The sequence below is a fragment of the Muscardinus avellanarius genome (assembly GCF_963383645.1).
Source record: "Muscardinus avellanarius genome assembly, chromosome: 20".
Lineage (NCBI taxonomy): Eukaryota > Metazoa > Chordata > Mammalia > Rodentia > Gliridae > Muscardinus > Muscardinus avellanarius.
This window is the reverse complement of record NC_137806.1, coordinates 27,629,279-27,701,367: the sequence shown is the minus strand read 5'-3', so window position 1 is coordinate 27,701,367 and position 72,089 is coordinate 27,629,279.

The window sequence follows — 72,089 nt, the reverse complement described above, 5'->3', positions numbered from 1 at the left end:
CCCATATAAGCAAAAGTGGTATGATGGCAACTGTAAATCCAAATAGAAATGCATCTTACCAGCAGCAAGGAAGGGAAGAAAGGGAAGGAAAATGCGGGGAGCTAGCTCTGGAAGCAGAGGCTCTCCATACTGCATCCTGGATCTTCATAAGGACCAGAAAGTTCACAGGCCACAAGCTTCACACCTGCCCTGTCCAGGTGCCCTGGGAGGAGACGAAGCTAGGCTTGTTATGACTAGTCTCTGCTCTGCTGTGGTCTGGCAGCGCCTAAGGGACTGACTTCTAACTTTGAGCCTGATTCTGTCCTTTTGGATAGAGAGAATGGGATGTGATGGGTGCTTTGCAAAGAATGGCATTTCACAGTGTCAGGATTTCTAGGAGGTGTCTGCATAGAGTGTAGGGTATTGAGAGGCTGAGGGAAGATATTGTTTCCGTAAGCCCCAGTCATAGTCATAGCCAGCTTGGGTTGCTATAAGAAAATATCGTAGACCTGTGGCTTAAACAACAGAAACTCACCATCTCACAGACTGAAGATGGGAAGAAAAAATTAAGGTGTAAGCAAGCTGAGTTCCTTCTTGGGTCTTGTCTCTCTCTTCGGCTTAGAGATGGCCTTTATCCTCACGTGATGTTTTCTGTGCCTGTGTTCTAGTCTTTCCTTCTTATGAGGACATCAGTCCTACTGGATGAGAGCTGTCCTAATGGCTTTCTTTAACTTAATAATCTATTTACATACAGTTACACCTTGAGGTTAGGGCTTCAAGTTTAAGTTTGAGGAAACATGTCTCAGTTCAGAACAGCCATTCTGCTGCTGCTGCTGCTGGTGTGTGTGTGTGTGTTTGTGTGTGTGTGTGTGTGTGTGTGCGCTGGGTATTGAATCCAGGGGCATTCTACCTCTGAGTGACATCCCCAGCCCTTTTTGTTTTTTTGAAATAGTGTCTCACTAGGTGGCTGAGAGCCTCCCTAAGTTTCTGAGGCTGGTTTTAAATCTGTAACCCCTTTTGTCTCCTAAGTCCTGGGATCCCAGGTGTGCTCCCCCGTGCCTGGCTTGCCCTTCACTTTAAAAAGCACTTTTCTAGCCAGGCTTGGTAGAGCATGCCTGTAATCCCAGTACTTGGGAAGCTCAGACAGGAAAAGCAGTTGTAGGTTTTGAAGCCAGCCTCAGCAATTTAGCAGCTTAGCAAGGCTCTCACAAACTTAGTAAGATCCTCTTTCCAAATAAAAAACAAAATCGGTCTGGGCATGTAGCTCAGAGGTAGAATGCCCCTAAGTTTAGTCCTCAGCACCACACACACACGTATGCACACACACACACACACACACACACACACACACACACACACAAATACAAAATAAATAAGAATCACCTTTATATCCTTATCTGGATTTATACATTGAGTCTGGGGCTTGAAATAATGTTAAGAAGGGGAAAAGGGTTGGTTGATCACAAATGTTAGAAAACTGCTGAGATAAATTGAACACTTTATTTCTGCCTCAGTTCTTGGGGCTGGAGAGTGAGCCCTACCAGATACCAGCCTCAGGCAGGACTCAGGAATAGAGTCTGGGGCTGAGGTTTCTTCCACAGAAGCTTGCTTCATAATGGGGCATGAGGTCCTACTGGGTCATATTGCTTAGTGAGGCTGAGCGTATCTGTCAGGGTGACCCCTTCCTGGTACCACCTTTCAGCTTCAGGGGAAGAAAAGCTAATTCAACATTTTCCTGTTGAGTAAGAGAAGAAAAGCTATCTCTACTTGATGTAGCATGTTGGCTCTTTGAACCCATTACAAAATAATTTCCCACATTTTGAAGGATAATTAAATAAAAGCAGAGATTTAAGGAGAACTGACCAAGAGCCCAGTTGTCCCTCCAATTATTTGAGTGGTCAGAGTGCATGTGGGTGATGTTTTTGGATGGTCTCCTGAGCCATAGTTGGAACACAACCTAGTAGTGAGGATCTGAAGGGGGTGTTACAAGCAGGAGCTACAGAGGATGCAGGTTGCCGCCTCGCTAAAAGCTGAATCTCTTGCTGTGACTTTCCACTTGAACCCCAATAAAATGAGTTAGACGTCATCAATGACACTGAATGATCTCCCCAAACTTCTCACTTCAGTAATTCGAGTTGATCTGGTGGGTGTTGAATTGGTCAGTTGTTTATGCAGTGCCCATAACAGACCTTTCAAAATGATTCTGATTTTATTGAGTGACCATAAAAGAAGGAGAGATAAAAGGTAAGAATCTCCTGAAAGACCAGGCTGCCTTTCCCAGAAAGATCTAGTTCTTTGGAGCACAGGACATATTCATTTAGAAAAAAAAAAAAAAAAGAAAGAAATGGAATGGCAAGGTATGCCTGAAAGAAACAGGAAAAGAAGTCCCCAAGGTTTAGTCAGTACTGTTTTGGAACTATGACACAATTGAACTGGACATGGCCGCTGGAATCATTGCATGCCCTTTGCCTTGTTCTCTACTATAGCTACCTTCTACATCTGTCTCTCCGTCTATGTCAATTTTCTAGGTGACTCACCTGTGACACTGATAAGATGAAAGAGTAGGAAAACGGTCAGGATGCAAAAGTAGAGGAATTAAGCTTCGTCTTATTAAGAAGCACAGGCAATAACAATTCCATAGGTCCACCAGACAGCCTCTGCGGAAGTATAAAATAGGACAGTTTTCTATCCCAGGGTCTTCTAGCAGGTGGAAGGCTCATTCTTTAGAACATATAATATTCAAAATCACAGACTCAACCTCAGAGGTCAGTCTCCCAGCCTTGCAGAAATAATGTCCTCCTCCTCCTCCTCCTCGTCCTCATCTTCCGCATCCTCATCCTCCTTGTCCTAGTCCTCGTCCTCATCTTCCTCTTCTTTATTTCTTCTCCTATAGAGGTGGTGCATTCATTCAAGTTTTCTTTCTTTATTTTTTTGATACTGGGAATGAAGTTCAGGGGCATTCTACTTCCGTGCTACACACCCAGCCCTCTATTTTATTCTTTATTTTGAAACAGGGTCTCACTGAGTTGCAGAAGGCCTCACTAAGTAGCTGAGGCTGTCTGAGAACTGCAGTCCTCCTGTTTCAGCCTCCCAAATGCTGGGATTACAAGTGTGCACCACCACCTCCAGCTGTCATTTAAATTTTCTTTTTTTAAAGTAGTGTGTGTGTGTGTGTGTGTGTGTGTGTGTGTGTGCGTGTGTGTGTGTGTACTCCTGAAGATTGAAAACAGGGGTATTTATTGAACCCCGGCCTCAGCCTGATATTCTGTTTGTTTGTTTGTTTGTTTGTTTGTTTGTTTTGAAACAATGCCTCATCAAATTTCTGAGGGCCTCCATAAGTTGATGAAGCTGTTCTTGAACCTGTGATCCTTCTGTCGCTACCTCCCAAGTATTGGGATTACAAGGGTGTGCCACGATGCCCAGCTTTGATATACTTTTAGAGGTGCATTTGAATTATATATCAGAATGAGGTTTAGAGTGATAGAAACATGCATGTACAGGGCACATGGTGCATTTTCCTGCAGATCCTGCCCCTCTTCCTCCACCTCCCCACACATTTTATTGAGATTGTTTTTGACAACTCTGTTTATGTGCATGGCATTCCTTAAACAGTTTCTTGTTCAAGTAATGAACAGGAAATTATTCATCAGACTTGATAAGTCTCCCTTTCCCTTCTCCAACTCCCTTCCCTGAACTCCTTCCCCTATTCTTCTGGTAGATATCCTCTTTTATCTGAAGTCTCTCTTGCGTCTCAACTTCTCCCAAGTTTCCACATATGAGAAAAAACATATAATCCTTCACTTTCTGAGACTGGATAATATCACTTAGCATGTTATTCTCTGATTCTATCCATTTGTACTGAAAATAATATAATTTTGTTCTTTATGGCTGAATAAGATTCCACCATGTATTGTGTGTGTGTGTGTGTGTGTGTGTGTGTGTGTGTGTGTGGTGTGTGTTTAACAGCTTTAACAGTCCATTCATCTGTCTGTTGATGGACACCTAGATTGATTCCATGATTAAGTTATTCAATAAGAATATCCTTTTTTTTTTTTTTTGCAGTCCTAGGGATTGAACTCAGGGCCTCATGCATGCCAGACAAGCACTCTACCAAGGAGCCACCTCCTCAGTCACATGTTCACTCTTCTTGTTAAAGCATATTCCTCAAATCATGAGCAGATATAAAAATCACCTTCTTACCCAATTTCTTTATCATCATGTGAAACTCTTACAGTCCTATTGAATGATTTTTTTTTCTAATAACCTGTGAACCGAACCATGACACTCATTTTTGAGTATATTATATTAGAATCCATTTTGATTGAATCAGAATTCTTTATTTCCCCAATAATATAATTATAGACTCCTTAACAGGACAGACATATTTCATGTAGGAAACATTGTGGTCCATCACTCATATTTCTTGGAAATATTTTATTTTCTAGATTGAATATCTCATATTTTCCTCATTATACTTTGTGCAGGAGTGACTAAGCATATTTTGCTCATAAACTTTAAAACACAGCTGTAGGAAAAGTAACTTTAGGAGACAACAGTGAATGCAAGATCGTGAAACAGTTCCCTGCTAATCTTGAACACTAAATATGGTAGTCTAGGTAGATAGCAGTATTCATGCATCAGGAGAGAAACAGGTGGATTGCAGAAAGATATTGGAGGTAGAGAAAAATGATTTTCAGTATAGAGGGATACACAAGCACACACACACACACACACACACACACACACACACACGAATTAAGAATGATTTCTGTACTTATAGTTTTAGCTGTGGGGTAAAAAAGTATATATTTTATCAAGATAAGATAAATTTTTCCAAGGACATTATTCAGTTAGGTTTCTTTCATCTACTGTAAAAAATATTTATTAGTTTAGAAAGAAAGAAGTGGCAACATCAAAATAAAATGTAAATTGCAATCTAATTGTTCTCCTCTTCCCCTCCCATGTAAATATTTGTTTTAGATACAATAGGTTATTTGCTTGTTTGTGATGTGGAACTGGGGACTGAAATCAGAGACATTCTACTACTGAGTTACACCCCCACCCCTATTTATTTTCTATCTGGAAGCAATGTCTTGCTTGCTTCAGTATGTTGCTGATAGCCTTGTTAAGTTGCTGAGGCTGGCTTTGAACCTGCAATCCTCCCATCTCAGCCTCCCAAATACTGGGATTACAGACATGCACCACCCTTCCAGGCTACAATAAACCTTTAAAAAATAATTTATAGATAGAGATTCTGTATAGCTACATGAAGACATTCATTGCTTTCAAAGGAATCTTTTTTGAAGTCTTGGTTGTTCTGAGAGCCATATGTTAAAATCAAGTCTACAGAACATTAGTCTATAAAGCAGTTAAATATACCAGTTGAGTCCAGTGTACAAATCCCAAGCAAGATTAGACTTGACAGATAATTTGGAAATGATGGCAACAGGTATTCATTATATTTAAGCTTTTTCCTCTCGCTCTGGAGAACTTAGAAAGCTAATAATTTACTGCAACCATTTTTTCCCTACTTCAAGACATCATATCAGCCAAGAAAAAATTATGGTAGGTCAGAGTCACTAGCAAATAAATAAGTTGAATTGTGTCTTTGTTTAACTTCAGCAAACACTTTGCAATTTTCTTTTTTCTGTCATACTTTAATATTTTTTGCAATCAAGTGTCCTTCAAAATGATGTCAAGTTAAAAAAAAACTATTATTAGCATTATTATACTGCGTTTGGTCTACATTTTGAGATTTTTAAAAGACTGTAACTAAATAATTACTATTTCTTTTATTTATTTATTTATTTATTTATTTATTTATTTATTTTTGCGGGTCTGGAGATGGAACCCAGGGGCATTCAACCTCCAAGCTACAACCCCTGCCCTATTTTTTATTCTTTATTTTGAAACTGGGTCGGGTCTCACTGAGTTGCAGAGGACCTTACTAAGTAGCTGAGGCTGTCTGCGAACCGCGGTCCTCCGGTCTCAGCCTCCCGTATGCTGGGATTACTAGTGTGCGCCACCATGCCCGGCTCTAAATAATTACTATTTCTGAGTCACATGTTGGTAGAAGGCAGATCTTGCTCCAAGGGTTTAGAGGAGGGCCTGTGATTTGCATTTTTAACAGACTCCTAGGCTAATCCATACTGCTAGGTCATTGGCAGTACCAAGTCCCCGGGAGCTTGCTAGCTGGGATGCCCTTCAGAGCTACCCTATGAAAAACAAGTGTCTAGCCTTGTACAATGTTCCACTCTCATATTCTCTACATTATCCAAGTCAAGCAATCTCTGCTAATCAAATTTGAATGAGTAGAGGGTGTAGAGTTGAGAAGGAGGTATCCTACAGTAGGGAGAAAATAGTATGTATAGACAGGAGGCCAGCATTTGAGTCCTCTTTCTGTAACACAGAGGGAGCAGTACAGTGGACTTGACCCTATATTTCTTATCTTAAAAACCATAGTGTATATCACTTCAATCACACAGGTCTCACAAACATCAAGAGGAATATTATCTTTGTGTAGATTCTGCCACAAAGTTTCAATTGATTCTCATGATCTTCAGTTGTGATCAAATCCATAGCCCACAGTATATTTTTATGCAGTTCTACTTTTAATGAATAAAGCTAGCAAACACACCCACAAGTGCTGTATATACTTATGTGTATAAATAGATAAATGATAGGTGATAGATAGATAATGATAGATATAGATAATATCTAGCTATGTAGATAAATAAATAATATATGGATTTTATTAAATTAATTTGCTTATTCTGTTATTCATTCATGTATATCCATCTGGGTCTTTGGTATAGACTAAAGTCATGAGAATATACCGAGCAGGTGTTTTTTCTTGTCTAATGTTTACTGTCCCACTGAGGTGAGATATCCTGGACTTCCCATACAGCTACCCCTCTGAGTTTTTTGACCACCTTCTCCTTTCTTCAGCTCTGGTCAGCCTGGCTATGGGAAACGAGAAGGAATGAGAGGTTAACTACAAGAGTTAGATTGGATGGCAATCTAACTCTTTTTAGAGTTTTTTGTTTTTGTTTTTTCAGGTCAGGTTTTTCTGGAAAGAGACTCTGAAGCCGAGGTTGCAGGGCTAAGAGGAAGAAGGGGAAAGGGAGGAAGGCATTGCTGGTGATGTTATTTAAAAGGTTGCCATGGGAGCTCAGAAATGGGAAGGCCAGCAGATTGCCCCTGACTGAAGCTGGGGGCCGTTCATGCTCTCTAAATGCAAATACAGTTAAGTAGAACCTCTCCACAAGGCAGACCCCTGAACGGAGGCTTTGCACGGCCCCTACCTTGGGGCCTCAGTGGCCAACTCCCTGTTGCTTCAGAACAAGTGAAGGCTTTGGTCTTCAGAGGTGCCACGTTGCATGATGCAGGGGTGGGGTAAGGTCTGGATGCATGGAAGGGTAGTATGTCCATGCTGCTGTAGAAGATGTAGCTTCATGAACGTCATCCAGAGGGAAAGGCAACACAGCCTCCCGGGACCACCTTGTAGGGCATTGATTCCATGTGTCCAACTGCGCATGAGCTGACACTTGTGCAGACTCTGCCAGTCTCTAGGTGCTGTCTTGGTCTTGTCCTTGATTTAATGCATAAGAGCAGTGAGCTAAGAAGAGGTGATCGTATGAGAGTTGATGTGGTTGGCAATCCTCTTAAGGGAGAAGCCTGGGGCAGCATTCCCTGTTTTCTACCCAGAGCCATATGCTGTTGTACAAGTCCAGTACCCTTGGGTCCAGCTCAGAGCTTACAGTAAGAGTGTGTGCAATATGTATGCCCAACATCTGTTCATATCCAACCCTGGGTCTTACCTCTGCACCTGTCAGTGCCAGAATGTGACAGGCCCCCAGAGGAAGAGGAGGGCCATTCAGATAAAGACAGTTTGTGTGTTCACATGTATATAGTGTCTGGCTATGGCCTCAGAAAAGGCAGAAGCTTCCTCGTGGATAATGTACTAGAATCCTCTACCAGCTGACCCTCGAATGTGTGAGACTGAGCCCAGCAGAGCTCACCCTCCGGGACAGACATATTGGTGAATGAGTTAGTGTGGATGCTGGAGTTATTGAGCTCTGATCCAAGACTGTAGCACTTTCCACATAACATTTCTGCAGCTTTGTACACATTCCTTAATCTCTTAACTCTCTCATTGTGAGCAAGACATCAGTATAATAATAATTTCTGCTTCATTGATCATGGGAAGATTGGAACAAAATTGAATTCCTAAAGTCCCCAGAGGAGATGATTTTCTCTTTTTCCCTTTCTAACCTCAGGGAGCAAGGGATCATAAGAGCTAGAGAGAAATTTTCTCCTAACTGGGAAATGTTGACAAAGCTAGCAGAGGTGTGTCCTGCCATGTCAGGGCCCAGAAGAGAAGCCTGACCTGAGGCTAGGACCCTTATTTCCCACAATTAGGGGAGTGCCTATGCTCCCTGTTATGGAGTGTGGCATAAATTCTTTGTTTTCCGTCTGTCTTCCAGCCCAGCAGAATTCCAGGGACGGGCCCAATTTTGCCATTAAAAGTTGGGAATCCAAAGCAAAGGAGGTCAAAAACCTCTCCCCGGGCCTGATGTCAGTGGGTGAGTTTCTTTGGTCCAGGCCAGAGCTGACTAGTCACTGCAAGGACTTGACCATGGCTGGTACTATGGTGCTTGCAGAAGGCAGATATTCTTCTATGGTGCACAGATTGGGCCAGTTTCAAGCAAGTCAGCTTTTCTCATTCATTCTTGCTTAACTTCCTGCCCGGAAGCTTGTTGGGCAGTCATTAATTATAATTAAAAGAGACAAGAAGGGAATGACTTCGTTCTTCATCCCAGACCAATGAGTCATGATTTTTCCCTCCTTTACAAGTGGATGGAAGTGCATGGTGTTTGTGCTGTAAGGGCTATTCTTATCTGAATGGCCTGCATGGACTTCATCCTTGAAAACCCCCTGGAGGGTGCTTAGGATAAACGTTCTGTACTAAAAAGGTACTCATTTTAGTTGAGGTATAGTATTTTAAGTTTTAGAGATTAGGGAAGAATACTAAAATGTCAGGGTAAATAGTGCTTTGAATCGCAGGGAGACTGGATAACACTTGCCCTTTAAAAGGATCAACTCCTATGGTGTCCCAGCATAAGGGTTTACACACTTCTCCCAGTCACCTGTTGAGGATGTTACAAGGAGATGCTTCTTTCTGAGAGGGACAGTTGTTCTACAACTGCCTTACTCATGGTTAATGTCTCTGTGTTCCTGAACAAGTAGATTAAATAGTCATCCAATAAGCACACGTGTTAACACTGGTGTTTGAAAGGACAGCCACTGGCTTTCAATTGTGCTCTTTCTACATACCCAAGGTGTTTTTGAATTCCATTTGAATTTTAACTCTTAGGTAATTAGCTTCTGGGGAAAAATATGGATTCCTCTGTTCACTACCAACAGCAAAGTCCTGTTTTTTTGTGTGTTTGTTTTTGGGGGGAATGGAACCGAAGGATATTCCACTTCTGAGCTACACCCCCAGCTTTATTTTATATTATATTTTTTTGAAAGAGGCCCTTGATAAGTTCCTGATGTTGGCCTTAAACCTATGATTCTCCTGTCTTGGCCTCCTAAATACTGAGATTCCAGATAGTTTATTTCCTATTATTATTTGTTTGTTTTGTTTTTATTCCCTATGGCTGCAGTAATATTTTATAATTTACCATATCTGAATATGTTTTTGTTGTGTGGTACTGAGAATTGAACCCAGGGATATTCTACCTCTGAGGTACAACAAGAAGTCTTATTTTATTTTTTATTTGAAAACGGGGTCTCACTAACTTGTGGAGGCCCTAAGTTGCTGAGGCTGGCTGCAAACCTACCATATTTCTGTTTCAGCCTCCTAAGTACAAGTACTGGGATTCTAAGTGTAGACTACTATGCCTGGCCCATATATGAATTATTTAGAGTAGTTATAAACTATTGGTCTCAGGAACAGATGTAGAAATGCATGGGAAAACTAAACAGTAGAATAAATTCAGAATGACGGAGGCAACTCTGAGAGTTAATCAAGTCTTTCACTCCAACTTTGGGCAGGAGAGGGAAAGGAAATAAAGAAAAAACAGGACTGAGCACCTAAAAATATATAAGAGATATGGATTCAACCCCCATCCACTTGTTGAAATAAAGCATGTGTATAGATGCACACGGAGACAGGCTAACGATTCAGTAGAAAAGAAGAACTTTAGGGACGGCAAAGACCTTGCCTTCTGCAGAGGTTCAGAAGGGAGGTGGAACTGAGAGGTTTAGAGGCAAGGTCAGCTTTAGGAGGGAAATGGGAGCCAGTAAGTGTTGGCTCCACCAGGGATTTTAGGTGATGAACAAAGGAAGGAAGAATTCCAGGAGAGGGATGAGGGAGCCCAGACGATGTTGGGAGGTGAGGTGCATATGACTGTTCTGATCAGGCCTGGCCTCCCAGTGTGTCCATCCTTGAGGCTGCACTTTGCCTGGGCAAGAATGGGAAGTGTGCATTTTAGGTTTGGGTAAATGATGAAGGGTACTGACTTTATTGTTGGGGTGTGGAGAGCTATTGCAGGTGTTTGAGCAGGGCTGCAAAGAAGTGATGAACTAAGAGATTAACCTAACAGGTGTGTGCAGGATGGATGGGGATTGGGAAGAGAACATTAGAAATTAGAAATTTAGAGCTTGGTGTGGTGGCACATGGTTGTAACCCCAGCATTTGGAAGGCTGAGAAAGGAAGATCAAGGTTCATGGACAGCCTCAGCTACCTAATGACGCCCTTTGCAACTTAGTGAGACCCTGTTTCAAAATAAAGAATAAAAAGTAAGGTTGGGAGATAGCTTGGAGATAGAATGCCTTGGGGTTCCATCTCAGTACCATAAAATAAAAGAAAATTAAAGAAATTGTTCTCTCAAGTATAAAGAGGTGCAAAGGTATGGTAGTGGGATGAAGTAAATAGGAACACATAAAATTGTTAAAGTCTTTACAATCCTTATAGGTTGTTAGATAAGTCTTTGCTTTTCACAAATGAGAACCCTAAACCGACAGAAAAAGAAGACTCCAAGAATATTCTGGGAGGAGTACAAGCTCAGCTTCGGGTCCTTCTTAAATGTCTCCAAACAAGCAATCTTCTCTGACTTTCAACAAAATACATGAAATTAAAGCGAAAGCAGCAGACTACGAAGTTACCTCCAAAAGTCCCCTTTGATATAACAGTACACAGGTGCTGGTTCTTGGGGCTTCTCTTAAGAGAGAAAGCGCCCCCTTTCAGGAGAAGAGGATCATGGGCATTGTCTGAAGTAAAGGGGCAGCCAGGAGTGGTGGCGCAGGCATGTAATCCCAGCATTTGGGAGGCTGAGACAGGAGAATCACAGTTCATGGACAGCCTCAGCTACTGAGTGAGGTTCTTTGAAACTCTGTGAGACCCTGTTTCCAAATAAAGAATAAAAAATTTAGGGCTAGGGGTATAGCTGGGAGGGAGAATGTCCCTGAGTTCCATCCCTAGTACCACCAAAAAATAAATAAATACAAATATAAAATAGAAGGGGCACCCGTAGGTCATCATTTCTATCCAGCCACCAGTAGTCCTTTTTTGACAATCTTTCCTTCCCACCACACTTCTGTCTCTCAGCTGATATCGACTGACATTTACAGTCCTTTTTTCTTCTGTTAGTGACTGCCACTCTTGAATTTCACTTTGATCATGTTTCCCTGGAGTCTTGACATGAGTCCTGGGAAGCAGGAGCCCTCCACATGTGCACTCTACTTCTCACTTCTGGAAGGGAGACAAGCCTGCATTCAATGTTGCTTCTCACATACGCTCTACATCCCTACTTAGTTTTACGTATAGCCATAATGGAAGAAATAGCTGAAATACTCCCTTCAGTTATTTGAAACTGGCATAGCTGCCTGTTCGCTGACAGAGATGCTACTGGAGGAAGAGAATGGATTGCTGTCAGATTCCAAGCACCTCGTGATGCTCTCCATCCTTTGAGTCACCAGCCCCACTGTCTCCAGGGAGGATGGCCAGCTGTGTTAAAACTCTATCCATCCATTATCATCCATTATCAGATGGAAGCCTTCCAGCCCCCTGGTGAGAAATGGGAGAGTGCTAATGTCCACATGGGTAAAAAATTATTGACCATGAACTGAGGAAATGTTTTTTTTTTTCCTTCTTACCCTCTCCTTCCCTCCTGTGATTGGAATTCCTAATTAGGTCAACACAAAATTAAAAAGATTTGGAGGCTGAAACACTGGGGGGGGGAGTCTCTTGAAGTCCGTTTTTCATCACTGAGCTGAGACTAAATTATACTGTCAAAATGCCATATTATTTCAAATTAGCCAAATTAATTAATCTAACTCACTCCTTGGCTATATTAATCATCTGTTTTAGAATTTTATTAGAGAAAGAACGTGACTTTTTCAGTTTAGTGCACATAGATGAACTTCCCTGGCAGGTGGTTTCTCTTCTGTTCAGAGCTGGTATTTTAAAATCCAGGCAGTAATAGGATTTCCTCAAATGCACTCCCATTAAATTTCACAGTTTCTTATTTTATTTTGTTTGCATTTGAAAATATCTACCTTTCTCCTCTTAAGATTGCAAATAGTAACTGATATATTTTTTCTTGACCACTCAAATGTGTTAAAAAGATTGCTTCATCTACACCCAATTTTTTGGTAATAGTTCTTTATTAAATGCTAGAAATTCAGAAGAGTATGTTTAAGAAGAGATGTCTGTTGAAGTCATTCATGGATCATAATCATTCTAAATCACCCAGCAATTCTCAAAGTAGAGTCATTGGTGAGAAAGGAGTGTGACCTATACCATGGCCACCTACCAACTCCTCCTTCATTGCCTGAAAAGAATCTGAGATAATTGAGTTACTGTACATTTAGTAATTGGACATGTCACATTTATATCTTGATTCATTTCTTATTATTTATCAGAAAATATTATCAGTGGGAAAAATTAATAATGATAGAGATAGCAGACATCATACTAAGGTTGTTCGTCTCTGTGGCATAAATTCTGTTATCATTTTCTTTTAATTTTTCCCAGTTTTGTTTATTTGTTTGAGATGGGGTCTGGCTATACTACCCAAGCTGATGTTGAACTTGTGGGCTCTAGTGCTCTTGCTGAAGACTCCCAAGTAACTGGATTACAGATCTCTACCACTGAGTCTGGTTATTACTGTATTATAGTTTGGAAAATCAAGGGGAATTGGTCAGCTTTGAGCATTATACAAATATCTAAAATAAACAGGCTATAGAAAGAAAGGATTGATCTTGGCTCACAGTTTCAGAGATTCCAGTTCATGGTCTCTTGGTCCAATCAGGGTGTAATAGTACATTAAGTAAGAAGAGGTCTTTTAACCTCAGGGTAATCAAGAGTAAAAGGAGGAAGAGGAAAGGATAAAGAAGTAAGAAGGAGAATAAAGGATATAGAGAGAGGAGAAGGAAGAAGAAGAAAACTAAGAGGAGAAGGAGGAGGAGGAGAGGAAGGAAGGGAGAGAAAGGGTCCAATATCCACTTCAATTGCCCTCCTCCAATTGCCTAACTTCTTTCAGGCCCCACCTTCTTAATGTCTGACCTTCTCCAAACAGTACCATAAACCTACAACACAGGGGCTTTTAGGTTATATTTAAAATAAAAAGCATACCACAAGGCTAGATGTCAAAGTCCATGGAGACTGAACAGTGAAATAGTAGAAAAACAAAGAAGGGCTCAACAACATTGCTCTCCAAAGCACTGAGTTTCTAAATGAACAGATGACATTAGGCCCTCACAGTTGTCACCTTCTTCCACAGGATGTGGAAGCACAGCCCGGACAGCAGGGATCACCTGAGATCTGCAACAGTTTGAACACATCATTCAAAAGTTCATGATATGAAATCTTGATCCTCAAGTTTATATGTTGATGGCATTTGGAGGTATGATCTTTCAGGATTATATCAGATCTCAAGGGCATGAGATTAGTGGTTTTATAAAGAAATAATATGGGCTAGCATTTCCATTTTGCCATTTGATGGTTTCTGCCATGTTATTATGTAGCAGGAAGACTCTTGTAAAAGGCAGTCCCTCTATCTTGAACTTTTCAGCATCCAGACATAGGAGAAATGTTTTTTTCCTTTATAAGATATCCAGTATGTGGTATTCTTTTATAACAGCAGAAAACAGACTAAGACAAGGAAAGCTGAGGGGAAAGACTTTGAGGATGGGGCAGAAGCTGCTTGAGCAGCAGTGGAGTCTGCGCATAGCTTTCCCAGGGCTACTGGCAAGGTTGTGGCTGAGAGCTTAATAGAATAGGCGAAAACAGCCTGGATGTGAGCTAGAAGACAGAACATCTTTCTCTGACCTTTTACCTTAAATAAACTTCTCAGGACCCCGGTTCACTTGGAGTGAGTACTGTAGATACAGCAATTTGCAAAGCCCATGGTTCCAGTTACATGGGTCTGTTGGAGAATGTCGTAAATATAATTTCTATTATCGTTACTGTTAGTGATGCTAGTGAGAATTCAGTTGCTGCTTTCAGTTGACATGCTTCCAGGAAGGGGCCTGGTTTTATTATCATTGCAGATCTTTGCACTGTGAGATCCTAACTGATCCTTGAATTCAGCAAAGAAGTGGAAAAATACCATGAGAAAGGTTGCGCTTGTGGTATTTCTGGCTCGACCGGATACAGGAAGCCCAGTAATCTTAGGGGAAAATAAGTTTACATATTTTGTGGATGTGTATCTATATAACTGTCTTAGAGTTGGGAGGTTAGACATTTGCTGAAAGGTTTGAACCTCAGCTCCCAATGACCGACCCGCATAACATTTTGGAAAACTGATCTGCCTACCACCCAAGCAGTTTTCGTAATATTCCAGGAGCCAAAAAAGGTACCCTGAGCTTTAGACTCCAGAGGCCATAAAAGAAGGCATTTCTGAGAGGCAGTGAGCTAGAACAGGGACTTTGCAAAATCTTGTTGAGAAGCACACTTTGCATTTTTCTCACTGATGGTCAATATTTGTCTAGGCAAAGACTAGATTATGAAATCTGTAAATATTATGAAATATTTGGGGAGTTTTGTTTTGCTTATTTCAGAGAGGGAAGAAGGGGAGAAGGAGGGAGGGAGGGAGAGAGAGAGGGGGAGAGAGAGAGGGGGGAACCGTTTTAGAACTTATTGGCAGATAGAATTTAGAATTGGCACAAATGCAGTTATCCTAACAAAGTGGTGTCTATGTTGACTCTCAATTTTTTTTAAATCAGTGGCTATCTTTTTAATTATATCAAGCTAAAAATCTGGAGTATATGTGATGATTTAAAACAATATATATAGTATACATTATTCATATGATTAAATTCACATTTCCCCAAAGAAGATACATGGATGGTTAGTAAGCACATATAAGAATTTCAACATCATTAATTATTAGGGAAATAAAAATTAACTTTACAGTGAAATACCACACTACATTCTCACAAACTATAACAAATATTGGCAAGTATGCAAAAAATCTTGAAACCTTCATATAGTACTAATGGAAATAGGTTATACTGCTATTTTGAAAAACAATGTATATTGTTTTCCACACATGTTATCTGAGATAGAATTTGAGATAGAAGTCTCATATTCAAAGCCAGCCTCAGAATCTTAGCAAGGCTCTAAGAAACCTAGGAAGACCATTTTTCTAAATAAAAAAATTAAAATTTGTCTGGGGGTGTAGCTCAAAGGAGGAATTCTCCTGGGTTGGTTCAATTCCCAGGCCCAACCACATAAAAAACAAACAAACAAAAACAAACTTACTATTATGACCCAAGAAATCTACCTAAAAGTAATAAAAGGGTGTGTTTACATAAAAACTTACATGCAAATATGCTTAAAAGCTTTCTTCATCATTGCTGAAAAGTAAAAGCAGCCCAAATGTACAATAGCTGATGACTAGACAAAAATATGCTAGATTCATACAGTGAAACATTATTCAGCAATAAAAAATGAACTATTGATATGTTCTACAACATGGATAAATCATGAAATTATTATACTAAGTGAGTGTAGTCAGTAATGAAAGACCACAAAATATATGATTTATTTTAAATGAAAAATCCAAGAAAAGTCATATCGATAAAGACAGAAAATAGATTCATGATTGCATGAGGTTGGCTGTGGGAAGGAGAAATCCCTGCAAATTGTCAATGAGATTTTTTTGTGATTCTAAAACTGGATTGTGGTAATGGTTTCACAACTTTGTAAATTTACTAAAAAAATCATTTAAATGTACAATTAAAATGGCTGAATTTTATGGTATGCAAATTAGATCTCCATATAGCTGTTAAAAAATAATTGGACTTCCAGATTGTAGTGGTTGTATTTATTGTAAGGATAAAATAAAACCAACTTCTTTTAAATAATATTCCAACAGAAACATGCTCAAGTACCATGAAGAGCTAAAATACAGAATCTATCTAGTTCCAACTTCTTTATTATGTTTTCACAGAATAGATGCATGGATGCATGTGCATGTAACGAAATAGATTATCTTCTGTACACAAGCTATTGAGACGAGAATAAATATTTACATAAAAATCAGGTGATTATTCTTTTAAATGACAGTTTTGTAGACATCTGAAATTTCTTAAAATTAGGCTAGAAAGAATTGTTTTCACTAAGACTTTATTAGATCTATTAGTTTGTTCATATAAATTGTCAGTCCTGAACAGTCTTTTACTGATTAATTATTCACCCTACAGTCTATTAGCTAATATTTACCACTTATAGACTAATTAAAATTGAACTCAGTCTACAATTGAATAGAGGTCATTTGAATGTTCTTCTCAAGAGAAATATAGGCTTGGTTACAGGAGAATTGCCAAGAAAGTCCTTCTCAGAGGGTAGTTATTTATAAATCGATAAGAAATTTAGGCAGATGGGTAGCTTTTGATGCTTGGATTTCTGTTGTTGATGATTTAGATTAATCACCAGATTCATTAAAGCTGGATGGTGACATGAATCTGGAAGGAGAAAAATGTGTTGCCTGTCAGTAGTGAGCAAGGCCACACTTCTGTAGTCTAACCACAGCACCACAAATATAAGTGATGCTTTCTGACCTGTGTATGTCTCCCGAAATACAATTGGCCAATGAGAGGTCCTGTTTTCAAGTTTACAATGCAAGGTCTGCCCTTGAAATTTGTGCCGCTGGACTTCTAGAATGAGCTCAGGCTCTCCTCAGAGGACCTCAAAAAAAAGTCCATCCTTCTGTGTTTCAAGGAGTTATGAGAATATTCTGTTGTTGTTGTTGTTTAAACTTAATATTTTCTTTCAAATTGGCACATCATAGTAACTGTGCGTACTCATGGGATGTGGTGTGATAATCCAGTGCAGGGATGCCGAGTGTAAGGACCAAGTCAGGGTGATGGGAATGTCCCTGTTTGAATCATTTGTGTCTGTTTGGAAACCTGTACTTCTTCTCTTCTTGTTAACAACAGTCATTCATCCTACTGTACAGCAGAACACCTGAACTTACCACTTTCATCTGACTGTGTTTTGATATCCATCCTTCCACTTCCCTCCCATCACCTTCTGCCCTTCTACCCTTCTCTCCCCTAGAATTCATGATTACACTCTTCTTTTTGAGATCAACTATTTTAGTTTAATGTTTAAATGAGAACATGGAGTATTTGTCTTACACAAGAAATTTAATTGTTCTTCTGTCTCCTATACTGTTTACATTTGGAGGTGGTTCTGTCTCAACTGCATTGTGATACTTATGCTATCTTACATGTATATAGATTTGATAATAAATTGTCCTATAAGAAATTCTCTTTCTCTTACTTTTATTAAGAAAACATCTTATTTTCCCCCCTCAATACTGAAGATTGAACCCAGGGACATTTTACTTCTAAGCTATATTCCCAGATCTAATATATTTTTATTTTGAAACAAGGTCTCACTAAATTTCTGAGGCTGTCTTTGAACTTGTGATCCTCCTATCTCAGCCTCCAAAGTACTGGAATTATAGGCATGCATCATCATGCCTTGTCCAAGTTTTTTTTTTTTTTATTGACGGGATTGTTTTATTTCTCCAACACTATCTATGAATATTATAGAAATACTATTAAAATTTTAGCAAAAGAGACCCTTAATGTTCTTCTTGTCAGACACTGAGCTTTCTTTTACATGTGTTATCCCTAATGCATTCCTTTTGATGATTACAGATATGATTACCTTTGTTCCTCTGTGGACCATGACTTTTAGTTCCCTGTTTCTCCCCTGCTGACCACAGATTGATCTTGGTGGGGATTATAGGCTGTGCTCATATATAAAACAAAGCTCATCATGGGGATGTGTGAGTAGAGAAATGCAGGGGGTTACAAAGTGGTTGTGTTTTTTTTCCCCACTCTCCTGCAGTCCAGTTTCATAAGAAGCAAAATCTTATTTTAAGTTCTAACTTGTCTTACTGTTCACAACAGCTAGTCACTGGAAAGGAATCCTAGAATTAAAAATAATCCTCAAGAATCAAAACAAGGAAGATTAAAAATGAAGAGGTCCACAGATATATTACTAGAGACATAGCACAAAATCAAGAGAGGACCGTTAGATAAAAGAAAGAAACAGATCTAGAGAACTTGGTGGAAAAGAAGTTTCCCATAACTTAACAAACAAGATCGTTATTAATTATGATATAATAAAGCATCCATCTCCTTTATGTTTATTAAAGTTTAACTTGAAGAACGTTTTAAGATTAGTGAGCAATAATGCTATGCATATATAAAAAATCACCAATTCCATTCTCAAAGACATGTACAAGGGTGAAGGAGCTGAAGGAAAGTGCTTAAAAGTTGTGTGCATGTACCGTTATATCATTCTCATTCTGTTCCTCAATATGATGTATAATTATTTATGATGCACCAAATAATAGTATTAAAACAGATGATAGTGAATATACTAGTTTTCCATGGTTGCTATTATAGATTACCACGAATTTAGTAGTTTAAACCATATGCATCTACTATCTTATAGCAGTGGCGGTCAAAAATATGACACATAGCTGGGCATGGTTGCGCATGCTTATAATCCCAGTGCTTGGGAGGTGGAGACAGAAGGATCTAGCAGGTTCGAAGCCAGCCGCACTGGTTTAAGAGACCCTGTTACCAAATAAAAATATAAAATAGGTCTGGGAGTAAAGCCCGGAAAAAGGTTTTCAGGAACTCCAGTACCACCACACACACACACACACACACACACACAAAAAAAAAAAAAAATCGGACACACATCTCAGTGGGCTAAAATCAAGATGTTTGCAAGACATTATCCCTTCTGGAGACTGTAGGGCATTCCATCTCTTTTGTTTTTCAGAATTTAGATGTGCTTAGATTTCTTGTCTGATGACTGTCTTCCAACTTCAAGACCAGGAACTTCAATGTCAGAGTTCTCATATAGAAGAATTCTTTTTTTTTTTTCTTTTCTTTTTTTTTTTTTTTTTTTTTTGGTACTGGGTGTGGAACCCAGGGGCTTTTATACCTCCAGAATATACTCCCAGACTTAATTTTTATACTTTATTTGGAAACAAGGTCTCACTAAGTTGCTGAGAACCTCACTAAGTAGCTGAGACTGGCTTCGAACCTGTGCAATCTTCCTGTCTCAGCCTCCCAAGCACTGGGATTATAAACGTGCGCCACCATGCCCGGCTATATAGCAGAATTCTGATCTGTCTTTTCCATCCACTTTTAAAGAGCCATGTGATTACATTAGAACCCTCATATAATGAATAATTCAGTGTAATCTCCTACTGTGGTTTTTATCTTGAATGTTTCTCAAAGGCCTATGGATTAGTGCTAAAGTTTTGGTTACCAGTCTATGGCATTCTGTGAAGTGGTAGAGTCTTTAAGAGGTGGTACCTACTGGAAGGAAGTTAGGTCAATAGGGGTGTGTCTTTGAAGGGGATATTGGGCTCTTCCCCTTTTCTGTCTCTTCTTTCACTACCTAGCCACAAAGATAAGTAGCTTTACTTCAGCACATGCTCCTTGCCATGAAGTTATGCCCTGCCACAGGGTCAAAGCAACAAGACCAAGTGACCATGGACTTAAACTTCTGAAACCATAAGCCAAGATAATAAACCTTTACTTTTTTAAGTTGGATACCTCAGGTGTTTTGTCACAGTGATGGAAAACTGATGAACACATTTCTCATCTCAAAATTGTCGGTTTAGTCACATTTGCAATGTCCCTTTCAGTATGTAAGGTAATGTATTCATATATTCTGGGAATTAGGTTCTAGGTATTTTTGAAATGATGTACTCCAAAATATTAGCAATGATTGTTTTTCTTCAAATGTGTATGATTTGTGATGTTCTACTTATTGGGCACTTAGCCAATTTTCTTTCTTTTTCTTTTCTTTTATTTTCTTTCTTTATTTTTTTTTATGTCTAAGGGTGGAACCCAGGGGCATTTGACCTCTGAGCTGCCTTATTTTTTACTCTTTATTTTGAAACAGGGTCTCATTAAGTTGCAGAGGGCCTCACTAAGTGGCTAAGGCTGCTAAGAACTGTGATCCTCCAGTCTCACCCTCCCAAATGCTGGAATTACAAGTGTGTGCCACCATGCCCAGCTTGTTTTCCAACTTTCTGATTAATTTGTATGAGGCAGAGTGTGATAGTGATTAAAGAGTTCAGGGTTTGGAGTCAGACATTTTATATTTGAAGTCCAGTTATGCTTTCTTGCTGTGTGGCCTTGTGCCCCAGTGACCTCATCTGTAAAATGAAGGTGATTATGGTATAATATTTAAGAACCTCTAAAGCCTGATTCCCACCTCAACACATTTAGATGTGTTTGCATTAGTCTGAAAGCTGGGCATTTAGAAGCTCCTAGGAAATTCTGATCCTTGAGTTTGGAAACTATGGAGGTAGAAGCTTTATTTCCCAGCTCCAATTTCTAGATTTCTGTAAGTAGATCATATATTCTCAGTGTGATACACACTAAATATAAATTGGGTGATTGTGGGTGGTTCCCTCTTGCTAGAAAAAGAAAAATGTTGAAGACACAAGTTAAATATTAATATGACATTATAAACATGTAATCACTTACCTCTAATGCTATTCATTGGTCTAATAAGACTTTACTTTTTAGAAAATAGCTCAACAAGTAAAAATTGGGTCTCATTTGACTATCTCCTTAGAGTAAATAAACACAATGTCTTGTAAACCAATGTACTATATGCCAAATCTCATAAATAAATAAATTTTTATTTTAATTAATTTATTTTGTGGTACTGAGGATTGAACCCAAAGGCATTCTGTCTCTGGTTATGTACTCCCAGACCTATTTTTCATTTTTATTTTAAAACATGATCTCAGTCGGGCATGGTGGCAGAAACTTGTAATCCAGTACTTGGGAGGCTGAAAAAGAGGATCGCAAAGGTTCGAAGCCAGCCTCAGCTACGTAGTAACTTAGTGAGACCCTGTTTCCAAATAAAATATAAAAATAGGTCTGGAAGTATAGCCCGGAGGTAGAAAGCCTCCGGGATCCACCCCCACTACCACCAAACACACATACACACACACACACACACACACACACACACACACACACAGTCTCACTAGGTTGATGAAAGTCTCAATACTTGCTACTTCTGTCCTTGAACCTGTGATCTTCCTGTCTCAGGCTCCCAAGTACTGGTATTATAGGCATGTACCACCATGCTCAGCTAATAAGTAAATTTTTAAAATTGTATTGTTGCTCCTGTCTTACCATTTAAATAATTTCCAAATGAGGAATGATTTAAGTTTTTTTTTTTTTCAATTAAATGAAGACTCCAGCACTGAGAATGACTTGGTTTCTTCCTTATTATTACTGAGCTATATTTCCCTTACCTTAGGATTTGCAGAAAATCTTTACAATTCAAGAAATATTTGGTAAATTGGCCATAGAGTCAATAAACCTGTATGCTGATCATTGCTCGAATACTGAGGAATGTCCCTTTCTTGTGACAAGTCATAGTGATGCTGGATAATCCGTATTGAGCAAAATGTAATTGAAAAACTCAGAGGCACATCATAAAATGATGGAATCATACCACTTTCAAGCTGGAAAATCCCTGAGAGATGATCTAGTCTAACCACCTAATTTTATGGATGAAGAATCCAGTAAAATACAGTTCTAGTTGTCAGAAAATACATTCAACTGAGCAGAGTTGCAGGAAATCTCCCAACTCAGCCCATGAGGGGGAGATAGAAAACACGCAGATTCTCCTTTGTAAGGCTGGTGTGCTGGGAACAGAATAGTGTCTAGACATCTTTTCTAGTAAGTTGTCTTCTGGGCAAATAAACCTAGGCTTACCAGGAGATGCTGCAGAGGCATGGCAGAAGACTTGGGAACAGGAAGGGTTAAAAGAGGCCATCTGTATCACCTTATGTGGGCTATATTCTGAGGACAAGTTGTGTAAATGAGAATGGGAGAGGTAAGCATCAAATAGCCCTAGGGAATTAGAGCTCTCCAGCCTAGGAAATAGTGATTCACATTAAGGATTGAAATTGGTCAAAAGACATTGGTTCCCCAAGACCCAACTCTGAATAATCACAAGAGAGCAGATGGGGAGTCTACAAGAAAACATAAAACTTACCTCCCAGGAACTTTCAGTTACTCTCTTTCGGAGATCTCTCTCCTCTGTATGTTTGAGGAAAGTGTTTTTGTCTTCTAGCTATCCTTGATTTAAAATAATGAACATTTATATTTCTATACCCTTCATTAGTCCTTGGATTCGTTTGTCAAAATCCACTGAGCATTAATCCAATAAGAAGAGATAACTCGTATCATTTTCGGCACCCCAGATGGAACAATGAGGAAAAGAAAACAGTGAAGGAAGAATTTAGTTACTCTGGTTGAGGAGCAGAAGGTCTGGGTTGCAGCGGCCTGAGCAGAATATGTCCTCCTTAAATGACAACCTTATGATCTCATTGAGATATGAGAAAAAAAAATAAATAAAAAGAAGACATCTGACATAATAAACATGCAGTCAGAATTTTAAGAATCTGTTCTAGTTTCCTTTTTTGTGCTTTTTCAAAAGAGACCTTATATTTTTAGAACAATTTTAGGTTCACAGCAAAATTTAGCAGAAGCTAGGGAGAGCTGTATATATCTCCTCACCCCCCCCCCCCCCGCACACAGTCTCCCACTGTCAGCATTCCACATCGGAGAGCACATTTGCACAATTTGAACCTTCACAGGAGCATTATTATCACCCAATGTTTCCAGTGTACATTTAGGGCCATTCTTGGTGTTGGAAACATTCCGACAGCCATCCCTTCATCCTTGATCTCTAGAAACCATTGATTTGTTTTGTCGTTACCCTCATTTTGCCTGTTCTAGAATGCCGTAAGTTTATAAGAATGGCCAGGAAAATATCACTATTTCCATTCTGTATCTCAGAAAAGTGAGTCTTGCTGAAGTTAAAGGTGGAGCTCCACTCTCAACCCACTCCTAACCCAGCATTCTCCCTTCAAGGAAGACATTTTTCTGATCTTTTGAAATCCAACATAAAATTATGGCTTCAGAGGTGTTTTAGTGACTCATTGAATTGTACTGTGCTCTGAATCGGAAAAATAGATGGGGATAACAGGAATCTTTGATCCGTTGGGACTTTTAGCATGAGATACCTGCCATTGATGTGCTAATACAATACCAGCATGACAGCTTTGCCCATTCCCAGGAGACCTTTGCTAATTCCTGAGGGTAATCTTTTCAGCGGGTGGGTGAGCAAGCCTGAGTGAGCAAACCTCCAGTTTCCATCAGGCCCAAAGGCATGGTGTGGTTTTCAAAGTTCACTCATGACTTAGAGATGACTCTCGCCTCTCTGGAAATCCTGATGCAGCAGAGCTTTCTTTTGGATTTTCTCATCATAAAGTCCTGGGATTTTAAGGAGAGGAAGTGGTGGAAGTGGTGGTAGCCACTTGGCAACAAAAAATACAGAAAGTGATGAGGTAGGGACCGGATCTCCACGGAGTTAACTGAAGGCATTTTGACCTGGGACTTTCTCATCACTGGCTTTACTCTGATAAGTGGAAGTGGTCATTCTTTCTATCAAAATATATCAGGTTGGTTTGTTTTTGTTCCAGCAGTAAAGTAAAGTTTCTCAAAGCTGGGATTTTCAAAAGTATCTTGAAATTCCATCTAATTAAAATAAGAATGGAAATGACCAGGAATACACATAATTATAAATATTGGCAAAAATGTGGGGAAATAAGAACTTTTATTCACTCTTAGGACTGTAGGTTAGTACAACCATTATGGAGTGCTGTATGTAGGTTCCTCAAAAGACTAGGAATGGAACCACCATATGACCCAACCATATCACTCTTTGGTACCTTTCCAAAGGAACTGAAGTTAGAATACTGTAGTGCTACATGCATAGCCATGTTTATTGCAATTCGTACTAGCCAACTTAAGAAACCAACCTAACTATCTCTCAACAGATGAATGTATAATGAAACTGGTATACATACACAATGGAATTTTACTCAGCCATTACGAAAGATGAAATTATATTGCGTGTAGAAGAATGAATGGAACTAGATATTATGCTGAGACCAGCCAGTCTCAGAAAGTCAAGGGTCTTATGTTTTCTCTCTTATATGGAAGCTAGGCCAAAAATAGGAAGAAAAGGGATTTGACTTAAATGAAGAGAGAAAAAAAACAGTACAATAGTGGAAGGGGATTGGGAGAGGGAGGTGTAGAGAGGGAAAAAAAAAGGATGAGGAAGGGAATATTTCAACTATGGTTACATCTATACAAATTTTTACTACCAATCTCACTAACATGGATGAGGAGGGAGGAAGGAAAAAGGAGAGGTAGGTCTGCAGAGGAAAATATATCAAGTGCTTTGTGCATGTATGTGTATATCACTTTGAATCTCAATATTATATACAATTACATTCTGCCAATAAAAGTATTAAGAAAGTATCTAGAATTTTCCTCACTTGTAAAACGCAACACGCCAATTTTTACAATTGTGCTCGCACCATTTTTTGGTGATAATATTTTGGTGAAGATGATAACAGTCATTTCCATACACACATTGAGAAGGAAGATCTGTGGTTTATTAGGAACATTCCCATTAATTGGTGGCTGTCAACAGGACCCCAGCTGGTGAAGAGCTAATGCATTATTAGACCAGGCTTTGAACATTTCATAAACATTGTAAGTAGCCTCCTTCTAACTGATTGTTGATCATAATGGCATTATTAAAATTGAAAAAAAAATCAACTTTAATGAAGAAGGCTAATAGAGTGCATTTGATGAAAAATGTTTACTTGTAGCCTCACATTTTAGACGACATAATTGGCAATTTCAGGCAAGCACTGCGGTGGAACCAGTAATCAGCTTAGCATTCTGTGACTCAAATGTTAACATCTGGATCAAAATATCTTTGGGGCGGACTGCTGAGAAGCTGGGGTCTCAAGGTGAAATGATGCTTCTGTTTAAAGGGAGGGTGATCAAATTTAAAAACCTTTTCTCCAGAAGCAGGAAAAGAGATACCCAAAATTTCATAAAAGGATCATTAATCCATCTTCTTGAAACACTGACTATATTTTTCCTGTGTGTTTGGTAGGGAACATTTTGCCGTGACGCTTAAGCTAAAATGCCAGATGGTCGCAAAGAAGCGGAAGGAGAACCAGTGTAGAATGACCAGTTTCCTATCTACAGAGACCCCTGGCTAATGGAGCTCTGAATATGGGCCGTTTGGGATTCCAGGGGAGAAAACATTTCTTCCCTTCCACTATTCTGAGTTCTGTAGCTGGCCTAAGAATTAAGTAAACACAGAAGGAATTTACAGGAAAAAGCAATTTAATTATGCATGTATACTAGAGAATCCTGCACAAATGTAAGAATCAAAGAGGGAAGCAGATGACTACGATGTAATATATCTCTCCCCTCCAGCTAAAGGAATACCGGTTTAGGGCTTCAGGGCTGGGGCTGGAGGCAAATAATGGGAAGGAGAGAAGTAAATATGTTATAAAGTTTTCTATGCTACATAAATAATAGTCCTCAGGTGATAAAAGTCATCTAGGAGCATATATCTTCCTGGTATGGATACCTTGCTACTAGAATTTCCTTTGTAACTGTTTCCTACCTAGGCTTGGTGGCACATGCCTATAGTCCCAGTACTTGGGAGGCTGAAACAAGAGAATCGTAGGTTCAAGACCAGCCTCAGCAACTTAGTGAGGCCCTCAGCAACCTAGTGAGACCCTGTTTCAAAATAAAAAAAAATAAATAAATAAAATAGGGCTTGGAGTGTAGCTCAGAGGCAAAATGCCCCTGGGTTTAATCACCAGTACCCCTCCACACACACTTATATTTCCTTGGCAAATTTATACTTTCAGATGGTATTTCCTATATGGATCTTAATTTTTCTTTAACACAAAATAATTTATATTCTAAAATGACATATTTTGGGTGCCATGTTCTGTTTTGAACTCCTTCTGGGTACAATAATTTTTCATGGGCAAAGAACTATTTGAGAAATAGACACAGCAAGAATGTCCTGTCATTCGGGGTGTTTAAGGATAATAAAGAAGAAAAATAAAATGAACAAACAAAAAGTGCTGAATCTTTATATTCAAAGAAAGTTTTCTAGTGATAAGATGCTACAATATTTAAAACATTTAAAACTCTAAGGAACTTTTTTTTATCAATTAGTATAAATCAAACACCTACTTAAGCAATGGATTCTGAGACACAGGGAGATAGAGCATTATATAATATAAATGGATAATTTTAGAATCATATTTAATCAGTAATGTAAAATTCCAGCTCACTAAACCTCTGGCGGAAGCTACTCGTACAGCATATATCACTGGTTTAATATTATTTTCCTTTATAAGAATGACCTCACATCCGCTTGGGGTTGAGAGATATTTAAAAAAAAAAAAAATTGCAAGCAAAACCCTTTTCCCATTTTCTTGCCTCTCTTCCTCTGTTAAACATCTACCTTATGATAATTTCATTCTTTTCAATGATTGTAGGAATTTATTATTAAAAATTACTTACCTGAAAAATTTTTATTCTGAGACACTACTAACAATGAGAGTATTCATCAGTCTTGCTGATCTAAAAAAAAAAAAACAGGTCAAAAAGTGTTGTGTACCAATATGTAGGCTAAGGAAAATACATTATTGCCTAAAACTTCAAATCACACTGAAATGAAAATACTTAAATAATTTTCTTTTTGCCAATTGAAAAGCTGAGACAAAGGCTCTATAAGTTGGTTATACTAGAAATGGTAGAGACAAAACATCTAAGCTTCTTTTTTCCCTTTTCCCCCACTTTCCCCGCTTCTCTCTTTACAAAAATTCATTTTAAGTGGCTTCATACACAAGAAGCTGTACATAGTTAACTCATACACTAGATGATCGTGGGGTTTAGTAGATACCCACAAAACCAGTACTACCCCCAAATTTCCTCCGGTCCTTTTATTATTGTTTTGTGCTTGTTTGTTTGGGTTGTTATTGAAAGAACAGTTTATTTAATATCTACACTTATAGAAAATTTGAGTATATTATACAGTACTGTGAGCTGTAGACAGCATCTATTAGCAGGTCTCCAGAATTTATTCACCCTGCATATCTGAAACTTTGTTGCTCTGCTTCAAAGCTCCTGGCAACCACCGTTCTACTCTGCTTCTATGAGTTTCACTATTTTAGATTTCACATCCAAGTGTCATCATGTCCTGCTTACGTTCCTGTGCTTGGCTTATTTCACTTAGCATATCTTTCTTGTTCATACATGTTCCTGAAAAAATAAGGTCTCTTTTTTTTTAAGGAGGAATGATATTTCATTCTCTCTCTGTCTCTCTCTGTCTCTCTGTCTCTCTGTCTGTCTGTCTCTCTCTCTCTCTCTCTAATATATATATATATACACACACCTATATATATATATATATACATACATATATATACAGATATAGATACAGATGTGTGTATATATACAGATATAGATATAGATGTATATATATAGATATATATCACATTTTTATCCATCCTTCTATCCATGGACATCAATAGACATTTTGGTTGTTTCTATGTCATTGCTATACCAAATAATGTTGCAACTAACATGAGAATGCAAATATCTGAGATACTGATTTACTTTTCCTTGGATATATATGTACATATATTATAGATGTACAAATATATATATTTGTGTATGTATATGTATATACGTGTATATGTGAATATATAACGTTCTCCTGCTGTTTTCGATATCTAGAAGCGGGATGACTAGATTTTATATAGTATTATATTTAAGTTTTTGAGAAAACTTCATACTATTTCTCAAAATGGCTATGCCAATTTACATTCTCATTACACGTTCCTTTTTTCCTAATTTTTACAGACATTTATCTTTGTTATTGTTGTTGTTATTGTTAAACAACAACCATCTCAACAGGTGAGAGGTAATATTTCATTGTCATTTTCTTGATATTTTGATGATGAGGGTTGTTGAGTATCTTTATGTAAATCTATTTAATTTGCTTAAATCTATTTGATTTGCTTTTTTTTTTTTTGGTGCTGGAGATTGAAGTCAGGGGCATTCTGAGCTACACTCCTGGCTCTATTTTATTTTTTATTTGAAAAGAGGTTTTCAGTAAGTTGTAGAGGGCCTCACTAAGTGGCTGAGACTGGCCAAAAAACCTGTGATCTTTCTGTCTCAGCTTCCCAAGCACTGGAATTACAGGTGTGCAACACCAAGCCTTGCTTTTTGCCTTTTGTATGTCTTCTTTGGAGCAGTATCTACATTAGGTATGTTTCTTAATTTTTATTTTTTTTCCATTCAGTTGTATTTTGTGTATGAATTCTTTATCATATATATGTTTGCAAATATTCTTTCCCATTCTGTAGGTTGCTTTTCCATTTTGTTGATTATTTCCTTTGCTGTATAGAAGTTTTTAATTCAATATATTTCTGCAGGCATGTCTGGAGTCATAATTCAGAGCTAGGCCTAGAATGAAGGCACTTGTGTATTTATCTGCAGGAATGTAAATGAATTGAGAAATAAAGTATGCAAAACAAATAAGATAACCAAATCTTAAGAAGGGTATGTCCAACTTCTCATTCTTCCTTCTTCTGAGTTATTTTCCCTTGCTTTCCCTTGCTTGTCCACCTATTTCTACATTTAAGATAGATGAAGCTGAGATTGCCGCCATATGCCTGCAATCCCAGTAATTTATTATTATTATTATTATTATTATTATTATTTTTTTTTTTTTTTTTGGTGGTGGTAGTACTGGGGTTCCTGGAAGCCCTTCTACCTCTGGGCTACACTCCCAGACCTATTTTTTTCTCTCTGAAAAAATTTTTTTTTAATTTTTATTTTATTTTATTTTATTTTATTGGTGCACTGTATTCATACATCATAGTGGGATACAACCTTTTGTAGACATACATGCACACATCACCCAGTCAGCCCCCACCTGATCCCCACCCCGTTCTCTCCCCATCCCTCCTTCCCATGCTTGGCTTAGTGGTTGACATCTAGTATTATAGCAATTTATCCAAAATTAAAAATGATAATTTCACATAACAGTTTCATTTGTCTGATACCAAGCTTTTGATGACTTAAAGATAACATTTCAATATTTCTTTTTGCTTTCTTTCTTACCAGAGAATATTTTTTTCTATTTTTTTTAGGTGAAACTAACATATATTTATATATTTATTTTTCAGAAAAAAAATCTATCCTAATATGGAATATGGACTTTAGATACCCAAAATGATCTTGAAAAAGAACAAAGCTAGAAGATATATATTTTCTGATTTCAAACCATATAAAGCTACAATAATTGAAACAGTGTAGTACTGTTCTAAAGGCAGATATATAAACCATTGGAGTTAAATAAAAGCCTAGAGCTAAATTCTTCCCTATATTGTCAAGTTATTCTTGACAAGGTTTCCACAAACATTTGGTGGTGGAAATAATAATCTTTTAACTAAATATTGTTGAAAAATAATACTTACATGGAAAAGAATAAAATTGGACCCTTACCTAATCCCATATACAAATATTAACTCAAAATAGATAAAAGACCTAAATATAAATCTTAAGACTATAAACTTTTGGAAGAAAATCAGAGATTTCTAGAAGATCAAATCAGGAAAATAACTGTAGAAATAATAGAGGTGCTTCGAAAAGAATTCAGAGAGAGCCAAAAAGAGATAAAGGATGCAATTAATGAAGTAAAGGCCTCAATTCAAAGCATGAACAACCGACTAGACCACATGGAGAACAGAATCTTGCTCTTAGAAGATGATCATTCCAAAAATGAACGCATAGTTTCTAATCTAGAAAAAAATATCCAACAGCAGGAATCTGACATTGAAGAAATATGGCCCATTTTAAGAGAGCTAACCTAAGAATAATTAGAATAGAGGAGGGAAAAGAAAGTGAAACCAAAGGGATCAACAATCTCTTCAAGGAAGTAATAGTAGAAAATTTTCCAAACATAGAGCAAGAGGTTGATACACAGGTCCAGGAAACTTATAGAACTCCCTTTAGACAGGATCGGAGAAGAGGTCCCCACGCCACATAATTGTCAAAATGACCAATGTGGAAGCCAAGCGGAGAATATTAAAGGCAACAAAAACAAAGGGCCAAGTGACATTCAGAGGCAAACCAATTAGAATCACTCCAGACTTCCCAAACCAAGTCATGAGAGCCAGAAGGGCTTGGAGTAACATATTCCAAACTCTGAAAGAAAACAACTTCCAGCCAAAAATTTCCTACCCAGCAAAACTTTCTATCAAATTAGATGGGGAAATAAGAAGCTTCCATGACAAACAGAAACTGAAGGAATTTATGTCTTCAAAACCAGCGCTAGAGAAAATACTCAAAGAGATTAACTACAAAGAAGAAATAGGTAACACACACCAGAACCAGAGAAACAAGATTTTCCATCCAACAGACAACTAAGATTGGTTATCTGTGGAGATTCATTATTTATGTTAGTCTTTTACCTATCTCTAAATTGTAATGTTTGCCTTTATTGTTGTTAATTTTTAGGATGTCTAGTTGGAATATTAATATACCTTCAGATATAGCATTTGGAAATATTTTATCCCATTCTATTAGTAACTTTTAACTCTGTTTACATTGTCTTTGGATATACAATATTTTTTTTATTTTTTAGGGAGTTTATATACTTTTCTGTTGCCTGTGCCATTGAAATTATATCCAAGAAATCACTGCCAATTTCAATGTTGTGAGGTTTTATGACCCAGACCTATTTTATATAGTATTTGAAACAGGGTCTCTTAAGCCAGCGCATCTGGCTCTGAACATCCTCCTGTCTCTGCCTCCCAAGCGGGGGATTACAAGTGTGGGCCACCATGTCCGGCCCAGTAATTGAGAGGCTGAGCTGGGAGGGTCATAGGTTCGTGGCTAGCCCTTCCCAACTTAGTGAGACCTTGTTTAAAAATTAAAACATAAATCAAGCTGGTCGTGTAATTCAGAGGTAGAATGCCTCTGTGTTCAATCCCTGTACCCATGTATGTGTGTACATATATATGCATATATAGATATATGAAACTCAATGAATTATAACTATATAAATATATTAGTAGAATATATTTTTAAAAATAGAATTAACATAGGGCTGTTTCTTTAATTTTCTCTTGTCTGTAGGCTGAAATAAGGAACTGTTCATTAATACTTTTATATTCTTGGTTTGGCACTAACCACTAGGCAAAGCTGTGCAAGGCATTAAAATTCAGATAGTTCAAAGTTGATTGTGCCTCATGCATTCAATTGCAAAGGCCACATAGTGGTGTGGCTAATTACAGTTTAGAAGGTGCTTGCTGGTCCTCAGATGAAAGTCAACATAGAGGAGAATGAAGTCATTATAGTCTATCCTGCTGCAAAACAACACTTTTCACCAAGGGTCCCAATCTTATGGATTAAGTCACAGTGTGGAGTGTGGTTCCTTTTTTTCTGTAAGGGTTTACCTTACAGAGCCCAGGTGGAGAGCTGACTTTGCAGTCACATGCAGGGACTACCCATGAGCTGAAGGAAAAAAGAGCCCTGGGTAGGTCTCGGCAGTATCTCAGCATGTTCTTCCTTCCTGTGCCTTCTTGTACTAGGCCTTGAAGAATCTGACCCAAGATGTCCATCAACAGATGAATGGATTACAAAACTATGGGCTATGTACACAACAGAACTTTCCTCAGCCATAAAGAAGAACAAAATTGCGTCATTTACAGGGAAATGGATGGAACCGGAGAACATTATGCTAAGTGAGATTAGTCAGTCATAAAAGTAAGAAATCAAATTCTATTCCTAATATGTGGAAGGTAGGGAGAAAATGAGTCATAGGAGGAACTCTAGACAAAAAAGAGAATCTATACATGAGCAAATAAGGAGACCTAACTGAGGGGCATCAGAGGAGGGAAGAGAGAAATTCCCTAATGTACATGACGTACATTCAAAATGATATCAAAGTCAATCACTAGACAAACACAAGAAGGAGGGGGGAGGGAATGGGGTGGGAATTGGGGAAGGGCTGAGTGATGTGTGCATGTATGCCTCTACCATTTTATATCCTATTAAGATATATGACTACAATGCACTAATAAAATTTTTTAAAAAAGACCCCAGTCATCTCTGTAAAGAGGCTCAGCTTGATGGCAGCTTAGCCCTTCTGCATTTGGAACAAGGGCAGCCCACAGAGACTGCGCGTAGGTGGGCCCTGAGCTGGCTTGTGGTCGATTTTTCTTTTTCCTTTTTGTACTATCTTCTGGTTCACTCCGTTTCCCAGTGGCCATTTCTTTTTCTTTTTTAAGTTTTGTTGATGCACTGTAATTATACTTTGCAGTTAGGTTCGGAGTGACAGGACACGCATGCACACAGCACACAGTTGTGCGTTTCCCTCTGGGTCCCGCCCCGCTTCCTCCCCTCCCCACAGGTAATGTTAGCATTGATATTCATTGGTTCATCGATGAACCAAGGATTATTGGAACTGTTTCTATCAAATCTCTCCTTTCCCCTCCCCATTTCCCTCCCAAAGCCCTTCTCAAGGTCCTACTCGTGTACCCCTCCTTTATCTAACATCCTCGTTGTGCCTCTCTTTCTCTGTAGCTTCCACATATGAGTGAAAACACGACCCTTCACTTTCTGTGACTGGATAATGGTTATAGCAGCACCATTCACAATAGCTGAACTATGGAGCAGTCTAGGTATCTGTCAACAGATGAATGGGTTAGGAAATTATGGTATGTACTCACAATAGAATTTTACTCAGCCATAAAGAAGAATAAAGGCAAGTCATTTCCTAGTGGCTATTTCTAAGTGAGATCAGTCTCAATGCCCCAAGCGAAGGCTGCCTGGGATCTCAGCACAGTGCCACATTTAGCAAGACTTCATTTTGGAAAGCAAAGTAAATGGTTGAGCCTGTATTTGACCTGCAATAGTTGTTTCCCTGCTGTTTTGCAAGGACCTGTAAGAGAGTTCCCATCTGCACAAAAGATCGGCGACTCACTCCCTGGTGAGCAATTCCATTGCACCAGGCACCCACCCGTGCTGGCAGTACCCAGAGAGCTGCAGACCCCACTTCCTACTGGAATGCAAAGCATCTCATAAACTCACACATTCCACCCCATCCTCCCCAGAGCCCGTGTCCTCATATAAATACAGAGTCCTAAGGGAATGAAAAAAAATGTCTTTTTCACTTTATCTGTGAGGATGTTTGACATACTTGACTTAAAAAAATGATGTTGGAAGATGTTGAACCCCAGAATAAGCAGCTTCTGCTTCACAAACAAGCTGCTCTGAGGGGAGATGAAAGGGCTGGAACTTTCCAAATTGCAGTTGAATTGAACATTCCGAGAGTCGGAAGGGAAGATTAAAATAGGACTTGGCTTGCAATAACATTCAGCCTCTGTTCTGCCTTGTTGAGTGCTTGATCTAGCTGGGAAGTCCAGTTTACAGAGAGCTTCTGGGCTGTGGGCTCTCAAATTCAAACCACAGGCAATATGACATTCCTTTTGAAGGAAGGGCCTATCACAGGGATGGCTATTTTCTTCTCATAGGAGATAAAAGTTCTCTTTCTCTCTCTCTCTCTCTCTCTCTCTCTCTCTCTCTCTCTCTCTCTCTCTCTCTCCTCTCTCTCCCTTTATTTTTTCTTTTCTACTGGAAGTTGAACCCAGGGACATTCTACTTCCAAGCTATATCCCCAGCTATATCTATATCTATATTTATATCTATATCTATAGATAGATAGATAGATATAGATATTTAATTTTGAGGCAGTGTCTGGCTAAGTTGCTGAGGCTGGCCTCAAACCTGCAATCTTCCTGTCTCAGCCTCCCAAGTATTAGGATTTCAGGCCTGTTCCACCATGCCCTGCCAATGGTTTCTTTTATACTGCAAAAACTATAGGACAATAAAAGCATCTTGTTTGGGAAAAGAATTTGCAAATAAGTATAACAGGATTCTCTCAAATCTAGAGCAAGATGAATTACTTCTATTTTGTATTTATTTTGGCAATTAAGATATATATATCTCAATGTACATATATATATATATACATGCACACACATATCACACACATATATATGTGTATCTCAGCATATATATGTATATCTCAGCATATATATATATATATATGTGTGTGTATGTGTGTGTGTGTGTGTGTGTGTGTGTGTGTGTAAATATATACTGTTTAAGTTTGCTACTATAGGGCAGGTACTTGGTTTTATTATTATTATTATTATTATCATTATCTTAGCATCATTATTAATATTACTAATTTGCCTCCCAAAAAGAAGTGGCTTCTAGATCTCTGTATCTGATGGCTGCTCTTGATCTAGATGGCTCTCAGGCAGAAGGGCCCAGTGCTACCCCATCCTTACAGCATCATAGAAGTATATTCTTTGTCTTCCTTTCACAGGAACCTATAAATAATTCCAGTCTTTTCATCTCTTAACTGAATTTTCTCCCTTCAATGTAATTCAATTTAATTTAAGAAAATGGTAGTAGATAGGCTAGGCACAAACAAAACAGCATACAAATGCTACTTCAAAGAGCTGCTTCTCTAGGAAGGAGTCTGTGTACACTCCAGTGAGCTACAAAGTTTTTCTCTGATCTTGCTGACCACACAACACCTTTTATTTCTAGCCATAGGTTCAGAAATTTGCTCTTGCAAAAACAACCTTTCTCTTAGCCTTTTCTAGCCCCTACCTGAGAAACCTAAAGAAATAGGCATTATTTTATTTTCTATTTTTTAAATTTAATTTTTGGTACTAGAGATAGAACTCAGGGGCATTTGAACTCTGACCTACAACCCCAGCTTTCTTTTATTTTCTTTTTTAATTTTGAAACAGGGTCTCACTAAGTTGCTGAGGCTGACCTTGTAAGTATGATATTCCTGTTTCAGCCTCCCGAGTACTGGGATTACAGGTGTATACCACCTTGCCCTGCTGAAATGTACACTATCCATAGCTATTTCAATGTGAGCAAGCTGCTTCCATAGTTTCCCCAAGGACACATTTTTAGCCCGGCCGATCAGGATTGAACTCTAGAAACACTTGATTTTTAAAATATAAGATATCAGTTTCTCGTCTGCAAATTCTGAAAAAATATGTCTGAAAAAACACAGTGATATTCACACATTTAGCACCCAAACTAATTTGGCAGCAAAACCACCTCTGAATTTGCATATTACTAATAATCTGTGTGCATTCTTTTATTCTGAATCCGTATACAGTCGGGTATAGAAATATTAATGGATTTGAAACAGATGACTGCTCTACTCCCTGCTGGAGGGTTATCTAAACTATAAAGAATATACCATACAATCTTTTTAAAGTTAGAAAGAAAAAAGAACTCTGCAACACGTATGGACTCGAGGTGCCCGCTTAGTGGACTGTGCATCCATTTTGAAATATCATTTAAGAAGAAGAAACCTGGGCATGCCCATTCCTGGCGTGGATTTTATAAAATATGTGTATCCAAACATTAGAAAACACTTTTAAGTTACTGTAATTTCATCCTCAATGAAAATGCCTCCCTCACTCAGCTGATATTAGCACCTCCATTCCTAGGGGCCAATTTCATTGCCCATCAATTAGGCTTTCTAGAACACTCTTTTTTCCCTTTGACTGAAGATTTCTTCTCATACTCTCACCACTGGCTCCTGTTCTGTCTCATGGCCAAGCCACTTAAGAACCGCAAAGTCTACCCTCCTTCCAAAAATACTGCCATTTAAAGCTGCTGTTCTTCCAGTTGTTGTTATAAATATTAACCACTTATTTAGACATTGGATGGGGACTTGACATCTCTGATTCAACGTTTTAGCCCACATCCATTGGATGGGTGCTTTTAGCTTTTTGTAGCCCCTTAATTTAATACACTGAACTTTTAAAATATTCTACACACTTAAAAGAAAAAGCACAGTAAATATTAAATACATTTAAGTATTTTTCCTCTTTTCTTGCAGGGGGAAATCACAGAATATAGACGCTGTATCTTCTCTAGTAATTGGTTTGAAAACAGAGTTTATGATGCAGGAAACTCAGAGAGGCTGTTCGGGGATGAGCAGGACTCAGCTGCCAGTCTGGAGACATAGGTTTCCCAAATAGCCTTAGAGAGAAATGAGCCATTTGCATTTGCACTTGACTGTTATCTTTTAATTTAAAGAAAGGGAAGATTTAACTGAGAGCACTACATTCACAGAGAGGTTATGCAGCCTGAGGTCATTTCTTGGCAACACTGGATCATCTAAAATGTTTGTGGCTCCTGCTATGGGGGCTTTCTTTCTTTATATCCCATATGGGTCTCCCATCCAAGTGCTAACCAGGTCTGACCCTGCTTAGCTTCCAAGATCAGATTAGATCCTGTACATTCATGATAGACTGTGGTGGGATCTGCCTGGGCCTAGGGAAGTGTAATCCCACCGGACTATAGGCTTTGGGGCCAAGATTCATTTCCAAGATCATGGTTTATTCCGAGATTAGAAAGCGCTGATGGGAAATGAGCCACGCATCCTTGTTCACCTCATCTCTCTGCAGTTATGTACTCGTGCATTTATTTGTTATATTTGACTGATCCTCACCATCAACCTTGACAATCAAATTCAGATTCTAGGTAGGAAGCATGCACTTTCACTTCAGCAAATTTTCCTACCCCAATTAAACTGCCAGGGTTTCCAGAATCCCATCGTACATTTCTATGGTAGAATTTGTTCTTTAGTTTGAACCAGTAGCTTTCTTCCTTAGTATGTTGGCTCTTAAGAACATTGAGCACTTTTACTGAGCACCAAGCTGTTTTATAGTAAAATTTAAAAGCCTTGTAGCACAAAATATTTACTTGGATCTAATTCTCAATTAATTTTTATAAAGTTAAAGATTATGACCTAATTCCACCTGGGTTTAATTTAACAAGACTTTTATGTTTTCCCAATTGTCTTCTTATTTTTGCTTTAGGTGAGAAATATACATTTTAGCTTTGATTAAAATAACTTCCATCCTATCCTGTCACCTTCAAGTAAGGGTTCCACCTTTCAGCACATGAGTCTACAAAGAAGGTGTGAGAACACACATACACACACACACACGTATACACACACACATACACACATACACACACACACACACACACACACACACACACTCCTAAACTCCTTGTTTTAAACTACCTGGCCAGCTGTGCATCTAATCTTTCTCTCTTCATCATTGACCATGCTACATTTACAGTGTTGTATATTATTGGACCATGACCATCTGGTCCTCCATATCCTTGTTAATTCTCTTCCATTATTCCTGAATGCATTTACACATTAAGAATTCATGAGCTATCCTGGATGAATATGACCCCCATCTGGAATATGTCAACTGAGACTACCATAGGATGGCAGTCCTTGTTGATCCTTCCGGACCATTATGAATTCCTGATTTCCTGCTCTGCTGGATGCTGAGAAATGCCTTTACTATCTGCTATGCATTGGATATAGTTTGAATCTATGTCCAAAGGTTCACATGTTAAAATTTAATCACCATTGTAAGGTATTAGGCTTAAAACTTAATTCAAGTATGTTGTTCAAAGGCAGGGTCTTTGAAAGATAATTCAGCTTCAACAGGTTATCAGGTGGAGTCCCCATGACTGAATACTGGTGACTTTATATAAGAAGAGAGAGAGAAACTTGAAATGATACACATGGGTGTTTCTCTGCAACAAGAACATTATCACCAGATAAAGACCCTGAGCTTTGGACCTTTTGGACCTCCAGAACTTCAAGTCAAAATAAACGTCTTCTCTTTAGAGAGTTATAGAGTATTTCAATATAGTACTATAAAACCAACTAGTACACCACCCTGATTTGATTTGGTTCAATACTGCTCTTGATCATGCTATCTGGTCCATGTTACTTCTTTTCTAAAGCCATGCCCCCCAAAATTTCTGGAGTGAGGCTTTCTTGGCAACTGGTAGACCTGAACCATGCGCAAAGGCAGGCTTCCTTGCCTTGGAGGGCCTAACGCCTTCTTCACCTAGCCCTTGTTAATCTTTAATGGACAAACTAGAGAGATTTGTCTGTTCCAGAAAGTCAAACAGTGTCTAAATTCCTGACAGATGGAAGATGGAAAACATTTTCTGATATTCTTGCAATTTCTCCTGCCATCTTGTTAAATACCACATTTCTGTTTATATAGAGCTATATTTTCCTCTGCTACTGCCCTGTGTTTGTTGGGGAGGCAGAGAAACATGGATATGAATCTTGCCTCTGATACTTATTAATTTTTTCTGTCTCAGTCATTGGAGCAATTACAGTACTTATTTCACAGCTCCATTGAGAAATCACTGCTTTATAATGATAGACTAGATGCTCAAATGGAGATATTGCAACAGGTTTAATAAAAAAAAAAAAGGGCAATAGGCTTACAACATCTTCCTTCTAGTTCTGATTTCCTGTACTATTTGACACTGACAGAAATCTATCATGATGAGTACTCATTATTTCTGGAGAATATAAAGGAGTGTATATCAATGGAGAGTTGTATGGTTAAGTCTTGGTTATTTACAGGTAATAGACTCAGATTTACAAGTGTATAGGTCTTGGCTCTGCTTTCTTAGCTGATAATAAGTTCATAGTTGTCTTATCTAGTGAGTACATAAACTGGAAATGGCCATATTATAATCAAATATACCAAGATTCATGAGCTGAATGTGATTTTAATACACTGGCATAATATTATATCGCTGACTTTGAAAAGTACCCCGCATGATTAAACCTCTCCACTTTTACTGAAGGAGGATAATTTGCTTCAGATTAAAGTCAAAACAATGAACTTGCTTATGAAAAAATGACCTTTCTTGTCTTTACACGTATCAAGTAGATTCTCAAGGAAGCAAGCCCAGCAGGGATTCCATTTAACTAACTGACTGAATCCACAAGACATAAAGAAACCATTATTTACTTTTATTACTGTGAGCCAAACTTACTCTCACACTAGGAGCCCAGGAGCTTTGCTGAAGTCACCTTGTTGAGATAACATTTGTCGCGCCCAGCCTAGAGACATTAACATTTTATATTTTTTTCAAACTTAAAGGTTATATTTTCACTTCTAATATTTATAGAAAAAAAGTCTGTCATGATGTAATCTAATCCACATCTACTACAATCAGGATTTGGAATCTGGCTTAAAATCCTGATCTCACCTTCAGATAAGGTTTAACATTTATTTTGTGTAATGATACGTTTTGGTCTGCTGTTTTGTTCTAGAGCAAGTTGCACCCACAGCCATCAGAAGCTTTTGGTAAACACTGTGGATTTTCTATTTTCTCACCTATGTCCATGGTTGAGATGCATCAGAGTTAGTTTCTTTAACTTATAAAGAATAGCTTAAAATAATATGCATAGCTAATATACTCAAAAGTATAATATGGAAGTATAAAGATGAAAATAATAAAATTAGTCTAAATGAATTGTCTCCTACAATTGACTTTGTCCATACTAAGAATATATAGCAAGAAACATAGTTGCTATACTTGGTTCTGTGTTCCTAAGGAGAAGAGGTGGATCTAGGCTGTTTAATAAACGTGGATTGGTATTCTTGGTTGGTACTTTTTAATCTACAAACTCAAACATGGTCAGTCTGTCTCTAAATGAAGATTTACAAACTAGATCTCCTTTGTATCATTGTTTCTTTTTCCTATTTTGTGATAACTTATCCTTATCAAGAGCTATGGAGGATCTGAGATTCTATCAGATATCTAAGGTAAAATATTAGTTTCTCACAGAGGACAAAATTCCTGGGTACAAAAGCAACTTTTACTCACAATAATTATATAGTTGCCTTAACTATCATCATTTTCATGTGCTGCTTTCTTAAAACCCAGTTCCCTTGGAAGAGCACACGGAGGATCAGTTGATACCTACCTCCCAAGAGGTATATTATAAGAATGAAACTCAAATATTAGGAATTCAATGGGCAGTAAAGATGCCTGCTCTTTTCTTCAGAGGGAGATACTATATATCTACCAAGGCTATAGGACATCCTGCCCTTTTATCTGAAGTAGGCATTATTACTATCCTTCAGATCTCTTCACTATTCAAACTTCTTTCAAAATATTGTCCAAAGGGAAAGTAGCCGATACCTTCACTCAAAGAATAAGCAGAAACTCAAAGATCTAAAAAGAGTTGTCACACAATACTTCTTTCTTCCCCTAAAATCCACGGTGCCACATCAAAAATTTGTAGCTAAAATAAATCATTTGCACCATAATAATAAAGGCTTTCCAATTATTCTCTCCCTTCTTCAGGCATACTTGTATTTAAAATTGGCATGGGTAATAATAGAATACAAAAGTTTTGTGTTGCTCTTTAGAGCAAATTTAAGTACATTGGAGAAGTTGGAAATAGATTTGGGAGCCAGAGATTGGCTTTTATTACATTCCCCATTTTCTAACTCATTTGCAGTTGGAGGCAGCCATACAAATGAGTTTTAAGTAACAAATGAAAGCAGAAGAAATGTGAGCCACTTCCAAGCTGGTCCATCAAAATTTTCCATGAGTCACTCTTCCATACTGATTTTGAATGATTTAAGGTGAAGTTGGAAACTAAATGGGGAAGATGACAGGGTTTGTCATTGGTGCTTAAGGGCATTGGGGCTCTGTGACCACAGTGTTGCCTGGGGATAAGCAGAGGTTGGCAAAGGGGCAGGCAGGCAGGGCAGGGTCAGTGTCTGACTCAGCTCTGGGAGAGAGGTGTTGGGTGAGGGATATTACCTAGGTGTTTATTGTCCATTGACTCACTCATTTTTTTAGTCTCATATATTACTATATTATTTATAAACTACTATACTACTATAGCCATTATACATTATTGAGGTCTTGGGAACATCTTTTGTAGTCATTTTAGAGCTAAATGTGGCGTTGCATGCCTGTAATCTCAGTATTAGGGAGGTTGAGACAGGAGGATTACAGGTGCAAATCAGCCTCAGCAATGTAGCAAGACTTTCAGCAATCTGATGACCCTGTTTGAAAAAGCAAACTAAAATTGGGGATGTAGCTCAGATACAGAATGGCCCTGGATTCAATCCCTAGCAATACACACTCAAGAATAAGTCATTTTTTCTATCCTATTGCAGAACATAAAGTTGATTAAAATAAAATAACAGGGTTGCTAAGCTTTCCATACACTTGAGCATGTACAGTTTATACCATCGTACAGTTGATAAATTACCTAAAAATCCCTATCCTTAAAGAAATATTCATTCTGACACTTGTTAAAGATGGTGACAAAAATTTTATTCAAGAAGAAACTGTCAAAATGAGGTTTTTGAAATGGAAGAGATAGATTATTCTTTACTTCAAATACAAAGAAAAATGGAGATGTACAGTCAAGGAGAAGCCAGGGTGCCAGCAAACAGAAAATCATTAAAAAGAAACCTCAATGTAAGGGCAATTCTGACCATAGACTTGACATGAATCCTTCTGAGGGCAGATCTCAGCAATCAGATATTGCCTGGGGAAAGAGGAATGTATCAGATATGGAGGATATTAAGAGTGGGGCACTCTTGCTAAACCAACTGAGCAGGATTCTTGCTCTGGAGGACTGGACCCAACAACAAGACTTAGTTTAATGAAGGCTTAGACGTTGCTGACTAGGGTAAGGTTAAGGAGAGATCTTTTCGGTGTCTATAGTAAAGATTTTTCAGTGGGATGAATATCTCCATTGGTTGGTAGCAGTTGGATTTGTGTGACAATCTCATGGTTAATGATAATCATAAATATTGGCCTACTGGAGACAAATGTCTGTAGCTAAGAATAATTCCAGTTTTGTAGGCATGCCGGTGCACTAACTGGATGGTCATTAATGAAAAAAATGAATGCACAACTAATTAAGTATTCTTCCGAATGCTGTGTGTTTTTGCAAAGTGTGAGCCATCAGAAATATTTTTTATAAAAGGCTAAACAGTAAACATGTCAGTGTTTGTGGACTATGTAGTCTAAGAAACTTATCTCTCCCCTAGAGTATCAAAGCAGCCACAGAGAGATGGGCATGGATGTTATCCAATAACACTTTACCATTCTCTGATCTAAAAAGTCAATATTCTTGCATGTGTAGGAAAAGTTTTGTGTCTCAATGGGAAACTCTGCATGTGTACAGCACACCCTTCTGGATGAATGATCAGATCTGAGCACTGGGCATTATCTCTGAGACTTTTGCAATTGTTAGGAAACTGACCCATATTCAAATTCCTTCCTGGTAGTGATTTAATTCATGGCCCTGTACCGTCCTACCACAGCCACAGCATTTCCTTTCCATATACATCCCATTTGCAATTTTATTTAAACATTCCTTTACTCTGTGTACAATGGGTGCTGTTTTGACTTTCCTTTGAGTGAGTTATAATACCTGTTTGGTTCCCATACATTACATGAATCAAATAAACTCTGTGTGTATATGTATGAGTATGTGTATGTGTGTATATGTGTATGCATGTGTGTATGTGTGTGTGCACATTCTAGTTATAAGGGAATGGACCCAGTAGCATTCTACCTCCAACCCACACACCTGGCCCTTTTATTTATATATTATTTTTGTTTTATAAAAGGGTCTGGCTAAGTTGCAAAGAGTCTCTCTATTGCTGAGGCTGGTCTTGAATCTGTGCTCTTCCTGTCTCAGCTCCCCAAGAACTGGGATTACTCGCATGAACCAACCACCATGCCCAACTGAAATAAACTCTTAAATGTGTCCACATTATATGTGTTTGACGATGATTTGGCCTATTTCTGAAAATTAGTTTTTAACTCTGTGTGTGTGTTTCATACCAAGTTATCAGCAGCTTTGAAACAGAGCCCTCTTTTCATGATGATTCAGTCTCACATGCCATATACAGGTGGGCCCATTTCTTCCTATCTTATCTACCATTTCACAAGTAGATGGTGACGGCATTAAGTTTATATTGTAATCTTCAAAGTGGCTCCCTGACCATTATCTCATCTGTTTCTTTTGACACCTCTTTAGGCTTTAGAAGGCAAATGAAATGATGACTAGAATTTCATCAGGAAGGAAAGTATGACACATAGAAAGGTAAGAGCTGGGAGGAGAGAAGTCAACAATGAATTCCTGTGTCTTCCTGGAGAAAAAGAACACCTCCTTTGTGACCATGTGCTCACCGTACTGTCTGTCTGGATGCCAACTCAGCTGCATGAATATTCTTCCCACCTTCTCCGTGTTTCCTGTGATTAGTGAGACTCACTTAAGAAATGAGTACCTGCAGCTCTGAAGTTGACTTGGCTCGGTCTGTGCCTACCACTAGTAAGAAGCGCACTTAAAGGTTAACTGAGATTTACTTTTCAAATTCTAGTTTTCTATCATCTGTAAGTCAAAGTTACTCCTAGTATAGTGTTACTACTATGAAAGTGACATGTATTAGTTTAAGTGACCTGGTCATTACAAACATTTCCCTACACAGTTCCCAGGCAATCTAAGGCTTTCAGGATATGACTCAGAACTGAACGCATTGGAACCACGGGCATGGCTGCTGTTCCATGAATACGTGTAAAGGACCCTTCTTCTTCCTGAAAGAAAGAAAAGAAGTCTTTTCTTCCTTTCTTTCTGGAAAGGAAGTCTTTCTTCTTCCTTTCTGGAAAGGAAGTCTGCAATGTTGCTTGTAAAACTTGAACTCCAATGTTATGCTAACTTCAGGCATAAAAACTCAGCTGGAGGAATATCAATGTATATAAGTACAGGTGCCTGTAAAAGCCGATTACAGCATACACTGAGGATCTGTACAGCAGACAAGAATGACAGAATACAAGTGAGGAGAATCATGACCACTCCTGCCACCACCTGCAGGGTACTGGACTCCACTATTTTTAAGCACACGCAGAGAGGCAGCTGGATAACTATGGATTCATAGCACCTGTGTGGCCTTAACAATGTGTGACTGGTCTGAGCATTTTCCAGAATAATTACAGGCTGATTTATTTTTTAGGGAAAGTATGTATAGTTTTTATTTTAAATTTTAAGTTTGACAGAGGAGATTTTTAGAGTAGATGGTCTTGCTCCTAAGGCTATATTTCTACTAAAAGTAGTATAAAGTCGTTTGGATTTGGAAAAAAGGAGTAAGGAGATGGTGAATTTGAAACCGAATTTTAGGAAGTTTCTATAGAATTCATTTTAGTTCATTGAGGGTTTGTATTTTTATGTTTCTCTGTTTGGAAAAAAAACTGTCAATTGATATTTTAGGAAAGAGATTTTATTTTATTTGGGTATAGGGAATTAATTCTAGGGGCATTCTATCTCTGAGCTGCACAACTAGTTTGCCCCCTCTTTTGAACAGAATCTCATGAAGTTGTCAAGAGTCTCTCCAAGATGCTGAAGCTGGCCTCAAACCTATAATCCTCCTATCTTAGTCTCCCATATACTGGGCTTACAGGTGTGTGCCACCATTATTGGACTCTATTTGTTTTTTAAAAACATAAAAATATCATTTGTTTTCAGTTTTTCCCTCTAGAGCTATAAAAGTATTATAACACATTTTATAATCTACTATAATTTGAACAACTAGCCTAATTTATAAAAGTAAGTTGCATTGCTTTCCCATATACTATTCTTATATTCATATGTGGCTTAAAATTATATATAATAAATATTAATGTATTTAGAATTTATTAACTTTAGTGATTTCAAGCATAAGATGATTCATGCAACTTTTTAAGCGTTTAAGAGCTGCTAAATGTCTGAAACAAGTTTTATATGTTTAATTGTGAAATGAAATTCTGCATACACTTATTTGAACTTTTTTTAAAAAACTTTCTGCTAAGCTGATAAATATTTCAGGGGAACTGAATGCACATGGATTCAAGTCTAATCAATTCAGCTCATTGAGAAATGTTGTAGCTGAGCATGGTGGCACATGACTGTAATCCCAGTACTTGGGGAATTGAGACAGGAGGATTGTAGGTTCAAGGACAGCCTCGGCAAAATAGTGCGACTCTCAGCAACTTAATGAAGCCCTTTTTAAGATAAAAAATAATATAAAAGTCTGGTGTTGCTCACAGGGAGAATGCCCCTGAGTTCAATAACTAATACTACAAGCAAAAGCAAAACAAAACAAAAAAACCTCCAAACAAGAATGTATTGAAAAGCCACCTCTCTCTCTCTCTCCCTCTCTCTCTCTCTCTCTCTCTCTCTCTCTCTCTCTCTCTCTCTCTCTCTCTCCCCCCCCCCATATAATAAGTCCATTGGATATCTTTCACAAATTCTTTAAAAAATACACTGGCAGAAATAGAAAGCTGCAGGTTCTCATAAACAAGGGGAAAATATTTGACCACAAAAGGTAAAGCTACCTCTGAGATTTGGAAAACAGGAAATTTTCGATGGCTTTTGGCAAAAGACAGCACTGGTCCTTCTCTCTGTGCTTTGAATTTTCCCAAGTCAGTGCATTCTTTCCAACCCTGCAATTCTCCAAAGGCAGAAAGTTTAATTTTAGAAAGAGGAACATTAACAACAACAGCTATGACAGCAACACAGACTGAACAGGAGCAAGCAGAACGCACTGCGGTTGGGACACCTCAGCAAAACTGTAGATTCAAATTGTAAAACGCATCCTGCAGTTTGCAGAGAGCTGGGGATGGATATTCTTAGTGGCAGAAGGAGGGTGCTGCCTTGCAGAGAGGAAGTGTGTGAGTCTTTGTGTGTGTGCGCTTGCGCTTGCGCGCACGTGTGTGTGTGTGTGTGTGTGTGTGTGTGTGTGTGTGTGTGTGTATGAATGAGTGCCTTCTATGGCTCGTTCAGGAAAATAGGATAGGCTACATCACAGGGCTGGGCAGGGCACTGTGAGCTGGAAATATATATTTTGTTGTTATGTTAGTTCCCTGAGAGATAAGTGAAAGCCTTCATCTGGCTTTATTTTTCCATCCAGAGGAAAACACCCAGCGACAACATCAACAACAACAGTACCAGCAAGTACAAAGAGTGGGCGTGCCAGAAATTCCAAGTGCATGAAGCAGGCTGGCGAAAGGCCGGGCACAGAATCCTGGTTGGGGAAAAACAGATTCGGCTCTTATTGTCTTGCTCCGTGAGTAAGCCACTGAAGAAATGTGGGTGTGTGCAGTCGGAAAGAAAATAGACTTCAAGAAAAACGCATGAGTCATCTCAGTTAATTGTTCAGGAAAATATAGATGGATAAATTGCTTTTTGCTCTCAAAATTCACACACACAATGAAAACAAACACGCACCCTCCATTCTCCAAGTCATTTATAACTGGAGATTGCAAAACAGTGTGAAGGAATACGATAAGTATATTCTGGTACCACTGAGAGAGAAGGGTGGTTTCCCTAAGACCTTTAATGATATTTTAGTGTAATGAGCCTAGGGCTTTAAAAAATATGGACAATCCTCTTTCTCTCTTTCATGAAGCTGGAGTTGATGACAGTTAGAATTTTACTCATGGTCCAAGCCTTGTCTTCTTCCAACATAGGTCATCATGAATCAGAGTTTTTGTGGTGCGGTCTATTCCAACAGGCAAGCACTTGGTGGTTTGACTTTTGTTTAATTTGTTACAAGATCACACAAGATGGTTTTCAGCAGTGTTTCAAAAGGCATCTTGGGAAATCCACAAAAATGGGCTGAATCATCTAACCAAAAACAGTCACTACCACATCTGACTCTAAATGTCTCCTTATTCTTTCCATCAGGACGTCTTCAGCTTTGGTTAGATAGAAGTGTGGGGATAGAGACAAAGTGGAGGTACCCAGGAAAGAAGAGCAGAAGAACTGTTAGCACTGAGAAGCTAAGAATTTTTAATTATGAAGTGGAGGGGTGTATGATACAACATGGTAGTTGTTTTTTGTGCTTTGGATGGTTGTCAAGAGTCAAACTTACATAGAGATACTTTTATTAGAAAATGACTTAGTTATAAGTCTACTGCTAAAAATGATTACTTTGGGGGAGCAAAGTACCATTTCATCTACCTCAGTGATACCATATAACATCAGAACATTGGACCCACATAGGAGTCAAATTCTTCCTCCTCCTCCTCCTCCTCCTCCTCCTCCTCCTCCTCCTCCTCCTCCTCCTCCTCCTTCTTCTTCTTCTTCTTCTTCTTCTTCTTCTTCTTCTTCTTCTCCTTCTTCTTCTTCTTGAATTTTGCTGTAGTACTTTTTTTCTCTAAACCCACAAAGCAGGTTAGGTTTCCTTTGGCCTGTGACCTAATCCTTAGTATTAAAGGAAGTACTAATTTGTTTGTGCATCTGTGAATCTCAAGAGAATCTGGCTTTTCCATTCATAACAGGATTGAATGTCAGGCTTTTAAAAGTTAAATCAATTTTGGAGCATAGGCTCAAGGTGAGCGAATGTAAGAGTCACAGGGAGTGGATCAGCCTTTGGTGTTTGGCACAGTCTCTTTTCCTAGGGGAATCACATTTCATGAAGGAAGGCGGTCCCTTTTTTAAAAAAATGCTTGTGAAATGTATGACTCATTATACTGTTGCAAACAGCCACAACAGTTCCACAGCGTCCAGGGCAGGATGAACCACAATAAGTCTAATATTTCAGACTCTTGCTGAGCTAGCTGTTTTTGTCTGGGTCCAGAAAGTGAGTGGGAGTCGAGGTGGAGTTTCCCTGCTTCAGTTCCCAAGCACGTCCAGTAGCTGGTCTTGAACAGGAATTCTTCCAACAGGGTGGGGTTCTATGGCACAGCTGCAATGCGATCCCGTCCCTTCTCTAATTCTTTAGAAGTGTTGGGTTTTACAGATCTCTCTTATTTGAGAAATTTGGCTCCGAGCATGACGTGGACAGAGAAGAGGGAGCCACAGAAACACCTCAGTCTTTGGGAGAAAAGACAATCAGGTTTTCTGTAGCAGTGAGCCTGGGGTCAGGTCTTCTTTTTTCTCTAGCTTCCAAAGAGAAAAGGCAAAGTTGATCTTTCCTTAATAGATTTGCAGTACAACTTTGAGGAATAGATGCTGGCCCAAAGGTTTCAACCTGAGTAGATTGCTGGCCCTGGGCTACGAGGACCATGTTTGTAATCATGTCAATCAGACTCAAGGTTAATGCCTACAAGGAGGGCATGGGGGATCACTTTAAGCTTTAAAATATGACACAATAAAAGTAGCTCCAAGTTCCATAGCAGAGCCAGCCCTGAATTCTATCATATCACCTGTGTGGGAAGCCACATGGTAAAGGCCAATTTAATACAGTGCTTTATCCCCACGACAGAGATCAGAATACAGTTGCCTGATAGTATTGGAAAGCAACACCGGACATGTCCCATTCATGGGGCTGATTGGGGAGTGAAGGCTGAGAGAGAGGATCCTGTTCTCCAGCCAGAGAGGAGTGACTTCAACATCCTGGTAGCAACAAATTGGAGACCATCTAATCAAATTTTTCCTTCTGGTCAAGCTACATATTGAGTCCCAAATATAGTTTGTTTGTTTGCAGTACTGGAGCTGGAACCCAGGAGCATTCTTCCTCAAAGCTACACTCCCAGGCCTATTTTTTATTCTTTATTTTGAAACAGGGTCTCACTAAGTTGCAGAGGGCCTCACTAAGCAGCGGAGGCTAGGTGAGAAAATTCAATCCTCCTGTCTCAGCCTCCCAAGCACTGGGATTACAAGTCTGTGCCACCATGCCTGGCTTACTTATTTATTTTTTAACTAGAATGTGACAACAAAAATATTTTGGGAATGTGAGTCTTTGAGTATGAACTCAAATGGAAAGAATAATACACACAGGCATTTTGACAATTTTGTCTTTTAGGACCAGGTACAAAGCAACCTGATGCTGGTCTGGTATGCCTCCAACCGACAGAAGCAGGGTCCCTTATGTAAAAGATCTTCCCTAGGCAGAGTCCAGATTTCTTCCAAGAGTTCCATCTTCTGTCCTTTCTGTTATTCACACTGCATCAGACATCCCATGCTGTGATTTACCAATTCAAATGGATTCTTGACAAAATCTCTTTTCTCCAATCAGGACTTTTTGGATTACTTTCTTAAACATTTTTTTTTAATTCAAAAATATTTTGGTTACAGGGCTCCTGCAGCCTCTCAAAAAACCATAGGGAGGCATGAGGAAGCTAGTTAGCCTGTCCCGGCTGCCAGTTTCTACACCAACAATTCTAAGTGTACCAAAGCTGCCATTTCCCTTCCCAGATACACACCAACATTTTTGTTGTTGCTGTTAAAAATCATCTATTGCACATCATTTCCTTTCTTACTGCTACTGAAAAAAATATTTCTCTCTGGTGTGCCTGGATTTAGGAGAGCATTTTTCTAGATGACTAGATGGTTTATTTATTTATTTTTGCCTTCTTGTGTATTATAGGTTGTGTGTGTGTGTGTGTGTGTGTGTGTGTATGTGTGTGTGTGTGTGTGTGTGTGTGTGTGTGTGTGTGTGTGTGTGTGGTACTGGGGTTCCTGCAAACCCTTCTACCTCCGGGCTACACTCCCAAACCTATTTTTATTCTTTTTTATTTGGAAACAGGGTGTGCATTGTACTCATACGTTGTGATAAGGTTCAGTGTGGTAGAGGCATACATGCAGACAGCACTCACCGAGCACTCCCTCAGTTCCCACCCCACTTCCTCTCCCTCCCCACTTTCCCCTGGCTTTGATAAGTTTGGTCTGTATATAATTCCCATTGAAGTTTTTTTTTTTTTGCCCTTCAAGCTTTCCTCTCCCTTCCTGCCTCCCTCAATTAGGTTCCCTTCTTCAATCCACTAAGGTTTCTCCTTTTTCTGGAGTCCCTCCAGTGTCCCAATTTCTCCCTAGTTTCCGTATACGAGGGAGAATATCTTACTTTTCGCTTACTGTGACTGACTAATCTCACTTACAGAATATGCTCCCGTTCCTTCCATTTCCTTGCAAATGACATAATTTTGTTCTTGGCTGAGTAGAATCCTATTGTGTGTATATCCCATAATTTTGAAATCCACTCATTTGTTGATGGATATTCCAGCTAGTTCCATGGTTTGTCAATTATAAGTCATACGGCTGTAAACATAGATATGCAAGCATTACTCTGGTGGTCTTCAAGTCTTTTGGGTATATACTTAGAAGTGGTATACCTGGGTCATGGCTTATCTTTGATGTGGAAAGACTTAACCTGACATCTTTATTTTGTGTGTTCTTTTGATCCAAACTGAAAGTGTTAAATCACCAGCAAAAGGCAGCTGGTACCTCCAGAGAACACGTTATGATGAGTAGGCGATGAGGCTGCTGCTTAATTTTCAAGGCTTTCCATAAACACAACTCACATATCTTTACCAACCCACAGCCACAGTAGAAAATGCTTAGCAGCAACATTTTGCTGGGGACTGCAGGGAAGCAGAGATGGTCTAAGCCAGGGAAGGGCGCATACACGTGCTTTTCTACTTTGCTTATGCTTGGTAGAACAGAAATGCCAGGGAAGGAAAAGATTGGAAACTGAGAGGAGAGGAGCCATTGTGTTGAAATCGTGTTGGCGGCGCCCAGGGACTTTCAGTTCGTGGTGAGTTTACACTGTTACTTGGGATGGAAAACAATGAGAGTTTTATGACATGTGCTTACACATCCAGAAAACACATTTAGCTTTGAGAAGCAGGATGCTCTGGCAAATCTCTGACATCTAGTTATCACATTCAAAAATACTTCCTTTTCCAATAGGTCAGGAGGTTCCAAAAGTTCCTCCTGCGTTTCAAGGTACCATGAGTGAGCCATAAATCCATATTTAATTAGCTTTGAATGAAATACAGAAAGCGATCGGCTCTTTGTGCTAAAAATGAAACTGAAATGGGTCTAGTTGATTTATGTCTAACTCAGAGTTGTAAGTTAATTAAAACGACACACTGAATTTTAAAAACCTCTCTGGCAAAGCCCTTCCCACGTGCAATTCAAATTCTGAGTCTTGGAGCTTGGGAATCTCCACATTCTATTTCTTTGTCACATTGTTTAATATGTTTATTCAATCTTCCCAAACAGCTTACTTTCTTAACTGGCTTGTTTCTCATTAAATCACTGAATTTCTTAGTGACTCAAAGTTACGAGGCTCAAGTTTGAATACAAACACTTTGTTTTCTCTTGATGGATAACTGATTTGACCATTATTTTAATTTTGCATCTTTTCTTTACCAGGCTGGTATTTATGGGGAGAGGGGTTCCATTAAGTTTAATGATGCTGAGGCAATCTCACAAATGAAAATTAAAGGGAAATGATTGATTAAAAAAAAAGTTATAAAAGGTAAAATCAGCCGGGCGTGGTGGCGCACGCTTGTAATCCCCGCGCTTGGGAGGCAGAGGCAGGAGGATCGCGCAGGTTTGAAGCCAGCCACGCGCTGGCTTAGGAGACCCTGTTTCCAAGTTTAAAAAAAAAAAAGTAAAAATAGGTCTGGGAGTGTAGCCCGGAGGTAGAAGGGCTTCCAGGAATGCAAACTAGTTCAACCACTATGGAGATCTGTGTGGAGATTCCTAAGAAAGGTGGGAATAGATCCACCATATGATCCAGCTATACCACTCCTGGGTATCTTTCCAAAGGGGTTGAATTCAGAGAAATACAGCAACATATGCATACCTATGTTCATAGCAGCACAATTTGTAATAGCCAAAATATGGAACCAACCCAGATCACCATCAACAGATGAATGGATAGTAAAACTGTGGGAAATACACACAATGGAATTCTATTCAGCCATAAAGAAGAACAAAATTATGTCATTTGCAAGGAGATGGAAAGCCCTGGAGAACATTATGTTAAGTGAGATCAGCCAAGCACAAAAGAAGAAGATACATATGTTTCCTCTAATATGCCCAAACTAGGAAACACAAAGAATACCAGTGGGACTCCAGTTATTGAAGGGGAAATACTAGCTAAGTTTGGATGGTAAGATAGGAGAGGAGGAAGGTCGGTCTTGATTAATGAGGGTCTACACCTGAACATGTGTAAAATTATGAATAAGTCATGGTTAACCTGGACAGCCATTGGTGGGAGGGGGGAAAGGAAAACGGGGGTGGGGGGGGGGAGAGGGCATCAAATATAGTGTAAATGTATACTATTTACGTTCAATAAAAAAAATTGTTTAAATAAAAAAATATATCACATATTTTTCTAACTAGAAGAATACTGTATCAAATTTAAGACTCACAAAATTAAAAAGTAAAGAACTGATCCATAATTAAGCATCTGAACAATGTAATCCTGGATATATATGGAAATCTTCGATGGCAAAAGAAGAGATTCAAATAACTTCAGAATACAGATTTATAAGGACTAAGAGAATTGCAGGTTAGTGAGAGAGAGGAGACTGAGTTATAATTTTGGAATAAACATTATAAACAATGAAAAAAAAAGGTAAAATCAATAGAAAAGTGCTATTTAAGTATTACACCTGAGAAATGCAAGTTTATCACTGAAATCTTAATTATTATTTTATTTTTCTAGGAAAAAATAAACTACGATAAATGAAAGCTTCCATCTCCTTTCACTCTTATGGAGGAAAAAAAGTTTTAAGATAATAAAATAAATACAAATTAGTTTAATGAGTTGTTTAAAAACAATTTTTAAAATGTGCTTGCAATCTTATGTATGTTTGACTTTCATCAGCCAAGATGAACAAACACTTCATTCTTAGTGAAATACGTTTCACACGATAAAATGCTCTATTACTCAGTCTCTGTGGAGACATCATTCCAAGCAATATTAGAAAATAAAATAAAATTAATCTATCTCCCCAGAAAGTTCCCTGTTCTTCTTTGCAGTCACTGCCCCCAAAATAACCCATTTGGAATTCTTCCTGTGGCTTTCTTCTGCTCAGTCCAATGCCTTTGGGAGTCCTGCACAGGTGCTCGCACCGGGAGAATCCCGCTTCTTCTTGCTCATCTGTGAAGGGCTCAGGGTGAAGCCTTGCATGGCGGCTGGTTCTGGGCTCAGCTTCCCTGGAATTCTTGTCCATCAGAACAGTCGACCAGTCACTAAGTCTTCAGAGAAATCATCCAATCCATTTGTCTGTTGATGGATATCTAGGCTGATTTTATGGTTTGCTATTGTAAATTATGCTGTTCTGAACATGGATATACAAGTCTGATTATAATATTGGATTTTATTTCCACTGGAAATAAGTAGATGTATGTTTTCTCTTGGATGTGGAACCTACAGAGACATTGGAAATAAGGACAACACCAGATAGATGAGCTGAGATCCCAGGGCAATGACCGAGGGTGATTAAGGAAGGGAAGGGGGAGAGGAAGTCCTAAAGCATACAGTAGTAGAAATGATGCCATGGACGCTTAAAAATTGCCAATTCCAATCTCAAAGACTTGTGTGTGTAGGGTGAGAGTAAGGGAGAGGGGGATTGGTTGGGAAGGCAACAAAAGTTGTGTGCATGTATTTTTTAACACTGTACCCCAATATGATATAAAATACAATGCATCAAATTAAAAAGAGAGAAAAATAGTCTGAGTGTTCCTCTTGTCATTTGTGGTTCACTTCTTCATATTTTCCATGACACCAGGCAGCTTCATGTCTTATCTCCTTGGGGCAGAGCATGTTTCCCTTTGGGTTCAGAAGACACAGAAAAACCTAAATGATGTGTGTTTAATGCATGTTTAAAGCCTTGCATGGCGGCTGGTTCTGGGCTCAGCTTCCCTGGAATTCTTGTCCATCAGAACAGTCGACCAGTCACTAAGTCTTCAGAGGAATCATTCAATCCATTTTCTGTTGATGGATATCTAGGCTGATTTTTGGCTTTAAAAACCTACTACTCACGTACATTAGCTGGTTATTTCCAATTCTGAGGATGATGCTATTATCATTTGAATCCTGAATGGCCTTCGAAAGTCTATGAGTTACGGTAGAATTCTACTTAGCAATAAAGAAGAACAAAATTATGACATTGGCTGGAAAATGGATGGACCTGGAGAATATTATATTAAATGAGATTCGCCAGTCGCGGAAAGTGAAGGGTCGTATCCTTTCTCTGATAAGCAGAAGCTGGGGAGTAATCAGAATATAAGAGGAACTTTAGAGAATAGAGAACTCTAGTGGAGGGAAAGAAGTGCTCTAGAGAAAGGATGGGGAGAAAGAGGGAGAATTAATGAGGGAAACATGTTCTATGCATATGTGAGAATACCAATGCCAATTTCAATACCATGGATGGCAAAAAGAAAGAATATGGAGGGCACCAGAGAAAAGCTCACCAAATGCTGTGAGCATGTATGTCCGTATCACCATGAACTGGATTAAGAAGTGAGACTACAGTGCATCAATAAAAGTATTAAAAATGGCAAAAAAGTCCATGTGTTAAAGATTTTGTCTGTATGCACTGAGAGATGGTGGGATCTTTGAAAAGTGGTACCAGTCATTGGAGATGGGCCCTTGAAATGGATTGGGAACCCTGGCTCCGTCCTTTCTGTCTCTGTCTCTCCCTTTTTTTTTATTATTTTGAAACAAGGTCTAATTTGCCAAGGCTCTCCTCACATGTGTGACATTCCTGTTCAGCCCCTCAAGTACTGAAATTATAGATGTATGCCATTGCACCTTGCAATACATCTCCTTTAAAGAAAAAGGGTTTCTTTGTTTTCCTACTAAGCTATTAAGCATGCCAGTAATAGCAGGTATGGCTGTGACAGTCCCGTGGATTGTAGCTCACCCTCTCAGTTTCAGCAAAACCATTTTTTTAATGAAATGGTCCACTTGCTCCTAGAGCATTGATTTCTCCATCTTGCAATGAGTTACCTTCTGAAGGTAAATACTTTATGTCCTGGAATAGGTAGACATCTGTCTTGTAGAAACGGGGGATTTAGAGGTCTTCCTCCTTCAGACATTTCACTCCATGGCCTGAATCTGTTCTTCATCAATGAATCACCCTGTTGGAATGTTCTTTCTAAGACTCTATGGTCTGGAATCTTTCACCTGTGTCTGGCAGTACTTGGTAAAGAGTGGCCAAACTTAAAGGCATGTGAAAGAACCCAGTTATCCAGGATAAATAGTACTTAATGTAGGTTAAAAAATCAAAATGAATGCAATGAGAAAATTTTTAACTAATGACAGGATCATTACCCTATTCTATTTATGCTTCTAGACTTCTCAGCTTAGATAAATGTCAGCATCTAAAAATATTTTATCCTGTCTTCTATTTCTATATGATCTGTAATTTTAAATCTTATGCTCTAAATTCTGTTCTTATATTTTCATTATTGCATTCTCTCTCTCTCTCTCTCTCTCTCTCTCTCTCTCTCTCTCTCTCTCTCTCTCTCTCTCTGTGTGTGTGTGTGTGTGTGTGTGTGGTGAGTTTGGGGATAGGGTATCTCCTTTTGATTTATTTTTTAATTCTTTGATACTAGCTGCATGACCTTCAGAAAATCACTTAGTCTTTCTGTTCTCCATCTCATCATTTGTAAAGTAAGGATAAGAGTAGCTACTAAATATAGAAATTGGGGTGGTTCATTGAATTTATATATTTTAAGAACTTTGAAAACACTTGCAAAAAAGTTACTGTTACATATGTCAGTTTTTTTTTTTTTTTTTTTTTTTTTTGGTGGTACTGGGGATGGAATTCTTCTACCTCTGGGCTACACTCCCAGACCTATTTTATATTTTATTTGGAAATAGGGTCTTTAAGCCAGTGAGGCTGGCTTTGAATCCATGTGATCCTCCTATCTCTGCCTCCCAAATGCGGGGATTACAAGTATGCGTTACCACGCCCGGCCCATATGTCAGTTTTTATTATTACTATGTGGGTGTTGTTTTGCTGCTGTTGCTGTTTTTAATATTATTAAAAGTAAAATTTCTCTGTTTAATACCCATGGTTTTCAGATTGAGGAGCAAATGACCACCCTACATCATTGCTACATTCTCCTAGGCTGCTCTTACCTCTCCTATATTTGGAATCTTTCAGCTTTCTACTCATACAGTGTATAAAATATAAGCTTTAGCCAGGCATGGTGGCTCAAGCTTGTAATCCCAGTGCTTGGGAGGCTGAGACAGGAGGATCGCACAGCTTCAAAGCCAGCCTCAGCTACTTAGTGAGGCTCTCAGCAACTTAGTGAGACCCTGTTTCCAAATAAAGTATGAAATAGGTCTGGGAGTATAGCCAGCCCAGGGGTAGATATAATGCTTTATATTAACCTAATTTGATTAACATCTACTTAAATCTAGGGGTGAGAAAGAAGAAGAAAACTTACCTTTTATGCAAATACACTGTCTACTCTAAGCCTCTGAGCGAGAGTCCCTCTAGGGAATCAACTAAACTGAAATTGAAGGGTTGTCAAAAGCAACCCCAATGTCAGCCTTGATCTAAACAAAGTTCTACCATTCCTTTTAGGCTAAGTCTTAAATTTTCTATTCAATCTTCTTTTAGAATCCCAAAACTCTACTACGTTAACCTTGGCATGAAGTGATTTAAGTAGATTGGAGCTTTACGATAGAGGAGAGATACCCAGGATTTTGAGACAATAATTATCCAACTCTTAAGACGCATCTCTTAAATGTATAATAGGTACTTCGATCTGCAGATACAAAGAAAGCAGCATTATTGTCCTTCCCTTCCAAACTTAGTGGGCAAGATTTGTGGAAGAAATGGCATCGTGGATAGGAGATGGGTTGGTCACATAAGCACTCCATGCTTCAGTATCTATACTCCAGTTGGTGGTCAAATAAGTGAACAGAGCCACCAAAATAGATCACATCCTGGGACACAAAGAAAATACCAGCAAATTCAAAAAATGTAATATAATCCCATGCATCTTTTCAGACCACAATGGAATAAAAGTAGAAATCAACAACAGCAAACCCGAAAGAAAGTATTCAAATTCATGGAGAATGAATGATACACTTTTTAATACTCTTAACTCTGCCCCACTGTCCATAAATAGTCTTCTCATTGAAGCCTCTCAGTAGAATAGTCCAGGTAAAATTCTGCTGCTTGCTGAGCTTCTGATGGGTTTTTATGACTTGGTACCAAGCATGTGAATCTTGATGGGGCATGGAAGAATGAACTTACACTTTAAAGATCAGATGCTAAAGCAAATGACGGGTTGATGTTTACATCATATGTAAGTAGAGTAACAGAAATGCATATGAATAATTTGTTACCTGGATTAAGCAATTTACTCAAAACCAGCTCCACAGTAGATACATAAGTTGGGTGTAATTAAAAGAAAGTGTGTGTGTGTGTGTGTGTGTGTGTGTGTGTGTGTGTGTGTGTTACCTAAATCTCTGTGTCTTTTTCAAGCTTCCTAAAAATTCTAAACTATAACATGAGTGTATAGTGTATAGGAATTATTTTGTTAAGTAAAGTTCAGAGTGTAATGAGTAGTGTTTTACAGAAAGTCTGAAGGTTCAGAGCTAGAATAGAGTACTATCTAGTTAAAGCTAAAAAATGAGCCAGTTTTCAAAAAAGAAGACATGTAGCTAACCTACAGATTAAAACAAGGGAAAAAAAGTTAAAAGTTCATGGCATGTTGGTGATAGACATGTGTTGCCTGGTTCTTGGGACTTTATAAACAGTACAATATAAAGCCACGAAAAGAACAGAAAAAGAAGAGTGATTATGCTGTGGAAATGCTACTGTCTGGCTGAGAAGGTGATTGAAAGGGGAATTTAGGGGATTCCGTAGTCCCTGGGTCACGTGAGCAAGGCCTTGAGTCACAAGCTTAAATGCAAAGAACTAGATCTGAGCTTCAAGGAAAACAAGATTAAGTGTGGCCACAAAATGAGAACACAGTGACATGGGGCAGAAACTCAAGTGTCTGGTTGGGATAGTTGTTTCTTGAACACTTTAATAGGGTGTGTAAAGGTCAAAGCACATCAAAGAAGGCAGGAAGTAATATCTGTCTCTAACCTGTTGGGTCTTAGCTCTGGAACATATTTTTAAGAAGCCTTGTAAGTCAATTATTAGGAAGGAATGGACCAAAGAGACAAATTTGCTGGTATGTTTGGTTTTGCCCTTTGAAATCTTCTAGATTGAATATAGTATTTCCCAAAAATCTACTGTATTTTTTCCAAATCATGTCTTAAAGATTTGCTAGTACTTCCCTTGAGGCTAATCAGACTCAGGGTCAAGTGCAACTCTGCCAAAGGTACCCACGTGACTCAGAAAGTGACTAGGCTCCATTGACAACTGAGGAAAGTGGGTATAAGGATAACAGCTTCATAGCAGGTCACTTTGAAACATCAGATCTCATTCTGAAGATGTAACCCAAGCTGTCTCATGCTTAGCAGATATATGTTACCTTTCTTATTTCTTCAATCTCTTGGGCTCACCCCATGTCTCACAAAAAAGTAAACTGTAAATACCTCGAGTTTTGACATAAATCTCCCCCCATGATCTATTACTACAGAATTTCAGAAAACACCGAGTTGGATTACTATATCTGCTCTCCGGTCTGATATTCACCAGAACCCAGGTGCTGAAGAAGATAGACAAAGCATGCAGCTCAAAGTCCTGCTGAGAAGCTGGTGAATTAATTGGAATTGTCTAAAGAAGTTCTCCGTCTTGACTGAATGTTACAAACACCCAGGAAGGGCTTAAACAACCCTGACACTCAGCCCTTGCTCCAGACCTATTAGAACAACATCTTGGGAGGCAGGACCCAGAAGGCATCAGCACTTCTAAGCTCTCCCAAGGTTGAGAACCACTGTTCTAGCCCACAGTATAACCAGAAGGAGCCTGAGGAATTATGACTATATTGGAAACGGCTTACTGAAATCAACTGCCTACTGACAAGGTCTACAAGATTATTGCCTTCGTAGAAGTCATGAATGTCAGGAAGCATTGCAATTACTCATCTGGTTGAACTGTGACTTCATTTCCCAGATCCCAGTCATTAATTTTGTGGATTAAGAAAGAAATACATGGGAGGAGGGACAGAATATTTCATCGTTTCTTATTCTATGACAATACTGAATTAGAAAGAAAACATTCTAAATCCTCCTGCTCTAAATTTAAATTTCCATATTATAAATTCTTAACTCTGAAATTACCCATTCATTCATTCATTCATTTACTTGCCAATTTACCCACATTGATCAGCCTTTAACTGATTTTTCATGAATTCCCCAATGGAATGTCACTTCAGGGAGACAGTATACAGTGGTGTTTTAGCCACCAACCTATCTGCATCATATCTAAGTATGTCCAGAAATTCTTAAGTACTTGCATTAATTTTCTCGGGCTGCCATAGCAAATACTACAGACTGTCTTGAAATAACATAAATTTATTTTTTTACAGTTATGGTGGATGGAAGCCCAAGATCAAGGTGACGGTAGGGTGGTTTCTTTTGACGGTAGGTGGTTTCTTTTCTCTCTCTTGGTTCATAGATTCTCATAGTTCCTTTTCTGTGTGTCTGCATCCCAATTTCTTCTTCTTATAAAGACACCATTTATGTTAGATTAGAGCCCACCTTAAGAAACCATTTTAAAGTAGTTACCTCTTTAAAGGTCCTGTCTCCAAATATATACACATATTTGGAAGTAGTGGGGGTTTGAGCCTCCACCTATGAATTTTAACTGATGGTCAAAATTCAGTCTATAATGTACTCAACACATAAAAAAACAGAATGAATAAGTGAAAATATTTATAACAATAAAATTAAATGAAAAAAAGTAAAATTTATTGAGGATGGTTGTTAAATCCTACAGGGAATGATTCCAGTGTAGAAATGATGGACACACAGTGGCAATAGAAGGCAAGCAGCCTTTATTCTTTACCCTGTCTTCCTTCCGTAAAGCTGAACGTCAGCCTACTCCTTGGCAGAATTTGACAGGAGACAAAAGCAAGGACAATTTTCTGGAGAAAATTTTCTCAAGATTGCCAAGGAAGAAGGTGAGCTCCCATCCTCCATTGTGGACAGAGGGGGACAACAGACTAAGAGAAAGGCCAATAGTGTCGCCCGCCTCTTTTCAAAGTACCACCATCAGGCAGCATGTGGTATTGATAAGGGTGTTGAGAAGGTTGTTAATACACAAGTGGATAAAGCATGCTGTGGTGGCACTGAGCCATGGGAAGAATTTTGTCCTCCTGGTTAGATGGTTAATCATCAGTCGGAAAGGTGTGCTCATGTCTTACCTATGTAATTTTGCAACCTGTTATAACTCGCCACTATTTTCGCATAGTTTGTAATCAGTCCGTCTTGCCAAAGAACCTGAAAAGCCTGCCGTGAATTACCATGCCCTATAAGAAAAACTGATGTCAGAGGTATCTTATTAAAATATTTTAGTGGATGCTTGAGGTCACTGGTTATGTGACACTGTCAAGAAAGGGAGGAAAATTTTCAGGAGGCGATGCTTCCTTTAAATCTAAGTCATTGGATGTCATAGAGAAATCCTTTTATAAAGAAATCTTTAGATAAGGCAAAAGAAAATGCGTAAAATCGTGTTGTTGCTTTTCTGCACCCTAGTAGATAAACAATTGAGTCAATCCTTGCCCAGGAAGTAATGACAGGCTACACTTAATAGTGGCATATTTTCATGCATCATTTGTTTTAGATTCTCTAAGGTCATTCAAGAAGTTCCCATGGCAGAGGGACTAAAGATAAAAGTCAAGGCTAATCTGGAAGCTCAAAAGCTTTCTATGGGTCATTTATGATGGACAAGTTAGATAGTTCCTTATAAGACCGGAAGTTGGGAGACACTTTGACTTTTCTTTTTCTTATACTGGAGATTAAACCAGGAGCATTCTGCCTCTGAGCGACACACCCAGCTCTATTTTATTTACTTTTATTTTGAAACAGAGTCTCACTAAGTTGCAGAGGACATCACTAATTTGCTGATATTGGCCTTGAACCTGCAAACCTCCTGTCTCAATCCTCCAAATACTGGGATTACAGGAGCATACCACCATGCCCTACACGATGACTTTTAAGAAAACATTACTAGTACAAATAAAATTTATATCACCATTTATGTTCTCTTTTCTGAGTGCAGGATGTCACTCAAGGAAGTCCATTTTGATAGTGTATGTGTGTGAATACATGCTTGTATGTGTATGCATATCCGTTTTCATATGTGTGCACACACATGGGTAAGTGTGTGTGTATGCACATGTGGTTTTGAACAGCTGTAACATAGTCTCCCTCTCCTCTCCCTCTATCTATCTATCTATCTATCTATCTATCTATCAATATTTCATGTTGTGCGGGAAATGCCCCTTCTTCAAATCTTTGATAACTCCTGAACATCTTTAAAGTAAGGCACCAAGATGGCCCTGGGACAACAATCTCTGCCTTGAAAAAGCACGGTAGAATTGACTTCTTTTCTAACACTTCTGTAAATAAAAGCCATTTTTCCTACTAAACTCCTAGACCCAGTTCTTTCTCATTTGCTTGCTTTTTCCTGGCTCGGCTTCTACTGAACTTACCGCACCTTCTCCAGCACCTGAGCACAATAACTTTCAAGGTTAGGGAGAGAACCCTGCCAGGTTGGGTTTCAAGGACAAAGTCTGACATTCTACTTTTTTTTTTTTTTTTTGGTGGTACTGGGGTGGAACCCAGAGGCTTTCTACCTCTGGGCTATACTCCCAGACCCATGTTATATTTTATTTGGAAACAGGGTCTCACTAAGTTGCTGAGAGCCTCACTAAGTAGCTGAGGCTGGTTTTGAACCTGGGTGATCCTCCTGTCTCAGCCTCCCAAGTGCGGGGATTACAAGCGTGCGCCACCACGCCCGGCCTGACATTCTACTTTTTCCATCAGGGCCACTAAACAATTCCTTCTGGGACCTTGAGTCCTTAATTTTATTTGTCTTTCCTCCCTCTCCTCTAGTTGAAGATTCTAATTATATAATTTATGCTGATAAAGTATTGTCCACCAATACCAGTCTATCATTTCATTTAACCCTTACAACAGAACTGGGATTCAAATTCTGGATACTAACTATAAACCTGGATTTTCTTTACACCCTTCCCAATTGGCTCTGGTTTTCTTTCCTGTCCAGTTTCCAATAAAGTAAGTTTAAATCCTATTAAGGACCCACTACTGTGGCCATCATTTTCTGGTTGGAAACTGCTTATTCTGAAGTACTTTTTCTTTTTCCACTATTAGTTTTTTTGGTTGTATGAGATGTGCTATAATTAACATAAAATGCTTGACTGGAACCAAGGAAAGCCCACTTGATGTTTATGAGAGTATAGCCACAGCAGGGCATGATGGCTCATGCTTGTAATCCCAGTGTTTGGAAGATTGAAATAGGAGGATTGCAGGTTCATGTCCAGCTTCAGCAACTTAATGAAGTCTTCTGCAACTTAGTGAGACCCTGTTTCAAGAAAATAATAATGATAATAAAATACGGTATAGCACAGATGCAGAATGCACTTGGTTTCAACCCCTTGTACCAAAATATACATATATACATACATACATATACATGCACACATACATACATATATATGTATGTATTTTGACAGGTTGCTGAGCAAAAGTTATGACAAAATTTGAACTTGGGAAGCCTCCTTCATTTGCATAGAAATAATAGCTAAGGGACTGTGGTGTTCAGGAATTGCCACCAGCAAGGAATTCATGCAAATAATTCTAGAGGAGGTGCTGTGGGCTTTGAGAAAGCCCTTAATTAGAGCTTCAACCCAGGGATTTTCCCTGATCTAGCCTTTGGAATGTCATTTTTCCACGGCCTCCATCCAACTCCCCAGGGATAAACAATCATCTGTGATAACTGCCGAAGAAGAGCCATCTCTGGTGCATCCAGAGAGTTGTGGGCAGATTCGGAGTCACGTGGCCACCTTCTCTCTCTGTACTAGGGCCACATCTCTGTGTCTCTGAAACACGGTACTCCTTCCTCACCCACAGCTCCGGGGCCACTCAGGAGCCGCAGTCTGGGGTGGTACCTCTTCAAGGAAGAGCAGTGTCTATTTCTGTTTCTTTTCTCCCTCTCACACTCAGTTCAATGTGATGCCACAAATATGGCTAGCTGTTTGAAATAATTTACAGAATTGAACATTACAGACAAGCTCCAACCTTCCCGTGTGTATTTTGAGTATTTTATCGCCAAGTGTCAAGATTTTATGCATTACAGTATGCTCATGATATTTTCCCCGTGCTTTATTTTGGGCATGATAAAATCTGTAGCAATTAGTTTCTCACAAGTCTATTTTCTGCTGAAAAATCTGTTATTTGCTCTTCCTTGCGATTTCCACCTTTACCACAGGCTGTCTTCCTTCTCGGATTAATGCTCCCGCTTTGGAATTGGCCGTGTTCCTTGGTTTCTGTCTTTGGGGCTGTGCGTGGTCCCTTTCCATACGATTTGGTAAGATGTCAAGCGTAAAGCAGGGAAATGCTATAGGTTGTGAACCATAGACATGATTTGATCTGAAGAATGTTGATACCAACAGGAAACTAGATATTGTGTGCATAAGGCTAATGCGAAGATGGCAATTTCATATTTTAAGTCTGTCTGAAGTGTGTAGGTCATTTCCCAGTGTTCGCTCACATGGACCTGTCAAACGTCAATTACCCCAGGGTCCCTTGAGGTAATAAAGGAAGGAGGTGGCAGCAATATAAGAGGCTGCTAGTGGTGTAACAGGGCATACTGTCTTACCAGAAACGATTTCTTTTTGGTGGTACTGGGGTTCCTGGAAGCCCTTCAACCTCCGGGCTCCACTCCCAGACCTATTTTATATTTTTATTTGGAAACAGAGTCTCCTAAGCCAGCGCGCGTGGCTGGCTTCGAACCTGCGCGATCCTCCTGTCTCTGCCTCCCAAGCGCGGGGATTACAAGCGTGCACCACCACGCCCGGCTACCAGAAACTATTTTTAAAATAAAAGTAGGACTACGTTTTAAAATACAGATAAAAAGTATGGTATGGTAAATATAAAAACTGGTAGCAGAGTGATGAGTGATCTTCAGGTATTATGTGCTACTCCTAATTTTAAGTGCCGTGTGTGTATGTGTGTGTGTGCATGTGCGTGCATGCGTGCGTGTGTGTGTGTGTGTGTGTGTGTGTGTGTGTGTTACTGGGTATTGAACCCAGGTCATGCTACCTGCAAGCTAAACCCTCAGAACCTTTTTTTATACTTTTCAAACAGGGTCTCACTAGGTTGCTGAGTCTCCTACATTGCTCAGACTGACCTCAAATCTGCCATTCTCCTGTCTCAGTCTCCCAAGCACCACCTTGCCTGTCACGTGCTGTACTCTTGTTTACGCCAGCATGCCCATGAATCCACGTGTGCACCACTGTTTGGCGACTTAGCTGTGATGTCAGTAAACAATTGGAGTTCGGAGTCTCTTGGCTCCACTCTAATCTTACAGGACCGCCATTCTGCACACGGTTGATGGGTGACCGAAGTGCCCTCATGTGTTTTTATTCACATTTTCATGGAGAACATACCAAGACACGGGGCACTTTTCTCTCTTTGCATCCTTCAAAAGCTCTCTTTTTAGATGAGCATGGCGATGCACACCAGTAAACCCAGTACTTGGGAGGCTGAGACAGGAGGATCACAGGTTTAAGGCCAGCCTTGGCAACTTAACAAGGCCCTCTGCAACTTAGAGAGGACCTGTTTCAAATTTAAAACAATAAAATAGGGATGGGGTATAGCTCAGAGGTAGAATGCCTCTGTGTTCAATTGTCAGTAACACACACACACACACACACACACACACACACACACACACCGATAAATAAAATACTCTCATTTTTACTCCCTCAAACACATCAAAAACCTTGTTCAGATTGTTAAATATGACACAATTTCCAGTTTATTTTTATATCTCTAACATAGAATAGAAGGGAGTTAACATTCTTTTTTCCAGGGGTGGTTCTGGAGATTTAAGCCATGGGCAGTCTACCTCTAAAGCTATACCCCTGGACCTTTTCATTTATTTTTTATTTTGAAAGAGAATATCACTAAGTTGCTGAGGCTGGCCTCGAAACCACAACCCTCCTACCTCAGTCTCTCAAGGACTGGGATTATAGATACACACCACCACGTCTAGCTTAAAAAAAAAATTGTTTCCCTAAAACAAGAAAGAGCATGTGTAATATTGGAAGCATTGAATCTATGTGAAAATTCTTCTCTTTCCCAACAAAGAATCTGCATGAATTAAATTGCTACACTCTTTTCCTTAAAAAAAAAAAAAAAAAAAAAAAAAGGTTCTCAATTCTGCCAGCTTAAACGGAAGAGAAAAAGAGTAGGTTTTGTAAAAAAAAAAAAAAAATCCAAACCTCCAGAGCTGTTTTGGAAATATCATGGATTACTTCTCGGAGGGCAACTTCAGGGTGTGTCGCTGGAAGGTTTTGTGCTGACTGTAATTACCAGGGCATTGTGACATTGCACACAAACTTTAGAAAGTCATAGATTCTGTATCACAGATTTATCTTTCTTTCCAGAAGTTGAGCTGGCATGTGCCCCATGACTTTGACCTGAGTCTCTCATCTGTGGGTCAGAAATTTACCTGGTAGATGTCCTAAGGGCAGGGCCACCTGCTCAGTATCCAGCAACTCCCAAAGGACCTCTCAACTCTAAGAACGAGGGGACATTTTGATTGATACACTCAAGTCTTAGATCTTGTTTCTATTATCCAACTCAGATGATTTATTTCTGTGCGGTTTAATGCTCATTATACTTCTTAAATTTTTTTAATGAATGCCACTTCCCACCACTACCAGGTAGGGACCAGGCTCAGTGATCACCTGCTTAGCATCATGTTGTCACAACAACTTGACAGGTGAGTGTCCCCTTGTGTTATGGGTGCTATTGTATGAAAAAGCCAACAATTCATGCATAGAGTATAATTGTCCTCATATAGATTGAAGAGACAGGACTGCCTACATTTGTGACTTTAACACTGTCACTGTGTCCAAATGGGAGACACCTAAGGACCCTCTTGAATGGTACCCACTAGAGTGAGATGTAGCTAGAGGTGAATTTTAAATGCTTACTGGTGTTACCTAAAACTAGCCAATAAAAAGTATTGCAGTTCCAGTTATTTATAAAGCAGCTTGGCAGTCCATTGACATGAGTTCTTTACCACTTGTTTTTACACCCTGGGGATTTTAATTGGCAAAAATGCACCTGTTCATGTTCAGTGGACACTGGCTCTTGTAGAATTCAAGAAAGTCCAGTCAGTTTCCAATACGGTAAATCTAGGACAGGGTCATTGTCATGACAGCCCTGGGCCACCGTCTGCAGTACTGAGACTTTCAATTTAATAAAGCAAGTTCGGTCTGATAACTGATACTATCCCAGTTGCTGTCACCAAGATAATACATATTCTGAAGGGGAACATGCTTGGTATTCTGTGTGTGTGTGTGTGTGTGTGTGTGTGTGTGTGTGTGTGTGTGTGTTACCATGCATTGAACCCAGAGGCATTCTACCTTTGAGCTACACTCTCAAGCCTTTTCTTTAATGTTTTGTTTTGAAATAGGGTCTCCCTAGGCTACGGAGAACCTTGATAAATTTCCGAGGCTGGTCTTGAACCTGCAATCCTTCTGTCTTAGCCTCTCAAGTACTGGGGCTACAGTCATATGCTACCATGCCTTGTTTATTTGATGGTCTCCTTTTTTGACATTTTTAATTGATGCATTATACATCTTAATATGGGACAAGATAGTAGAAGCATTCATGCAAACATCACTCAATCAGCCCTTCCCCATTTCTCACTCCATTTCCTCTTGCCTCTCTCCTTCTCCTGTTTGGCTCAGTGATTGACTTTGATATATTTGTAAATGTCATGCACATAAGAGAATTCCCCTATCCCCCATCCCTCTCAATTGGGTCACCTTATTTGCTCATCTATGATTCCCCCTTCTTTATCCAGTGTTCCTCCTATAACCCTTTTTCTCCCTAGCTTCTGCATATTGGGGAGAGCATTTGATTTTTTAATTTTTGTAGCATAATGTTCTCCAGTTCCATCCATTTCCTCACAGTGCAATTTTGTTCTTCTTTATGGCCGAGTAAAATTCCATCGTGTACATATTCCATAGTTTTGTAATCCATTCATCTGTTGATGGACATTCTGGCTGGTTTCAAAGCTTGGCAATGGTGAATTATGCAGCTATAAACATAGATATCAATGCTTTAGTTTGGCAGTTTGATTTCCATTCTCTTGGGTAGATACCCAGAAGTAATATTGCCACTTTGGGATGCCAAAGATATTAATAGAGATGGCTTTTAGATTTGTGGGCTATTACTCATATCTAGCTCATCATACCATATATGCCACAAGATGTTGTTATCTATATATCAATATATATTATCTATATCAATATCTGCTTTGAGAAAGTTATAAACAAATATTATAAATAATAAATTGTAACATTACTTGATTAAAATGCAGGGAGTTTCCTATCCAAAGTGTGCTGCCGTCTCCTTCTTCTTCTTCTCCTCCCCCTTCTTCTTCTTCTCCTCCCCCTTCTTCTCCTTCTTCTCCTCCTTCTCCTCCTCCTCCTCCTCCTCCTCCTCCTCCTCCTCCTCCTCCTCCTCCTCCTCCTCATTCTTCTTCTTCTTCTCCTTCTCCTTCTCCTTCTCCTTCTCCTTCTCCTTCTCCTTCTCCTTCTCCTTCTCCTTCTCCTTCTCCTTCTCCTTCTCCTTCTCCTTCTCCTTCTTCTTCTTCTTCTTCTTCTTCTTCTTCTTCTTTCCTGTGGTATTGAGAACTGAACTCAAAAGCATTCTACCTCTGACCTACACCCCAAACTCAATTTTATTTATTTTATTTTATTTTTTATTTTATTTTAAACAGGGTCTCACTAAACTGTAGAGGGCGTCACTAAATTGCAGAAGCTGTCCTCAAGCCTTGATTGTTGGCCTCAGCCTCCCAAGTACTGGGATCACAAGTGTGCACATGATGAAATTTCAATGAAATTCATGTTCCTGTCGCTCTGAACTACATTATGAGACCACAATTATGTGAGACTACAATACGTCAGGAAAATTATACTTAAGAAAGAAATTTATTTTGTCTAGATTTCCTAAGCGAGGAGATTTCAGAATGGATGAGCCATTCCTGAGAAATGAGATTGAGACTTAGGGGCTCTTGGGGAGCGCTTCTCATTAAAATGCACTTAGGCTGGATCTGACACGACACACGCTTATGATCCTAGGACTTGGGAGGCTGGGACAGGAGGATCACAGTTTCACTGCCAGACTCAGCAACTTAGTGAGGCCTTCAACAAACGTAGTGATTCCTGTCCCCCCTCCCCAAAGAGAAGATAAAATAAAAGAGCTGAGGGTGGAGTTCAGAGGTAGAATGCTCCTGAGTTCACTCTGCTGAGAAACATCTTTGAGGAAAGGAGGGAATGGTCAGATGGCAAAGAGGGGGGGAGAGAGGAAAGGAGAGAGGAAGGAAAAGGAAGGAAAGAAGGAAGGAGAAGAAAAAGGAAGGAAGGAAGGAAGGAAGGAAGGAAGGAAGGAAGGAAGGAAGGAAAAAAGGAAGGAAGGGAGGGAGGGAGGAAGGAAGGGAGGGAAAGGAAGGAAGGAAGGAGAAGGAAAAGGAAGGAAGGAAGGAAGGAAGGAAGGAAGGAAGGAAGGAGAAGGAAAAGGAAGGAAGGGAGGGAGGGAGGAAGGAAGGGAGGGAAAGGAAGGAAGGAAGGAGAAGGAAAAGGAAGGAAGGGGGGGAGGGAGGAAGGAAGGGAGGGAAAGGAAGGAAGGAAGGAGAAGGAAAAGGAAGGAAGGAAGGAAGGAAGGAAGGAAGGAAGGAAGGAAGGAGAAGGAAAAGGAAGGAAGGGAGGGAGGGAGGAAGGAAGGGAGGGAAAGGAAGGAAGGAAGGAGAAGGAAAAGGAAGGAAGGAAGGAAGGAAGGAAGGAAGGAAGGAAGGAAAGACAAAAAATGAATCATGCTGGCTGGTGCGTTTGGGTACCAGTACTAAAGAAAGACTGAGCATCGCGTGTCCCTTAGTGCCTCCCTCACTCATGCCACAGTTTCATGCAGAATCTCACCCCTTGCCTTATAACTGGGCTGGAAGAAGTGCTGGGCCTGAAATATTTCTCACTCAACAGGAGAGCAGCAGGGCCCATGGATGGCAGATTTCTCTAATTGGCCCACACTGGGAAATTTCACAGTACTGCTGGCCTTGGAACCTTAGCTCACCTCTGAGAAGGAAGCCCAGCCAGCCAATAGGGCGAGATGGAAACTCTCCCTTGAACCGTTAAATATGTGAGAATGCTGCCTGCCGTGCGGTAGGTTTCACAGCCTGATAAAGCTTTTGCTGTCTGCCCACAGTGCATTTATCCAGGTGGGGGACTCTGTGTTACGGTTGTTTCTTGTTAGGTTTTGTATTTAAACTCAAATCATTGTAGTTTACGAAAAGAAAAAAAAAAACAAATAAAATAGAAAGCCCAAACAATTTTCTACTCTCTAGGACCCAGACTGGTGCTAGCCTCATGCTGTCTGTTTGAAATAGTGGGGCCTGGAAGAAGGGTAGCCAGAGCTGGGTGGGGGCTCTGAGAGGTGCAGTGGCTCCACTGTCTCCATGGCAACAGCAGGGTTTTCCCAGGTGGTGTCTAGCATCACTTTGGATTTGTGAGATTGCGCTGTGGATTAGAGGGTTAAAGATCACTTCCTTTTATATTGCTCCTGCTCTTTTTATTTCAGCCAAATTGAGGCATTGTTCCTCATTTTAGCACCAAGAATGGCTTCTTTGGGACATGCAAATGGCTGTGCTAACCCAATTTACCCTTAATTATTTGCAAAGAGGGGAAAAATGTATTTTTAAGCAGATGGATTGCCAGGTGTAATGTGTTACATGTTGGGAGGGACAAAGAGGGCTGGGCTCTTCAAAAGCAATACCTTTGTTAGTGGCATGATGATTGTGATCACCAGAATGGAGCGGGGAGGGTGTCAGGCAGGACTGCTGGAGCCCCTGGAAGGTGGTAAAGAGAGGGACTGCTTTTCCTGCTTTCCCACTAACCAGGTGGATCTGCCAGAATGACCTCTTCCTTCAGGATAGACTCTCCTGGGTTATACCCTGAGCTCATTATCATCTTAGCTGCTGAAATTTTCAGAAAAGAGAGATTTATCTAGTGAAGGAGAGAGAGAGAGAGAGAGAGAGAGAGAGAGAGAGAGAGAGAGAGAGAGAGAGAGAGAGAGAGAGAGAGAGAACCCTGTTCACCTGCCAGCTGCAGTCTTTTCCTATTATGGATTAAATGTTTGTATCTCCTCCAAAACTCATATGCTGAGATCCTAATATTAAAGTGATGACATTGGAAGTTGGGGCACTTGGGAGATGATTAGAAGTAGAAAATATCATGCAGATGGAGCCCTATCATGTCCACAGCCCAATTGTGCCAGGGCAATAGGATAGATTGTGGACAGGCAGAAGATAGTGTCTGGAGACAACAAGAATGCCCTATGGTTTATTAGGGGAAGTTTATAAGAAGATCAGTGACTGCCTCAGGAGGGCTCAGTGGGGACAGCCTGACAGATGGCACCTGTGTCCCTTATGGTGGTTTTCAGGAGGTGCCTCTTCTCACGCATGGTGCTGTGTCCAGTGGCAGTTGTCTAGATGAGTGACTAATGTCCTCACCACTCACAGAGGAATTTTAGGTAACAGGATACAGAAGCAGTGACGTCATTAGCATCAGCTTGCTTCATTTGCATATAGGACCAGCATCCCAAGAAGCATCTTTCCAGGTGCGCATCCAAGGAAGTAGCGCTGTACAGATTTTACTTATGTGCCCTCTCTCTCTCAGTATGCATGGCAGAAAGCAAGTGCCCTTCAGGGCATCTGTCTGGATTTCCCAACCCAGGGTTTTCCTCATTACTCTCTTTACTTGTGTAGGCTTTTGGGAACAGAAAGAGGGAATTCAAAATAGTTTTATCATTCTCCTCTTCTTTAGGGATGACACAAGGCTTAATTTGCTTATCAAATTGCTTATTTGGGTACTGGGGACTAAGCCCAGAAACATTCTACTTTGAGCTACATCCCTAGCCCATTTTTATTTAGAATCAGGGTCTCTGGCTAAGTTAGGTTGTAGTTCTCTCTTCCTGGAGGCAACTTTGAGACAAATTTTACCACTCAGGTACAGAAACTGACTTAGGCCAAATTTATCACTTTAATAAGCATAAGGTATGCTATTTATAGATAAACAGCAGTGAACAGGTGACAGAAAGCAGAATTGTTTATCTCCTCTGGTTTATTTATTTATTTTTGTTTTTCCTTTTCTTCATCAAAAAAACATAACCTTGAACCTGGGAAGGGAAGCACTCAAAGAATGAATGCATAGGCAGAGGAGGAGATGGAGAACTGCCCGGACAACTTGAGTTACAACCACAGGAAGCTGACAGGTGGTACAGGGGCACTGAGCATCCTTGACTTCTTTAACACCAGTTACAGAAAATCAGAATGCCAAGGGCCAAGATGCTAAATGCTATTTGGATTTCTTCTATGTTAGAAAAGAAATCAATGGGCATCCCCAAGTCAAACATTGTGTGTGTGGGGGGGGTAGTAGCATGACTGTGTGACCCACAGGGGTTGAGGCTGAAGTATTTCCCCATGACCCCACGGTAGTCTGGGAGAGTAAAAGTAAGATGTGCTGGGGGGAGGGGAGCTAGCAGGAGCTGTGCAACCATAATCAAAGACTTCATTTCTAAAGAGGCCCCTGCATTTGCATTTAAGGCTTTGTTTTTGCTCTCTGAAATTTTTTAATAATCTTATCCTTGAAGGTGTGTTTAGTGAGAAAAGGCCCCTGAGCTTTTATCTTATGTGGCTTGTGCCCCCCCCCCCAAATGGGGTCCAGG